Below are 64896 nucleotides of genomic sequence, written 5' to 3'. Positions count from 1 at the left end.
GGTGGAAGAGATTAATGGTGTGGGTTTGTTTGAATTTCAACCTCAGATTAAGGATCCCTTCCCTCCCTCCCTGTTTATTTTCCATCTCTCCTGCCTAAATGATGTCAATGGTAGCAGAGCTATAGGAGCTATTTATAACATCCCCCCACCCACCCCTCGGCATCACGTGGTTCAGAGCTGCTGCACAATAACCACCTCAAGACAAGAGTGCGCATGAATAGAGGCGGTGAATATTTATCAACGGACGGGTGTCCTGCCATTGTCACATTTACCCGCTGTGCAAAACCCGTTTGAAAAAAGTTTGTGCGTGGGTGTGTTTGGAGTGGGTGGATGTTTTATTTTTTCTTATTATTATTTTAACCGAAACCTTTATGTGCAATATCGCCCCCGCAAACGTGCAGCTGTAGCTGACTGCAACTCGCACCCATTGACAAGGATTGCGCGCGCGCACACACACACGCGCGCTCATATTGGGTTCATTCATTCATCCCTTCACCCAGTCATTCACATAATTCCTCCCGAGTTCCCCGAATGACTAGACGAATGAATTTGGGAATACACTTGTTCTTCTGACGTTGAGTACATTTTGTACTTTACCAAACACCCAAATCTTCGGGGACACAAAAGTACACAGTGTTCCCTTGTTATTCGTTTTTGGTGCGCTTTATGCATAGACCACATATCATGGTGGTCTACTCTTCTCTCCTCCTAAACCCCCTCCAACTGGTTGTCTCTTGCCGCGTTCACATGCTACATTACATAACGAAGCTTTAAGTCTTCCTACCATCACAAATAAAGACACGGTTCGCTGCACAAGCGTCTTCGGTTGAGAACTGAAGTCTATTTTTATTGTCTATTTCTGCATGTTGCAGGTGATAAAAATACACTACAACCCCCATATCGCTTTCAAACCAAAATTCTTTATATACACACTGAGTATACAAAACATTAAGAACACCTGCTCTTTCCATGACATAGACTGACCAGGTGAATCTAGGTGAAAACTATGATCCCTTATTGATGTAATTTGTTAAATTCACTTCAATCACTGTAGATGAAGGGGTGGAGACAGGTTGAAGAATGATTTTTAAGCCTTGGGACAATTGAGACATGGGTTGTGTGTGTGCTATTCAGTGGGTGAATGGGCAAGACAAAATATTTAAGTGCCTTTGAACGGGGTATAGTAGTAGGGGTATGGTAGTAGGTGCCAGACGCACGGTTTGTGTCAAGAGCTGCAACACTACTGGATTTTTCACGCTCAACAGTTTCCCATGTGTATCAAGTATGGTCCACCACCCAAAGGACATCCAGCCAATTTGACATAACTTTGGGAAGCATTGGAGTCAACATGGGCCAGCATCCCTGTGGAAGCCTTCAATACCTTGTGAAGTCCAAGCCGAAGATTTAAAGCTCTTCTGAGGGCAGGTGTTCCTAATATTTGGTGTACTCAGTGTATATTCCATACAGTATAGGCTATACCAATCGTCGATCAGCTATAACATCAAAACAACAACTAAAACGACATAACCGAGCCTTTTTGTCAGAAATAACCAAATAAACACAAATAAATCCATTTTATATAGATTGGCATAGGGCTGCAACATTTCGCCATGTTGTGTGTCTTCTGAGCTCAATCTCACGTGCGATTGAATTTGTATGGAGTTGTAACAACGGCAAATATTTTTCGATGTATAATTTATGGCGAGGTTGCTGTTTATCGCGAGCTGCGTTTATTCAGTACTGTCACACACGTGTAGCAGCTACTTCCTCACACCCCTGCTGAAGTTGACATTCTGGCGCTTACTGGCTGCTATATATAGCACTCATCGCCGTGCTGTTACTATTCCCAGCATTGTACATGAGGGGGCGGGCGTTGCTTTTCTTTAGTGAAAGGAAGAATACAAAGTTTTTGTTCACAATGGATGAATTTATTTCTCCGTGTAGGTACGTTCTTGCCCTGGTGTCTGTTTCGTTTGCATAGCAAACTGCTGCATCGATAAGTTAATCACTTATGTATTAATCACTGGGAATCAAGTAATTATCTGTATGCCGCTATCCCATGGTGCTGAATGGTATAAAATCCCCTCTCAGTCCTTGTAAAACCATGGCGAGGTCTTATTAAAAAATACATTTATCTGGAGCCTTAAAACATAAGGACATTCAAATTTCCCTCTAATCAGGGACCCGCTAACCACTAGTATTTTATGTATTCCAGAGCTTGCACACCTGATTCAACTTGTCAAGCAAGCCGTTGACTAGGTAGCTGGTTCAGGTGAGTTTGTTCAGGACTACAACAACATTTCCCGAGAAGAGATTTGGGGACCACTGCTGTAAAGATAAAGACTTGAATTCGAAATGAGATAGCGTTTTTTTTGGGGGGGGGGGGTGGTATACGACCAGGACTGTATCCATAAAGCGTTTCAGAGTATGAGTGCTGATTTGGGATCAGGTCCACGTTGTCCATGCAATCTTATTCATTGTGATGTAAAAGCCCAAAACTGATCCTAGATCTACTTTGATATGCTAGATACATACAACCCCAGGTAGCCAGAGTGGGGAGCAATAGGCTCTATAAGGGTTCTAGTATACACTACCACCATCAATAGTCACATATGTAAACCATTTATTGAATGCTCATTGAGTTTCATGTTTTTTGTTGTTGTTGAATCACCTAGTTCTCCTGCTCAAGTCGACTACTCACTGAGGAACCGTTTCAACGCTCAGGCTTTCTGATGTTTATTCTTCTAATCTATTCCTGGTGCTGCTGCTACACGCTCCACCTCCACTTCCTGGTTATTTTCGGCAGTGTGTGTTTTGGTGTCAGGCTCCGCGGATGGTGGGTTTGGGAAATACCTGGTCACGATAAATCAGGGGGGAGGTTTAGCTAAGAACATGTCACCCCCTACTGCATGGGGAGGAGAAATGCATGCATGTACGGATGTTAGTAGATACATAAAGTGCTGTGAAAAAGTATTTGCCCCTTTCTAATTTAGCATTTTTTCTTCTAAATACTAAATGTTATCAGATTTTCAACACCCAATGGCCCTATGGGGAAAAAGTAATTGCCCCAATACACTCGACATTGGGTAAAGTGTTATGAAATGTCATGTAATATTTTAAATTGTATATAACTGTCTTAATGTTACTGGACTCCAGGAATAGTAGCTGCTGTCATGGCAACAACTAATGGGGATCTTTAATAAATACAAAAATACAAACAACTGGTTTTGCCACCTTTAGCTGCAATGACTCCAACCAAACACTTCCAGTAATTGTTGATCAGTCTCTCACATCGCCGTGGAGAAATTTTGGCCCACTCTAGTATCCAGAACTCATGGTTCCTTCTATTCTTTACTGCCTCAGGACCTGGATGACTGGCCTTAATAGGAGATAAACGTCATTACCATTATCACACCAGCCTCCCTCTGGACCCCCCCATAATCACACCAGCCTCCATCTGGACCCCCCCATAATCCCACCAGCCTCCCTCTGGACCCCCCCATAATCCCACCAGCCTCCCTCTGGACCCCCCCATAATCCCACCAGCCTCCCTCTGGACTCCCCCATAATCCCACCAGCCTCCCCCTGGACCCCCCCATAATCACACCAGCCTCCCTCTGGACCCCCCATAATCCCACCAGCCTCCCTCTGGACCCCCCCATAATCCCACCAGCCTCCCTCTGGACCCCCCATAATCACACCAGCCTCCCTCTGGACCCCGCCATAATCCCACCAGCCTCCCTCTGGACCCCCCATAATCCCACCAGCCTCCCTCTGGACCCCCATAATCACACCAGCCTCCATCTGGACCCCCCCATAATCCCACCAGCCTCCCTCTGGACCCCCCATAATCCCACCAGCCTCCCTCTGGACCCCCCATAATCACACCAGCCTCCCTCTGGACCCCCCATAATCCCACCAGCCTCCCTCTGGACCCCCCATAATCCCACCAGCCTCCCTCTGGACCCCCCCATAATCACACCAGCCTCCCTCTGGACCCCCCATAATCCCACCAGCCTCCCTCTGGACCCCCCCATAATCCCACCAGCCTCCCTCTGGACCCCCATAATCCCACCAGCCTCCCTCTGGACCCCCCCCCCCATAATCACACCAGCCTCCATCTGGACCCCCATAATCCCACCAGCCTCCCTCTGGACCCCCCCATAATCCCACCAGCCTCCCTCTGGACCCCCCCCCCCCATAATCACACCAATCTCCCTCTGGACCCCCTGTAATCACACCAACCTCCCTCTGGACCCCCCCATAATCACACCAACCTCCTTCTGGACCCCCCCCCCGTAATCACACCAACTTCCCTCTGGACCCCCTGTAATCACACCAACCTCCCTCTGGACCCCCACCATAATCACACCAACCTCCCTCTGGACCCCCCATAATCACACCAACCTCTCTCTGGACCCCCTGTAATCACACCAATCTCCCTCTGGACCTCCCCATAATCACACCAACCTCCCTCTGGACCCCCCCCCCATAATTACACCAACCTCCCCCTGGACCCCCCCCGTAATCACACCAACCTCCCTCTGGACCCCCCTGTAATCACACCAACCTCCCTCTGGACCCCCACCATAATCACACCAGCCTCCCTCTGGAACCCCACATTATCACACCAACCTCCCTCTGGAGACACCAATATCACACCAACCTCCCTCTGGACCCACCCCCATAATTGCACCAAGCTCTCTCTGGAGACACCATTATCATACCAACCTCCCTCTGGACCCCCCCATAATCACACCAACCTCCCTCTGGAGACACCATTATCACACCAACCTCCCTCTGGACCCCCCCATAATCACACCAACCTCCCTCCGGAGACACCATAATCACACCACCTCCCTCTGGAGCCAGGCCTGAGACAAATGCATACTCATCCAATCAGATACACACCCCTCTTTGTATTGTTTCCATCCATGTCATGGTAGTCATGTTGACCTCAATAGATCGCCATAGTCCCAAGCCCTAATAATTTAATAAGATGTATTCACTTATCTCAGATCTACAGTTCATTAGAACCACATAATGGGAATGTCAGCCAAGGTGGTTATGATGTTCTGACTCCAAGAACAATTTTTACATTCTGGGTTGAAGAGAAAGGGATTCTCTCGACCTGACTAGCAGGGCCATGTTCAATGGGCCGCAACATTTAACAGAAGAGAAACTGTTAAGTGTCATGATGGTGGCTCCAGAGAGTGATTGTGTAGTGGACATGTGTTATTATGGTTCAGAGGGATGTTGTGGACATGTGGTGTGATTTCAAATGGTCACCCTCATATAGATTACAAAACGTAAGAAAACATACCTTATAGAATGCTGAAGAATGGTAAGAATAGTTTGGGGAAAATGTGATGTTCTATTTACACCTTTGTACAAAGGAGCAAAATATTTCACGAACGGAATGCGTCCCAAGTCTCAAAGCTTCTCATACCCGGATAGAATGCATTCTGCAATGCAAAGAGAATCAAAAAAATTAAATTATTATTGCAGGAGTTCAGGGGCAGGGGGGGGGGGACAAAATGCTGGTCTGTGTTGCCCTCTAGTGGAGGATTTCAGGGTCCACTTGAATACATTTAGAGTGCCGATCTCGGAGCAGCATAGCATTTTATAATGAATAAGATTAGGTTGACAGAGGGGAGACCTGATCCTGGATCAGCACAGCTACTCTGAGATACTTTATAAAATTGGGCCCAATTGTTCAATGTCAAAAGGCCAACAGCAGCCCGGATGTTGATGGCCTCAGCCCGGATGTTGATGGCCGCAGCCCGGATGTTGATGGCCGCAGCCCGGATGTTGATGGCCGCAGCCCGGATGTTGATGGCCGCAGCCCGGATGTTGATGGCCGTAGCCCGGATGTTGATGGCCGCAGCCCGGATGTTGATGGCCGCAGCCCGGATGTGGATGGCCTCAGCCCGGATGTTGATGGCCGCAGCCCGGATGTTGATGGCCGCAGCCCGGATGTTGATGGCCGCAGCCCGGATGTTGATGGCCGCAGCCCGGATGTTCCATGGCCGCAGCCCGGATGTTGATGGCCGCAGCCCGGATGTTGATGGCCGCAGCCCGGATGTTGATGGCGCAGGCCGGATGGAACCCTATACCTTTCTACTTAATGGGGAAGAGAGGGCCATTTGGGATGCACCCTTGCCTTGCTACTACAATTAACGTTACCCAATAAGAAATAACCGCAGACTAGAAATCTATTACAATTACCATTACTCAATAACAAATAACCACAGACTAGAAATCTATGAACGCTTAAAGAGTATGCTGTGTGTGTGTGTATTGTGAGAACAAATTCATAATTTACTTTCAGATTGATATCATTATTGTAAATTGCTTAAGCTCCTCCTCAGGCTAATGGATCTTAACCTCTTCCTCAGGATAATTGATCTTAACCTCTTCCTCAGGCTAATTGATCTGAACCTCATCCTCAGGATAATTGATCTTAACCTCTTCCTCAGGCTAATTGATCTGAACCTCATCCTCAGGCTAATTGATCTGAACCTCTTCCTCAGGCTAATTGATCTTAACCTCTTCCTCAGGCTAATTGATCTTAACCTCTTCCTCAGGCTAATTGATCTGATCTTAACAGGCTAATTGATCTGAACCTCTTCCTCAGGCTAATTGATCTTAAGGCTAATTGATCTTCCTCAGGCTAATTGATCTTAACCTCTTCCTCAGGCTAATTGATCTGAACCTCTTCCTCAGGCTAATTGATCTGAACCTCTTAATCCTCAGGATCTAACCTCTTCCTCAGGCTAATTGATCTTAATCTTCCTCAGGCTAATTGATCTGAACCTCATCCTCAGGCTAATTGTTAACCTCATCCTCAGGCTAATTGATCTTAACCTCTTCCTCAGGCTAATTGATCTGAACCTCTTCCTCAGGCTAATTGATCTGAACCTCTTCCTCAGGCTAATTGATCTGAACCTCATCCTCAGGCTAATTGATCTTAACCTCTTCCTCAGGCTAATTGATCTGAAACCTCTTAACCTCTTCCTCAGGCTAATTGATCTGAAACCTCTTCCTCAGGCTAATTGATCTTAACCTCTTCCTCAGGCTAATTGATCTTAACCTCTTCCTCAGGCTAACCTTAACCTCTTCCTCTAATTGATCTTAACCTCTTCCTCAGGCTAATTGATCTTAACCTCTTCCTCAGGCTAATTGATCTTAACCTCTTCCTCAGGCTAATTCATCTAACCTCATCCTCAGGCTAATTGATCTTAACCTCTTCCTCAATAATTGATCTAACCTCATCCTCAGGCTAATTGATCTTAACCTGAACCTTCCTCAGGCTAATTGATCTGAACCTCATCCTCAGGCTAATTGATCTAAACCTCATCCTCAGGCTAATTGATCTAAATCAGGCTAATTGATCTTAACCTCTTCCTCAGGCTAATTGATCTTAACCTCTTCCTCAGGCTAATTGATCTAAACCTCTTCCTCAGGCTAATTGATCTTAACCTCTTCCTCAGGCTAATTGATCTAAACCTCTTCCTCAGGCTAATTGATCTTAACCTCTTCCTCAGGCTAATTGATCTTAACCTCTTCCTCAGGCTAATTGATCTAAACCTCTTCCTCAGGCTAATTGATCTGAACCTCATCCTCAGGCTAATTGATCTAAACCTCATCCTCAGGCTAATTGATCTTGTCCTCAGGCTAATTGATCTTGTCCTCAGGCTAATTGATCTTGTCCTCAGGCTAATTGATACAGCATGTAAAAGAGAGAGCTAGCTGGCGGCCAACACTAGTTTGATTTCAATCACAAGAAAGTTCTTAATTCAGGAGGCTATGATTGATAAGATAATACATTTAATATTAAGTCATTAGCTCAATTGAGAAATCTAAACCATAGAAACCACACCTTGACAATATGAACACAATAAACCACCTTGGTATTGATGTTCATCAGTTCGTTGTCGGGCATTTCCTACAAGTCGTCTTCTGCTTCACTGAGAAACGAACTATTCAGATAAAGAGGTGAGGAATTGAAACGACCACCCGATTCGGAAATATGAGAGGGAGAGAAAGAACCGCCCCCCTCCTCCAACACACGTGTTCCCACATGCAGACCTGTAGCTCCCACTGTGAACGCGTGTCAAACCGGGCCAGCATGTGTGCGATGCGTGAGCAAGAGAGAGTCGGCACTCCATCCGGGTGTGTAAAATAAAAGAGCTTTCTTAACAAGGCAGCCGCTATTTTTAGCTCCTTCAATTATTGGACGCCAGATTCTACTCTCCCTACTTCAAAGCAGTTCTCCCCACTCAGTCCCGACGCTGGGGGAGCTGGAGGGAAAGAAAGAAGGGGTGATGCAGGAATGGAGTCAGGATATATCCCAATGGCACCCTATTCCCTGTACAGAACACTACTTCTGACCACTATGTAGGGAACTGGGTGTCATTCGGGAGACAAAAGAGGGGGGAAAAAAGAGCACCAAGCAAACCTGACAGGAGAAGAGTGGGGGGGGGGGGAACTCGGGAGAGTGAGAAGAGGGGGGAGAGAGGAAGGGACAGAATAGAGAAGGGGGGGAGGAGGAAAATATAAAATGTGGAACCCAGATAGCAGGGCCTTAGCTAAAATTAGCTCTCCCTTCCTCCCCTCTCCAGTTGATGAAAGGGTCTGAGCCAGGACTAAACAGAGGGGGAGAGGGAAGGTGAAAAGTGGGAGGGGAGGAGTCCAGGACAGACCGAGAGGGAGGGAGTGATGAGGAGAGAAGCATAAAGGTGTCTATGCTGCCCTTTTCCACTTGTCCTTCTTTCACTTTGGGTTTAAAAAGACCCACATCGCTCTCTGACTACACACAGAAATGCAAACGATTACTTACAATCTATATAGCGGTCATGTTTTCCTGACAAACACACAACGACTGGACTACCATAAATTCGGCTAGTCTTTCTGTTGCTGTAAGATTCTGTTCACTCTACTCAACAAGCCCTTGGAGAGGCCCTGCTATATGTTGTTCAGTCGAGGCCTCTCCAACAGCTGCCATGTGTTGTTCGTTGGAGGCCTCTCCAACAGCTGCCATGTGTTGTTCGATCGAGGCCTATCCAACAGCTGCCATGTGTTGTTCGATCGAGGCCTATCCAACAGCTGCCATGTGTTGTTCGATCGAGGCCTATCCAACAGCTGCCATGTGTTGTTCTTTGGAGGCCTCTCCAACAGCTGCCATGTGTTGTTCGTTGGAGGCCTCTCCAACAGCTGCCATGTGTTGTTCGTTGGAGGCCTCTCCAACAGCTGCCATGTTGTGCTGTTCGGTGGAGGCCTCTCCAACAGCTGCCATGTGTTTGGTGGAGGCCTCTTCAACAACCGTTTCATGTCTTCCTCTGCAAGTTTCCATTTTCACTTTGCTGCTGTCATTCTCTCCAAGCTTGGATAGATTAGTTGGTCAAATAGACATCAAAAAGCAGATATTGTTTTTGCTTTGAAGCTAACCCCAACCTTAAGCCATTACGTTAATTCTCCTAACCTGCTACGAAAAGTCAATTCTGACATACTTTGTATACTATAGTATCTCGTCAAAACCCTTTCCAAGGTGCTGAAGAAAAGGGTTAGGGGAAGCTTGAGAGGCTTCAGAATCATCAGCAACCTAAGCACAAATGTTTGTGTCACCTTTAGATAAAAAGGTCACAGTAATATTTTAGCTAGGAAAATGAAATACATTTAACACACCAATATTATTAAATCTCTATAGAAACCAAGTCAAGCCATTCCTTCCTGTGGTGCTGTGGGTGAAAGGGAGTACGTCACTGCTGTGGAACTGAGCGGATTGGTCAGGTGGAAGCAATATGTTAATATTTATACCCAGCAAATCACAAGGCAGGACGAAGCAATCCACCATAACATGAATATATATTAATTCCTCTCAGATCTACAGGAAACAGTGGGATGTAATTTCCTTCAAGATACCTTACTCTTCCTTTGACAGCAAGGTCACTTGGGCTTCAGAAAACACCAGTTCTTTTACAAAAAAAAGTTAAATCAAATCAAATGAACAAATCCTAGCAAGTGAAGCTCAATACAAGCTAAAACAGGGGGTTGTGTTCAGTTGGTCTTTTCTTTGTAGCAACAATTAATAACAGTACATACCAAGCACCACAAGCTTGGAGGTATGTTTGCTTCCGCGTTGCTGTTTCCTTCAACCCGAATGCACCCCAGGAGTCTGTTGTGTCTTTTGCATTGATTAACTATATAGACGATACACCACCAACTATACAGCAGAGAACCTACAACACAGGTCAACTTCTGTATACTGCATAGTGAGGAAAAGCTTTGAAGGACCATTTGGTAGAAAAATACTCAAATAAATTGATAATGTATTCCAATCAGATTTGATTTCCTTTTTTTAATCCAAAAGTTTTTAAATAACATGGGGAGAAATATTTAATAAAAATAAAAGCATGCAAAACATGAATGGAAAACTCAAATTGAGACTCTAAACTCATTTAAATTTAGTAGAAAAGCTACTTGGGAGTTAATTAAAATTGAACTCCCAAGTCCTAAATCTGCCTTGGCTGATTCAAAAGACACCCAATGTCCAATAAAACAAAATTACTTTAATAATCATCTATTCGGCGTCACACAGCCTTTGCAGAGGAAATAATCTAGTTTTTCCTACTACCTAAAAATTCAGAATACATTGGTTTTCAATGTAATTGTCTTATTTTAACAAGGTTTTACACAAACAAAAGGGCATGGTGGTGGAGACATCAATACAAGTTTGATAAAAAAAAAAAATTCAGATGAAAAAATTTGGATTCATACAAAGTAGCGAAGAGAGAAGGCCAATCCAAATCCAAGCTCGATTTTTTTTTAAAGAAATAAAAAGAGAATGCATTTGTCAACAGTTTATAAAACTTTTTTTTTCTTCTGACAAAAATATCAAATCAGGTACAACTTGTCAGTCTCTGGTTCCACAAAAATACTAATAAAAAACTAAAACCACAAGGATCTACTTGAACAATCGCTTCACCAGGCAAGAGTGTGAGGGTGGAAATGTCAGGTAGGAAAGTCCAAATCCCAGTCTCCTTGAAGTGGATTTACTCTGAGGGCAGGAAACGACCAAAAAAACAACAACTTCCTTTGCACAGGTGTTTGGAGGCGGAGGAAAAAGAACAAGTGGACACAGGTTGAGGAGCGGTGGTCATGGAGACCCCCTTGGTTACGGCAGGGATCCTGATGTGCTGCAGTTCAGTGTGTGTAGTGTGTGTGTGTGTGTGATGGTGGACTCAGTAGATTCGGCCTCGACCCCTGCCTCCGAATCCTCTCCCCCGGCCGCCCCTGAAGCCTCCACGCTGCTCTGGAATCACAAGACAGGCACAACAGACAGGGGATCAGTATGAACAATCATCATAAGGGCCAGGAGATTTTCCTGACTGTTAGACCTGGCCAGGAATAACCTCTGGGCCTTACTTTGAAGGGATCCAACAGCCTATAAAAGGAAAAACTAACGGTGTTAATTCATGTGTGTCATAGCTCAAAAGGATTGTAATATGGAGACATTCCCTCCCATTCAGTTGCAGATTTCTCAACTGCTCACATGAAACAGAGGGCTCAGCTTGAAAACAATGCCTGATTTGGGTTAATTAAGCAGTAAGGCACCTCAGGTTTGTGTTATATGACCAATATACCACGGCTTAGGGCTGTGTCCAGGCACTCCGCATTAAGTACAACCTTAGCCGTGGTATATTGGCCATATACCACACCACCTCAGGCCTTATTGCTTACGGCTAAATACCACTTTGTGTTATATGATTGGCCATATACCACACCACCTCAGGCCTTATTGCTTACGGCTAAATACCACTGCTAAGGGCTGTGTCCAGGCACTCTGCATTAAGTACAACCTTAGCCGTGGTATATTGGCCATATACCACACCACCTCAGGCCTTATTGCTTACGGCTAAATACCACTGCTAAGGGCTGTGTCCAGGCACTCTGCATTAAGTACAACCTTAGCCGTGGTATATTGGCCATATACCACACCACCTCGGGCCTTATTGCTTACGGCTAAATACCACTGCTAAGGGCTGTGTGACTCTGTGATGCGTAGTGCCTGGACACAGCCCTTAGCTGTGGTATTTTGGCCATATAACACAAACCTGAGGTGTCTTATTGTTATTACAAACAGGCTACCAACATAATTAAAGCCGTAAAAATATGTTTTGTCATACCTGTGGTATACGGTCTGTTATACCATGGCTGTCAGTCATTCAGCATTCAGGCCTCAAACGACCCAGTTTATATAACTATCCTTTGAACCCGGTACATTCTAGCATCAAATCATTAGCATGTGCACCTCGGTCACTCAAGTATCCAGAAAGGGGGTACGTGGCACAATACACGGTGGAAGTGAACAATATCCAACACACACATTGGAGAGGCTCAGTAGGCCCCCAAAACATGACCACAGTTCAGTCAGTACATCATCTCTCCCAGAGTGACTAAGTTACACCAAGATCATTCTACTTATGTAGAAGAGACAAAACGTCAGACAATATGAGAAAAAACATATGTCTGCGCAACGTCGGTCATCCACCCGGTGCCCCTAAAAGCCAGCTATGGCTCAGTGTGCCACCCTCACCGTTAGAGAAGTTGCCGATGGTGGCGCTGTACTTGCCACTGGGGGGGTTGTAGATCTGCCGTGCATCCCTCCGGGGCAGGGGGGACAGCTGCTTCTTCATGGTACTGCCTGCACCCATATCCTCCCCGGACGGGCGCTTCAGACTGTGGTGGGCAAAGGTCACAGTGTTATGACCCCAGGTGACCTGATCTAATGGTGTTTTATATCTGAAGATTTGCCACTAACAAGTTGATCGTGTCCCTGTATAATGTATTACAAATCCATTCATCAGTCATTGATATGGGCAGGTCCGTTGAGATGAGACTGAATCCCATGAATGAACATTACACTCCAATTTACAAAACAGACGGCCTGGCACTGAACTCCCCCTGACGGACTACTTTTGGAGATCTGAAAACATCTGACCCAGTTAGATTTTTGACAGCGTAATGCATCTTTAAGACTGTTAAAGAACACCTCGCCAGAAACCCGATATTCTGGGTCACCAGATTCCCGTGACAACATTGAAAGAGGCTTACGCTACAGTCTCAGCCTTCTGGACAGGCTTCCAGGACAGCGTGACACTGCTCTTGTACGACGGTGGGTTGTGGAAGAGATCCTGCAAAGAAAGGGAACAGTAATGAGAATGTCAGCTAGTGTTTCAGGGTCGACCAAGTGCGTTTCAGGGTCGACCAAGTGTTTCGAACGCCTCACCTTGATCAGAACGTTGATGTTGTTGGTGATCTTCAGAGCCACCACTTTGATCTTGTTCTGAGATGGAAAGAGAATATAACCATCAGGGAATACTCACAATAGAAAACGGTCTACAGCGCTTCATTGAAATCAGAACAACTGAGGCTTGTCAAGAAGAAACAAAACTAGTGACTTATCATTGGAGACCAAAACAACAGCCATAATACATAGCTACCTCTTCGGTCTTCAGTGCGTCTCCAGTCTTGCCTTGCAGGGCAACTCGCAGCTGGCGAATGTACACCTGCAGCCCTCTGGCGAAGTACTGTAATCTGGAGGCAGGAGAGAAATAACAAACTTGGGTTATACACCTTTCAAACCAAGACATTTTTTCTCGCCCTCTTCAGCATCCCACCAACTTTTAGTTATATATTTCCGCCAACCGACCTAGTAATGATCTCGGGAAAGTTCAGCGTACGGCCGAGTATGAACCGTAGACGTAATGCTTCGGCGGTATTGGCACGCTCTTGGTGGTTGCTAGGCAGCTAACTACTATCATCCTGGCAGTTGTAAACTTTGCGAGGCATGTCACTTCATCTCGTCGCCCACCACACGCACTGTTGTTTCCTCAACCACAACTGGATGGATCCATAAAGACTTACAGTGGGAATAAATATCACTGAATGACAAAGAAAATATGGAATAAAACAGGCTAATGCAATTGAAGGCATCAAATTGTTGCTTACTGAAACTCCCAAAGTCGGCAGGGTAGCCTAGTGGTTAGAGCGTTGGACTAGTAACCGGAAGGTTGCAAGTTCAAACCCCCGAGCTGACAAGGAACAAATCTGTCGTTCTGCCCCTGAACAGGCAGTTAACCCACTGTTCCTAGGCCATCATTGAAAATAAGAATTTGTTCTTAACTGACTTGCCTGGTTAAATAAAGGTTCAAAATAATAATAATAATAATAATTCAATTGTTATAAACTACTCAAAGCATTAACCTAACTGTGTGGAGTCACTATTTCAGCACTGTTGAGACAAACGTGAATATTTTTACCGAATCGCCGTTTGGATATTGGTTAGGCTGTGGAAATGTTAGCTAAGTTGAGGCGAGTGTTGCTCACGATTATCTTGTCTAGTTGGCTCATTATTTTGCATTGATCAGAACATTTTGCCAGCATGTTATGTAGTTTAACTAACAGATTATTTTGCTCTTCACTTGCTGTCGCTTCGTAGCCTAGGCCCACTCCCAACCAACATGTGACTCGCCTTAAAGTGATTTAGTTTCACTGAATGTCTGTATATTAGGTTAATTCTAAATAAGTAGAGGTGGGACAGCTCCATCTATCGCTGCTCAGAAACATTTAGTATGCTTTTATGTAGCCTAAATCAGGTAAACGTCTATTTTGGCTCAATTGCATAAATGCAACTCCAAAAGCCCAAAGGAGGATGTGAAATTTGAACACGAGACTCAAACGATTCTAAAACTATAGAACGCTATTATTTTCTACGGGTATAAATAATGAAGATACTCAACTTGAGACCCTACCCCTGCTCCCTAACAAAACAGAGGTTAGAAAAGAGAAAGAGGATAAAAATTGAATTTAAAAAACCATGGACTTGGCATGGGCTCTTTATTTATATGGACGGCAGTTCCACACGTTGCCATGCAGGAAAAATATATTATTTTGTGTGTCATTTATTCTGTTATATTTCATTATATTCTTAGCCAACTATAAAAATACAATGAGCTCCAATTGGGACTGTGAGGGTATTTTCATCCATATCAGGTGAACTGTTTAGAAATTACAGAACTTTGTGTACATATCATCCCACCCATTTTAAAGGAACAAAAATATTGGGGCCAGTTAACTTGACTACTTTAATACACAAGTTAACTATTTGGTCCCTTATTCAGATTGGAGGTTAACTTTAAACTTTAAAGTAACGCTAGTGGTCATCAACTCAGACGTGGAAGCCAAACAACTCAAATGCTTAGAATAATGCTTGTTAATGATTTGTAACTTAAGTTGATGCCTTGTACGTCTATCCATTCATTTTACAGCGTAATTAAAATACGCTTGCATTTAGTATTCCCTTTTTCAGACATTTCTTCATGGTCTATTACTGTAAATCACCTACAGTCTCCTGGAACAATTCTGTTAATTCTCTGGACTCAGAAAGACAATTCAGATAAAGAAAATTAATTTAATTTGAAATCCAAAGTGCTGGAAGTACAGAGCCAAAACTACTAAATGTGTGACTGTCCCAATGCTTTGAGCTCACTGTATTATGTGTATTGACTGTAGTCAGGGTAGCCCAAGTAGGCCTAGTTTGTTGAATGAAACACCTATTGATTTCATGTGAACGGCTCAGCCATATAGGCGGCACAGACTAGTAACATCATTCAACTCGAAATATGCCATTCTAATTACAGGTTGACCGATTAATTAGGGCCGATTTCAAGTTCTCATTATCGGAAATCGGTATTTTTGGGCACCGATTTGGCAGATTTTTTATATATATATATTTTTTTACACCTTTATTCAATCTTTATTTAACTAGGCTAGTCAGTTAAGAAAACATTCTTACTTTCAATGACGGCCTAGGAACGGTGGGTTAACTGCCTTGTTCAGCGGCAGAACGACAGATTTTCACCATGTCAGTTCGGGGGATCCAATCTTGCAACCTTACAGTTAACTCGTCCAACGCTATAATCACCTGCCTCTCGTTGCACTCCACAAGGAGGCTGCCTGTTACGCGAATGCAGTAAGCCAAGGTAAATTGCTAGCTAGCATTAAACTTATCTTATAAAAAACAATCAATCATAATCACTAGTTAACTACACATGGTTGATGATATTACTAGATATTATCTAGCGTGTCCTGTGTTGCATATAATCTGACTGAGCATAAAACGTATCTGACTGAGCGGTGGTAGGCAGCAGCAGGCTCGTAGGCATTCATTCAAACAGCACTTTTGTGTGTTTTGCCAGCAGCTCTTAGTTGTGCGTCAAGCATTGCGCTGTTTATGACTTCAAGCCTATCAACTCCCGAGATGAGGCTGGTGTAGCCAATGTGAAATGGCTAGCTAGTTAGCAGGGTGCGCGCTAATAGCGTTTCAAACTTCACTCGCTCTGAGATTTGGAGTAGTTGTTCCCCTTGCTCTGCATGGGTAATGCTGCTTCGAGGGTGGCTGTTGTCAATGTGTTCCTGGTCCGAGCCCAGGTATGGGCAAGGAGAGGGAAGGAAGCTATACTGTTACACTGGCAATACCATGGTGCCTATAAGAACATCCAATAGTCAAAGGTATATGAAATACAAATGGTAGAGAGAAATAGTCCTATAATAACTACAACCTCAAGCTTCTTACCTGGGAATATTGAAGGCTCATGTTAAAAGGAACCACCAGCTTCCATATGTTCTCATGTTTAAGTTCCTTGCTCAGAACGTTAGCTTTCTTACATGGCACAAATTGCACTTTTACTTTCCTCTCCAACACTTTGTTTTTGCATTATTTAAACCAAATTGAACAAGTTTCATTATTTATTTGCAGGTAAATTGATTTTATTGATGTATTATATTAAGTTAAAATAAGTGTTGATTCAGTATTGTTGTAATTGTCATTATTACAAATAAATAACATTTTAAAAATTACACCCCCCCCCCCCCAAAATTGCCCGATTAATCGGTATTGGCTTTTTTTCTTGTCCTCCAATAAATCGGTATCGGCGTTGAAAAATCATAATCGGTCGACCTCTTATTCTAATCTTTTGAAAATACATTATTCGTTTTGTGTTTTAGGACCAGCCAAAAACGATCTAATAGTGGATTTCTTTGTGATGGGTGTGTATTCCAACGGATTAATTCAAATAAGATGCCCACCCACATCTACTCCCACACTGGACGGCCTGTAGAAAATTCTTATCCAGGAAGGAATGTGGTCAAAACAGGACTGTATGAACTAGGTTCTAAAAAACATGGCCAGATAAAAATGACCGGCAACATTCAGTAAAGTCTGTATGCAAAAGGGTACTAGACTGACTTAAAATACATTTAAAAAAAATACAAATAAAACTATGACTCGGTAAACAATCACTAACATTACTGGCATCCACACGCTACAGTAGACTGATAGAAATTAAACAGAAGCGTTGTCAAAACGCAGATGACTGATGAAAATGGGGACCAAAATAAATGTAAATGCCACAACACTTTTCAAAAAGACAAGTGAACGTTGCCAAAAACGTTACGGGGCAAACAAACCCTCCTCTACCTGATCTTGAAGTCTTTGAGGCGCTCTGCATTGATCTTGTCAATGAGGAAATCGGGGAGCTTTTTGCCCAGCTGGTGGAAGCTGAAGAGGAGACACTCCACGTAGCTGAACTGCAGCTTGGGCTCGTCGCTCAGTGTGTTCTCGCCGTTCTCACCCTCCGCCTCTGGAGGCAGCGGCATGAACTCCTAGACACAGGGAGGAAGTGTGAACCCGTTAGCCTTCCACCGGTCCGGACCCGTTAGCCTTCCACCGGTCCGGACCCGTTAGCCTTCCACCGGTCCGGACCCGTTAGCCTTCCACCGGTCCGGACCAGTTAAGGGCAAAACACGCCATAACTAACATCAGCCTCATACCTTGGCACAGTCTGTTTGGTCCATTGGCCTTTTACCAGTCTGATAAACCAGACCGTTACATAAGCTGGTCCAAAATCAACTAGATATAGCGATATGCCGTCTGGTGAAAGCACTCCTAACCCCATGAGAAGGTATCCAGAGAGATACCAGTATGGTGAAAGCACTCCTAACCCCATGAGAAGGTATCCAGAGAGATACCAGTATGGTGAAAGCACTCCTAACCCCATGAGAAGGTATCCAGAGAGATACCAGTATGGTGAAAGCACTCCTAACCCCATGAGAAGGTATCCAGAGAGATACCAGTATGGTGAAAGCACTCCTAACCCCATGAGAAGGTATCCAGAGAGATACCAGTATGGTGAAAGCACTCCTAACCCCATGAGAAGGTATCCAGAGAGATACCAGTATGGTGAAAGCACTCCTAACCCCATGAGAAGGTATCCAGAGAGATACCAGTATGGTGAAAGCACTCCTAACCCCATGAGAAGGTATCCAGAGAGATACCAGTATGGTGAAAGCACTCCTAACCCCATGAGAAGGTATCCAGAGAGATACCAGTATGGTGAAAGCACTCCTAACCCCATGAGAAGGTATCCAGAGAGATACCAGTATGGTGAAAGCACTCCTAACCCCATGAGAAGGTATCCAGAGAGATACCAGTATGGTGAAAGCACTCCTAACCCCATGAGAAGGTATCCAGAGAGATACCAGTATGGTGAAAGCACTCCTAACCCCATGAGAAGGTATCCACAGAGATACCAGTATGGTGAAAGCACTCCTAACCCCATGAGAAGGTATCCAGAGAGATACCAGTATGGTGAAAGCACTCCTAACCCCATTAGAAGGCTGACCTGCGCTAGGCTGTTACTTACCAGCAGCTTCTCAAACAGCATGGTGAGGTTGGTCTCCACCTTCTCCATGTCTCCACAGAATGGACTCATCTCAGCAAGCAGCTTCAACACCTACACACACACCACATATCAATGATTTGTCCCTGGGCATGTTGGAGCCAACATGGAGGACTAGCTGCCTGAACTTTGTACGGTTGGTACAGGGGAGGGTGGTAACTGACCTCCAGCTGAATGTCCAGCTCTGCCACGGGACTGGTCAGGGAGCTGAGGTTGGGCAGGACGTGGTCACAGAAGTAAGTGACGAAGCGGGTGGAATGGACATTTTTCTGGAAGTGTAAAAATAATGAGTTTCAAGTTCAAGAAGTTCAAGTTCATTTGTCTCTGAAGAACATTTGTTTTAGGGGGAGGTCAGAGGCTTGAACAAACACGCATAAATAGAAAATAAGTAAAAATGAGATGTAAAGGCAAAAACACAATTAGCATTTTGCAAACAATTACAGTGTGTGTGTGTATGGTGATAGTAAGCATTGTAAAACAACATTTCCCCCAGTGTGTTTGGTGATACTGTGTGTTGTGAGTGCGGGATAAGCAGTTGCTTCAGCTGGTAAGAGTGTGGCACTAGCAAAGCCAAGGTCGCAGGATCAAGTCCCACAGGGGACACACAAAAATGACTATGAACTCACTGTACTGGAAGACACTAAGTGGAGTATAGTATGTTAGAATGTCTGCGTGTCACTCACAGAGAAGAGGGGGAGTATATTATTATGGCCTGTGTGTGTTATAGTGTGTGTGTGTGTATCACTCACAGAGAAGAGGGGGAGTATATTATTATGGCCTGTGTGTGTTATAGTGTGTGTGTGTATCACTCACAGAGAAGAGGGGGAGTATATTATTATGGCCTGTGTGTGTGTTATAGTGTGTGTGTGTATCACTCACAGAGAAGAGGGGGAGTATATTATTATGGCCTGTGTGTGTTATAGTGTGTGTGTGTGTATCACTCACAGAGAAGAGGGGGAGTATATTATTATGGCCTGTGTGTGTTATAGTGTGTGTGTGTATCACTCACAGAGAAGAGGGGGAGTATATTATTATGGCCTGTGTGTGTGTTATAGTGTGTGTGTGTATCACTCACAGAGAAGAGGGGCAGGGCTTGGCGTGTGCACTGCAGCAGGCGGTCCACAGTGTCGGGGTCAGCAGGGTTCAGGGCCTGCTCCAGAAAGGCCTGCTCCACCACCAGCTCCACCAGCTGCTGCCGCCCACTCATCGTCTGCAGGCCCTTCAGCACCATCAGGATCCGCATCAGCAGCACAAACTCTTCCCCAGTCACGTCCTCCAGCACCTGGGGTTGGAACAGGGTCAACGTGGGACACAGGGCTGGGTCGTGTTCAGTAGGCACCAAACAGAAGAAAACTGACTAAAACTGGGAGGGACTACCAGGATTTGCCCAACAAGAAAGTAATTTTTTGCTCTAATGAAAATGACCCAGGAGTCACCGTGACCCACAGGTCACCAGTTACAAATATATCCTACCTCCAACTAGGTGACAGATCCCTCCTATGGAGCTCTTGTATTCAGTTTGTCAATTAATAGAAATAAAAACAAATTCAAATCTATCCAAGTCCTCTCACAAAGAGCTCTACTAACCAGCCCCAAGCAGTGAGTTAGTTCACCACACGGATCGTTGCTACCAGAGCAGAGCGCTATGGAACAGACCTTCTTTGTCTCGGTGAAGATGTAGTCCTCCACCTCCTTGGTCATGGCGTCCTCAGGCATGGTCTTCAGCTTGATGGAGAGGAACTTGATGGCCCTCTCCTTACTATGTCCTCCCCCTGCAGGATCTGAGAGAACAGACCTCCTAGTGTAGCTGAGACAGAATAGAGAAATGCAGGTTGGTTATCCACAGGACATAAAGAGGCTATGCAGAAGTCCTGCCTCTGGGGTGGGGGGGGGGCGCTCGAGGCAAAGGGTATTATAACTATGTTATGCTCACCTCAACTAACTAGGACTACCCACCAACTAGGACTACCCACCAACTATGATGGTTAATTAAATGTTTTAACTATTCCGGTGCCCATTTCACCCATTCATTTGGGATTAAGGCCTGCCACATGTTTACTAACTCGTTGTTCAGAGTTCTACACAACAGACGACGTGGAATACAGTCAGGTATGAAAAAAATATTTTTTCCCCCAGATTTTAACTGCTCTTTTGAGCACGAGGCAGGGCGCCCTGCCTGATCACTAGTGTATACAAGAGCACGAGGCACTGCGTCCTGCCTTTTCACTAGTGTATACAAGAGCACGAGGCACTGCGTCCTGCCTTTAAACTAGTGTATACAAGAGCACAAGGCACTGCGTCCTGCCTTTTCACTAGTGTATACAAGAGCACGAGGCACTGCGTCCTGCCTTTTCACTAGTGTATACAAGAGCACAAGGCACTGCATCCTGCCTGTTGACTCGTGAAGTTGTCCGTCATCTCACAATTGAAAACCTACCCATACATGAGATAAAAATATATATAATTGAAATGTAAAAAATAAATAAAAATGGACACTTACCCTTCGCGTCCATCTTGAAGATGGAGACCAGAGCTGTGTTCACTTGGTTGAATTCGGCCGAATCTTCTGTAAACAACAACGTAGAAGAAGAGAGTATAAATATTGGCATCCCAGACGGAACATATCTCCTATTGACACCGACCCAAACACCATGGTATACATAATGTCCACTCCCAGGAGAGTACAAACATTTCCCCTCAACAGGGCACATGCTACATAGGTTTGATACAAGGAGTGTGGCTCGGTATACCGGTAACGTTCCCAAGGTAATTGTACATTACAAAAACATCCCAAAACCAACAGTTTTAGAATAACGCAGTAACGTTTCATATGATACTACCGATCTAAAGAACCTGCTTGCACTTGTTATAAAATGTCAATAAATTCAGTTGAATTCAAGCAACAGCCACTGGTATGCGCCGCCTACTCTCCCTCCGTCCACCCCCCACCGCCTCCTCCTCTCCCTCCGTCCACCCCCCACCCGCCGCCTCCTCTCCCTCCGTCCACCCCCCACCCGCCGCCTCCTCTCCCTCCGTCCACCCCCCACCTCCTCTCCCTCCGTCCACCCCCACCTCCTCTCCCTCCGTCCACCCCCACCTCCTCTCCCTCCGTCCACCCCCCACCTCCTCTCCCTCCGTCCACCCCCACCTCCTCTCCCTCCGTCCACCCCCCCACCTCCTCTCCCTCCGTCCACCCCCCCCCACCTCCTCTCCCTCCGTCCACCCCCACTCGCCCGCCGCCTCTCCCTCCTCTCCCTCCGTCCACCCCCACTCGCCGCCTCCTCTCCCTCCGTCCACCCCTCACTCGCCGCCTCCTCTCCCTCCGTCCACCCCTCACTCGCCGCCTCCTCTCCCTCCGTCCACCCCTCACTCGCCGCCTCCTCTGTATTTAACCAGACAAATCAGTTAAGAACAAATTCCTATTTACAATGACAGTCCACCAAAAGGCATCCTGAGGAGATTGTGACACATTTTTGTAAAAAAATAATAATAACATGACAAAACACATCACAACACTACATTAAGAGGGACATAAGACAACAACATAGCATGGCAGCAACACATGACAACACAACATGGCAGCAACACATGACAACACAACATGGCAGCAACACAATATGGTAGCGGCACAAAACATGCATCACTGCAGTCCTTGAGTCCTCTTATATTTGTTACATCGGAGTAGCGCGGGCAAAGTTGATACATTATATCATTTCATTGCCTGTTATAACTATGGACACAGGCCAGTCTGAGTAGACTGCAAGTTTGCTGTAACGTAGCCTCCCATGTCAACTGACCACAAGCCTAAACGGGTAAAATTATGACCCATTTTACCAGACACCTTTCTTTCTTTCTTTCTTTGAGATTCCTTTCTGACAGTTTTATCCCCCTATTATAAATATATTTCAAATTAATTCCTCCTTGCACTGTCTGTTATGCATCTTTTTATTATTATTATTATTTTTTTTAAATCAAGAATATTTTAAGTATTATTTTCTATAATACTTTATATAATTACACAAACCATGCCGCGGGCCATCTTAAACTAATCCGGGGTAACCAATTATTGGTTTGAAAACAAACAATGTTGTTCAGTCATGTTACCTAGCTAGCTAACAACCCGGTATCTTGACAGTAGGTCTAGGCTAATTTGATTGGCCCAGGATTAAAGGAAAAGGTTCTGCTACTCATGACATGTGCTTCAAAAAAAAGAGGAAAGATTAATATAGGTCTAAACTATATTAAAAACCATTCTCCTTCTGGTGTTCTCAATTCTGTTTGGTGCCTAACATTTTAAAAGTTGGGAGCAGGGTATTTATGAGAGAGATGGAAACAGAGTGTGATGAAGGGAGGGAGAGTAGTCTGTGTGTTTATGAAGGATTAGCTGCGTGTTTATTAAGTGAAGAATAAAGAAGATGTCATGCAGTATGACATGCAGATCATTATGCATGTGTATTCCACTAGGTCACTCCCCCCTGTGGTAAAAGCGATACTTGGCCTGGTATCAAAATTAAAATGTTTGTATCACAACAACGCCACATGTGAAAATGTCGAGGAGGGTTAGCTTAAGAGGACTGTACCTGTCTGGAGGAGCTGGGTGAGGATATCTGCTACCCTGACGATGTTCTCCCCGGCTGCGAAACGGGGGAGCTCTTTGATGGCCTGCCTCCGAATCTACAGGAGGAAAGACGAAGAACCGACAACCGGTGAGCAACAGAGTAGTAGGACTACTGTAACCAAGCATTAGATATACAGCTACTCATTCAAATTGATTGGTTAAAATATAACTTTTTTTTCTTCTCCATTCTGCACAATGGAATTACCCAAATGGATATGATAGTGCCACTGGGATAAAATCATTACCGAGACGTCTTCATCCTCACACAGGTCAAGCTGAGCGTTGATTGCTGCATCTGCCAGCTCTGGGAAACTGCTGAAGAATTTGGGAATGAACTGTGCTGCCAAGCGCTTCTCTTTAGGACCCCCTTTCACGCCATCAAGGATCACCTGATAGGCATCTTTGTGCTGGAGGACAGATCCAAACAATTTGATACATTAACAAATTTGTAATATTAGGACATCACTGTCAAACTTGAATGCAAAAGCTTCCAGTTTAGTGTTGGTCAAAATACTGATTAGAGTAGAGATGAGACTTCTGCCCAACAAGCATGCAATACTTGAATCCCTTGGCATTATACTAGCAAGTTGTCAGTAGTAGTAGCTACCTAGCTAACACTATAGTAAGAGAGCGCCTTTGATTTTTACATTGTAAATCTAACCAGCATGACAAGTTAAGTCATGGCATGGCTCAATTACTTTTTTTCAGGAGCTGTGCAAGGCAATCAATAACCCATCTTAGACAATTAACGTTAGCTAGCTAGCCGCTATTTAGCTAGTGGGATAGGGGTCAGGTCAAATCAATTGAAGCTAGCTAGAGGTCTGTGTTCTCTGTTTTGACTTCGCTAAGCCAACTAAAATGTATTATAAAACATCGTCAAGTAACTAACTAGTTACCTTGCTTGCTATAAATGTAAATTAGTTCCACGAGTTACCTGGGAAGCTACGATACAAACGCCGGGTAAATCAAGTGAAACAGGATTAGCTAACAAATTAGGCCCAATTTAGCTTGCTAGCAAGCTAACGTTAGTTTAACATGAGATGCTAACTAGCTAGTTACTATACTTAACCAATGTGTGTGGTTCGGCCTAACTTTCACCTCTGGCTTCCACTGCTGTAACTTATTTGAATAATAAAAAAAAATGGCGCCATTCTGGAAGATACTTCAATTACTTAGATAAGTAGTCATCCATCTCCTGCATACCTGGCTCAGATCCTCCGGCTTGGCATCAGCAAGAATCCCATAGTTACGATACAGCTCCTCGATAGTGACCGCCATCAGAGTGCGTCCAACTGCGTGTTGTCGAGATGAGAATACAAACAATATTCCACCGATATGACTTTAAATTCTTCCCTTTGAGTCCAGAATTTCTCCAAAAACATATACAATATTACGTGCTGTGTATTGGACAAGGGGATGGGGAGAGGAAATTTCTAGAACGTTGCGAATGAAACCCCGTTGTCCGCTCCAACAATGTACACGACTAGCCTTGCTACGAAAATTAGTATCAGGAAGTACATTGGTGCGCATGCGCTTCCTTCAGGGACGCACACCAACGTTCTGGAACGCGCGGACAAGATTCCTCATCTTCATCTTCCCAAACAATACTGAAATTTACACTGTCCGAGTGAAGTTATATATATATATATATCAGTGATGGCAAACGCACATCCTATACATAAAATAAGGGACAATGGACCTTTGATATCACTGTATGATAAGTTTTTAATGGCACAGATTTCGGACCAACTCGAGCGCATCCAAAAGCTTGTCTAACATCAACTTTATGCAAAAATGTTCAGTGGTGGAAAAAAGTACCCAATTGTTACACTTTTAAATGTATTATTATTAAGATGACTCAAGTAAAATTGAAAAGTCACCGAGTAAAATACCAATTGAGTAAAAGTCTCAAAGTTCAGTATTTGGTATTAAATATACTTATAAAAGAAAACTATAATTTCAAATGTCTCATATGAAGCAAACCAAATTATTTATTTATATATAAACAATGTAAGGATAGCCAGGGGCACTCCAACACTCAGACATCATTTTCAAACGAAGCACTTGTGTTTAGTGAGTCCACCATATCAGAAGCAGTAGCGAGGACCCGCATTCTCTTGATAAGTGCATGAATTTGACCATTTTCCTGTCCTGCTAAGCATTCGGGAACGTTACGAGTAAGTCTGAGTGTCAGGGAAAGGGTATGGGAGTAAAGAGTAAATATTTTCTTTAGGACTGTAGTAGAGTAAAACTAAAAGTTGTCCAATCTCAATAGTAAATTACAGATACAAAAACGACTTAAGTAGTACTTCAAAAGTATTTTTACGTATTTACTTTACACCACTGAAAATGGTTTAATCCATGTTGTTTCAATACACAAACCAAAAATCAACCGGAAGGCAAGTGGATGCTATAGAGACTCAGTGTAACTTTAATAACTGTAGATGATAACATGTATTAAATCAGCATAATAATTTAGACCACATTGACATATTTGACTCATGGCTGATGTCTGCCGTTCTTAGGTTTCCACTAGAGGTCTTCACAGATCCACCTGTAACCGAATACCCGAGAGGGTTCGGATCCACAATTCTAAATAATGTCACAGGTCTGGGTCGGATCTGATATGATTGTCACGGGTGTATAATTTTAACGACCAAATAAACACGCAAACCTGGTTTCAAAAAACAGATAAAGCAACCCGGCACGCCTCTCCCCTATTTGACCTAGATAGTTTGTGTGTATGCATTGATATGTAGGCTACGTGTGCCTTAAAAAAAATAAAAATGTATGTAGTTCTGTCCTTGAGCTGTTCTCGTCTATTAATGTTCTGTATAATGTTTCATGTTTTTTTGTGGACCCCAGGAAGAGTAACTGCTGCTTTTGCAACAGCTAATGGGGATCCTAATAAAATACCAAAATACCAAATGTCCGGAAGTACCCATACAGATCTGCTGTAGTACAGAGAGAGAGAAATCATATCATTTAAGCTGCTCCTCGTTTCACAAGAGTGGCATGTCTCGCTTGTTGTTGGCCAATCATAAGTCATCAAAGCAGCAATAGGCTAGAACAGTGTTTTCCAAACTCAGTCCCGGGGACCCTAAGCAGTACACGTTTTGTTTGTTTGACTTAGCACTACACACAGCTGATTCAAATAATCAACTGATCATTAAAAACGTTGATTATTTGAATCAGCTGTGTAGTGCTAAGGCAAACAAACAAAACATGCACCGCTTAGGGTCCCCGGAACTGAGTTTGGAAAACGCTGGGCTATAGTCATAGAGCCTCCATGTGTGGCAAAAGTTAGGAAATATCAATGGAATATTTAATTTAAAATGACGGAAGTTAAAGGAGAGGGATAGGCTACAAAAACCAAGAGCCAACAGGTAGGCTGCTACTTAATATTCTGAATGAAGTTGTTTCTAACTGTGTAGGACGAGATTAACACAGCTAGCTAGGCTGCTATTCACTCTAACATAGCGCGAGTCGGCTTAGTCGGTTGCCGTTTCTCGTCTCTCCCTCCCACTCCCCTGCTCCCTGTGTCACGTCCTGCTAGAGCTCTACCTCTCCCTCCCTCTTCCCTGCTCCCCGTGTCACTAGCTGTCACGTCCTGCTAGAGCTCTACCTCTCCCTCCCCCTTCCCTGCTCCCTGTGTCACTAGCTGACACGTCCTGCTAGAGCTCTACCTCTCCCTCGCTTTATCACCGCCGGTCGCTTAAAAATTGACTTTAATGTGAATTCCCTCACTCGTATCCGGACTGGATCCAACCAGGTCTACGCAGAATGGGTCTAGTTGTCCTCGTGTCCATTCGGAACGGGTCTCTATATTTAACAAATAAATGTAGGCATATTGGGTCCGGACGGGAAAGCCCCAGGTCCATTTCGGAACAGGTACAACTTTTTGAACCCGTGAAGGCCTCTAGTTTTAACATCTTGAGCACTGGAGACTCATCCTTCATTAGTACTGGAGGAAATTCCCCATTGATGCCCTGTCCATTTTACTTACAATAGTTTGGTTGTAGACATTTCATTCCCAGCAACCTTCGCTGTGTTGGAAGTGACCCCTATAGATCACCTCCCACTTCCTAAAACCAACGAAACAAAGTCCTGTGTTCCACAATTCAATGCAGCAAGACAACAGGACGACATCACAGAAATCGGATTCCAGCTCCAAACTGGACCCCGTCGCATATCCTAAAACAAACAAAGACCAAAGTGTCATTTCTTAACAGTAACCCAATACCCTTTTCACAATACTGAGCCAAACATCTAGCTGTACTGGGCTGGCCTGGTTACACAACCACCACATTTGCTGAAACCATTATGGAAATGACACAGGAAAATAAATTAACCAAGCCAGTACGGTTTGAGTTGGCCCTTTATGGTGAATCAGACATAAGTCTTCTGCTCATCTCCAGTGCATTCGGAAAGTATTCAGACCCCTTTGTGTTACGTTACAGGCCTTATTCTACAATGGATTAAATAGTTTCCTCCCCCCACGTCCATCTACACACACTACCCCATAATGAAAAAGCAAAAACAGGTTTTTCAAAATCTTTGCTAATTTATAAGAAAAAAAACAAAAACAGATATCACATTTACATCAGAGATCTCAGAAGACATAAGAATTGGTTACTTGCATAAAGCTGAAACGGGTTACAAAAGTATCTCTAAAAGCCTTGATATTCATCAGTCCACGGTAAGACAAATTGTCTATAAATAGAGAAAGTTCAGCACTGTTGCTACTCTCTCTAGGAGTGGCCGTCCTGCAAAGATGACTGCAAGAGGACAGCGCAGAATACTAGAGTGTCAGCTAAAGACTTACAGAAATCTCTGGAACATGCTAACATCTCTGTTGACGAGTCTACGATACGCAAAACACTAAACAAGAATGGTGTTCATACGAGGACACTACGGAAGAAGCCACTGCTGTCCAAAAAAACCCCATTGCTGCACGTCTGAAGTTCGCAAAAGTGCACCTGGATGTTCCACAGCGCTACCGGCAAAATATTATGTGGACAGATTAAACTACAGTTGGGTTGTTTGGAAGGAAGGAACACACAACACTGTGTGGAGAAAAAAAGGCACAGCACACCAACATCAAAACCTCATCCCAACTGTAAAGTATAGTGGAGGGAGCATTGTGGTTTGGCCTCAGGGCCTGGACAGCTTGCTAACATCGATGGAAAAATGAATTCCCAAGATCATCAAGACATTTTGCAGGAGAATGTAAGGCTATCTGTCCTCCAATTGAAGCTCAACTGAAGTTGGGTGACGCAACAGGACAACGACCCAAAACACAGAAGTAAATCAACAATAGAATGGCTTCTTCAACAAAAGAAAATACACTTTCTGGAATGGCCCAGTCAGAGTCCTGACCTCAACCCAATTGAGATGCTGTGGCATGACCTCAAGCGGTTCACACCAGACATGGCAAGAATATTGGTGAACTGAAACAGTTTTGTGAAGAAGAATGGTCCAAGATTCCTCTTAATTGTTGTACAGGTCTGATCCGCAACTACAGAAAACGTTTGGTTGGGGTTACTGCTGCCAAAGGAGGGTCAACCAGTTATTAAATCCAAGGTTTCACATGCTTTTCCCACCCTGCACTGTGAATCTTTACAGTGTGTTCAATAGAGAGTGTGATATTAGTTTAAGCAGACTGCGTTTGTCTATTGTTGTGACTTAGATGAAGATCAGATCAAATGTTATGACCAATTTATGAAGAAATCCAGGTCTGTATGGTTCACATTCTTTTTCTTGCCACTCAGTATTTAGACCCTTTACTCAGTACTTTGTTGAAGCACCCTTGGCAGCGATTACAGCCTTGAGTCTTCTTGGGTATGACGCTACAAGCATGGCACACCTGTATTTGTGGAAATTCTCCCATTCTTCTCTGCAGATCTTCTCAAGCTCTGTCAGGTTGGTCAGGTTGGATTGGGAGCGTTGCTGCGCAGCTATTTTCAGGTCTCTCCAGAGATGTTCGATCAGGTTCAAGTCCAGGCTCTGGCTGGGCCACTCAAGGACATTGAGACTTGTCCCAAAGCCACACCTGCAATGTCTTGGCTGTGTGCTTAGCGTCTATGCCCTGTTGGAAGGTGAACCGCCGCCCCAGTCTGAGGTCCTGAGCGCTCTGGAGCAGGTTTTCAAGGATCTCTCTGTACTTTTCTCCGTTCATCATTCCCTCCATCCTGACTAGTCTCCTAGTCCTGCCTCTGAAAAACATCCCCACAGCATGATGCTGCCACCACCATGCTTCACCTTAGCGATGGTGCTAGGTTTCCTCCAGACATGACGCTTGGCATTCAGGCGAAAGAGTTCAATCTTGGTTTCAACAGACCAGAGAATGTTTATGATGATCCGAGAGTCCTTTAGGTGCCTGTCTTGTGCCTTTTACTGAGTTGCTTCCATCTGGCCACTCTACCATAAAGGCCTGATTGGTGGAGTGCTGCAGAGATGGTTGTCCTTCTGGAAGATTCCCCCATCTCCACAGAGGAACTCTGGAGCTCTGTCAGAGGGACCATCTGACCAAGGCCACTGCGTTCTTGGGGACCGTCAATGCTGCAGAAATGTTTTGGTACCTTCCCCAGATCTGTGCCTTGACACAATCCTGTCTCAGAGCTCTACAGACATTTCCTTCGACCTCATGGTTTGGTTTTTGCTCTGACATGCACTGTCAACAATGGGACCTTATATAGACAGGTGTGTGCCTTTCCAAATCATCTCCAAACAATTTAAATTGACCACAGGTGGACTCCAATCAAGTTGTAGAAACATCTAGGATGATCAGTGGAAACAGGATGCACTGGAGCTCAATTTTGAGTCTCATGGCAAAGGGTGTGAATAGGTATGTAAATAAGTTTATTTTATTTTATACATTTGCAAACATTTCTAAAACCCTGTTTTTGCTTCATTATGGGGTATTGTGTGTAAATTGATGGAAAACATTTATTTATTACATTTTTGAATAAGGCTGTAACGTAACACTGTGGAAAAAGTGAAGGGGTCTGAATACTTTACGAATACACTATATGAACCATATAGTATAGTTTCTAAGCTATGGACCATCATGTCATGGTTTGATAACAGGAAGGGCAGATAATGGGCTACCTGTCTCCACTCTGGACGCCCATGGGAATGCAGTAGTTGAGCTCCAGCCGAGCGATGTTTCCGAGTCTCAGCACGATTCCCGCTCCATAGGACCAGCGGATACACTCTGCCAGCTTACTCAGGTGTGCTCGAGGCCCGTCACCTGGAGCAACACACATACACCACAGCCTGAGGGGTCATGACACTTCAAAAGCACAAGAAAGCGGATTTCCACACCCACCATGTCAGATTGTTCTGAAATCGTAAGATTAGCATTCCCGGAAACATTTTGTTGAAATCTAATTGGCTCTCTACATATTACTAGGTCATTCCACTCCTCCACATACATAAATACATACATAATTGTGATGGAGTCCTGCGGATTTCTCATACTGATGAATTTGAACATAGATTCAGCTTCCAAAGATATTACAGCTATCATCACAGAAGATCTGACACTTCCACATCATAGATCGTGGGGTTCAATTACATCTTTAAAACACACACCATAGTTGAGGTTACACAGGTTCCCAGCATTGAGGAAGAAGTGGGTCCTGAAGAGGTCTCCGAATCCCCCTTTGCCTGGACGGAAGGGCAGTGGAGTATACAGGTGGACGGCTCCAGCCCAATACACCTCACCTCCCAGGTAGTCACCTGGTCATTCAGACAATAAAACCACACGATGTGAGAAAGTTAACCATCTAAAAAACAATAAAAAAATAAAATCGGACTTCATTCAAACGGACAGAGGATAACATCTCACCTTCACTCTGTGGGCCGATGCTGTACATACTGAATCCTCTGACGCTAGTAGGACCACCGAGATAGAACCTAAAGAGACATATCGGTAGAAACCATAGAAACAATCCCTAAAAACAAACCATAAAAACAGAATTCCTGCTACATCACAATCATGCTTCAAGGGAAAGAGGATCATTTTGTACATGTATTAAAACAGAGTTGGGCCAATTCCAGTCCCCTTGTTTAGGGGGTCTGTGGTCCAACCTGGGATATTTTTTTATATAGAAGGACTGAGAAGCTCAGTTCTGGTGACTTGAGTGTATATGTATATAGATATATATTCAATCACCATCTAAAACATAATTTACACCTCCAGAAATGAGCCCCAAAAACATATTGGTAAAAATGTTTAAATTATTTGTACCATATATCCTGTCCATGGTATATTGTCAGATGTTCTATTAGTAATAGGCATTATCACCTCTAGCCAACTGATGCTGCATAGCGGCTATAACATGTACATAGGCTGAAGCATGGGGTTTGTCCATCTGCATTTACCCTACTGGACACAACATTCTGAATGTTATTATTTTTAAATATACAGTACCAGTCAAAAGTTTGGACACACCTACTTATTCCAGGGTCTTTATTTTTTAAACTATTTTCTACATTGTATAATAATCGTGAAGACATCAACACTATTAAATAACACATATGGAATCATATAGTACCAAAAATATATATTTTATATTAGATACTTTGAAGTATCTTAACAAACAGATTACCAACCATTTTGAATCCCACCGTACCTTCTCCACTATGCAATCTGGTTTCAGAGCTGGTCATGGGTGCACCTCAGCCACGCTGAAGGTCCTAAATAACATCATAACTACCATCGATAAGAGACATTACTGTGCAGCCGTATTCATCAACCTGGCCAAGGCTTTCGACTCTGTCAATCACCACATTCTTATTGGCAGAATCGACAGACTTGGTTTCTCAAATGATTGCCTCGCCTGGTTTACCAATTACTTCTCTGATAGAGTTCAGTGTGTTAAATCGGAGGTCCGGACCTTTGGCAGTCTCGATGGGGGTGCCACAGGGTTCAATCCTCGGTCCGACTCTCTTCTCTGTATACATCAATGATGTTGCTCTTGCTGCTGGTGATTCTCTGGTACACCTCTTTGCAGACGACACCATTCTATATACTTCCGGCCCCTCTTTGGACACTGTTAACTAACCTCCAGACGAGCTTCAATGCCATACAACTCTCCTTCCGTGGCCTCCAACTGCTCTTAAATGCAAGTAAAACTAAATGCATGCTATTGAACCGATCACTGCCCACACCTGCTTGCCAGTCCAGCATCACTACTCTGGACGGCTCTGACTTACATGTACTACTACAAATATGTGGAATACATGGACAACTACAAATACCTAGGTGTCTGGTTAGACTGTGAACTCTCCTTCCAGACTCACATTAAGCATCTCCAATCCAAAATTAAATCTAGAATTGGCTTCCTATATTGCAACAAAGCATCCTTCACTCATACTGCCAAACATACCCTCGTAAAACTGACCATCCTACCGATCCTCGACTTCGGTGATGTCATCTATAAAATAGGCTCCACTCTACTCAACAAATTGGATGCAGTCTATCACAGTGCCATCTGATTTGTCACCAAAGCCCCATACACTACCCAACATTGCAACCTGTATGCTCTCGTTGGTTGGCCCTCGCTTCATACTCGTCGCCAAACCCACTGGCTACAGGTTATCTACAAGCCTCTGCTAGGTAAAGCCCTGCCTTATCTCAGCTCATTGGTCACCAAAGCAGCACCCACTCGTAGCACGTGCTCCAGCAGGTATATCTCACTGGTCACCCCAAAAGCCAATTCCTCCTTTGGTTGTCTTTCCTTCCAGTTCTCTACTGCCAATGACTGGAATGAACTGAAAATATCTCTGAAGCTGGAGACTCATATCTCCCTCACGAGGTCTAAGCACCAGCTGTCAAAGCAGCTCACAGATCACTGCACCTGTACATAGCAAATCTGTAAACAGCCCATCTATCTACCTACCTCATCCCCATACAATATTTATTTATCTTGCTCCTTTGCACCCCAGTATCTCTACCTGCACATTCATCTTCTGCACATCTACCATTCCAGTGTTTAATTGCTGTATTGTAATTACTTCGCCACAATGGCCTATTTCTTGTCTTAACTCCCTTATCTTACCTCATTTGCACTCACTATATATAGATTTTTTTCTTTTGTTCTGCTGTATTATTGACTATGTTTTGTTTATTCCATGTTTAACTCTGTGTTGTTGTATGTGTCGTACTGCTTTGCTTTATCTTGGCCAGGTCGCAGTTGAAAATGAGAACTTGTTCTCAACTATCCTACCTGGTTAAATAAAGGTGAAATAAAAAAATAAAGTAGCCACCCTTTGCCTTGATGACAGCTTTGTACACTCTTGGCATTCTCTCAACCAGCTTCATGAGGTAGTCACCTGGAATGCATTTCAATTAACAGGTGAATGACTAGCTGTGTCCAAACTTTTGACTGGTACTGTATAAATAATGACTAATCATTCACTTGAATTACTATTATATATATTTGTTCCATTTAAGACAAATTTCTCCTTTGAGATTTATTGCCAGGATGCTTGAAACTCTGGTTGTAACTGAATCTGTTAAATGACACCACCTGAAGGAGAAACAGTTGTAACTGAATCTGTAAAAAGATGCCACTTGAAGGAGTAAAGAAATAAAATGGTAGCAAACTGACGCCGCTCTGGTTTAACAAAGGCCAAAACTGCTTTCAAAAAGGCTTTTCCCGCGATGGCATTAATAATTGTTGTGCATAGACAGAGTACATGCTTCCCTCCCTATCACAACCTGAATGCACCTAGAGCGGAAAACCTTTCATATAGAACGCATAACAACAAGCCGACCAGGGAAACAGCGTTAGGTTCAAACACACAACAACAACAAGCCGACCAGGGAAACTGTGTTAGGTTCTAACACACAACAACAACAAACCGAACAGGGAAACAGCGTTAGGTTCTAACACACAACAACAACAAGCCGACCAGGGAAACGGTGTTAGGTTCTAACACACAACAACAACAAGCCGACCAGGGAAACGGTGTTAGGTTCTAACACACAACAATAACAACAACAAGCCGACCAGGGAAACGGTGTTAGGTTCTAACACACTCACGGGAAGCTTAGTAAAGCTTAAACCAAGTTTATTCATCTACTGGGTCATACAGCTGCATAAGACAAGGAACATATTCATACAAGCACCTGCATTTAACCCTTTCTCCTATGCTGAGCCCCTTCCTTACACATCTAAACAGCCAATACATCTCTGTTGCTAAGATTATATTCTTCCTCACTTCATCTGACCTCGGCCCCAAATTCCTCACTCCTCCCCACAGGATCCCTGGATGTTCAACAAAAACATATCCTGACAGAATGTGAACGTTATACACCCCTCCCCCCCCCCGTCTCCCTCAGTGACATGAAGAAGTATATTTCATATCTAAAAAGTCAGAACCTATCAATAGGTCAACTATTCTGCTAGGTTGGTTGTCTGATTTGTGTTAATAACATGACATGGTGAGATAGTAGCACTGGAAAGTCCTGACCTCAGTGATGAAGTTGAGGCTTTGAATGACGCTACAGTAGCTACAGTAGACTAGACACCACTGTCTGAGTTGAGCGCCACGGCCCATTATAGACCATTTCATTCCCTTCATCTGAACATCAGTGTCAGCAACAATCATGCATGTCAGTTCAGTGGAAACAGCTTAACAGAGAACATTAAATATTTGTGAATATATTTCATAGCCTAACACTGAAGCATGTACTTTCTATGTCATCTCCAAACCAGAAACTTTTATTTTGGATCTACACAGATCTCAAAAACGACCTCTCCAGAATCCATATGACAGAAATCCATCGAACTTTAACCCCTGACTATACAGTATAAAGACAACATGGCAGGGACACATTAAAAATCGGCTAGCGTGCCATGTTCGACACCCCTGCGTTTCACTTATGGTTTTGTGAAACGGAGAGAAGTATTGTCTTACCTGTCAGCAATGCAAGTTGGCTTATCTCCAATGGGCAGAAGGCATCCGCCCCAGAGAGATGCAGACAGGACCTGGAAGATAGAGGACGAGGTCTCAACAAATGTGCTCTTTTATCCCACATTTTTTCCAACCTGGTCAAAACCATTTGTCAACCCTCCATCAACAAGCTGTTTACATTAGGCTCAGGCTCTCCTGCTGTCTCAAACTCTGAATGCCCAGCTATGAAAAGCCAACTGACATTTACTCCTGAGGTGCTGACCAGTTGCCCTCTTATACAACCATTGTGATTATTATCTGAACCTGCTGGTCATTTATGAACGTTTTAACATATTGAACAACTATCTGGCCTTAACGACCATGTCATTTTATAATCTCCACCCAGCACAGCTAGAAGAGAACTGGTCACCCCTCAGAGCCTGGTTCCTCTCTAGGTTTCTTTCTAGGGAGTTTTTCCTTGCCGGCGTGCTTCTACATCTGAATGGCTTGCTGTTTGGGGTTTTACGCTGGGTTTCTATATAAGCAATGTGACATCTGCTGACGTAAATAGGGTTTTCTAAATACATTTGATTGATTGATGGTTATAACTTGTTTACTATAAAGATGGTCCAGAACCAATTCAATACTCAGACTGAGATCCAACTTGTGATTCATGTGTGTAACTAAAGTTTTTCGCACAAATTTCTTCTTGATAAATAGGACGATTATAGTTTCTCACCGAGTCCCAGAAAAGACGTTTGTTAAATTGGAGCTCAAAGTCCTCTTTCAGAAAACTGGCATCTCCTCCAGTGTAGCCAGCCAACTCCTACAAAATCACAACAACGCATCAGCTGAATGAGTTGTTGGTTCAAAAATGGTCTGGGGAAAATGGTTTTATTAAGGTATTACCATTGAATACAACACTGGGCCAGGTAATGTTCACCTAACCTACACACCTGGTTGATTTTCAGCAAGGCTCCCCTCCTGGGAAGGATTGTGGAGTTTCTGGTGTCGATGACCATGGCATGCTATGAGGGCCAAGGAGAAAAGAGCAAAATGTTGAGGAAAAAGTCAAGTGTCTCAGTGTGACCGAATCTTAACTCGAGATCCACGTTAGCAAAGTTTTTTTTTTTCTTCTCACAAATTTCCCATTGACATCAATGGAAGATTTACACAAATGAAGTGTACAGATCTCAGAACAGGAGTTCGGGCCTCAATGTATTACCACAATGTCTTAATCCCTTGGACTAAAAAAAGGGTAGTTGTGTGAGGGATTGTGAAGCGAAACTCAAGTCCTGGTACCGAGAGTGATGACTTGAGGGAGTGGCCGCTCTCCTCCCGGACTGCGAACGAGGCGGTACGTGCCAGACATCCCAGCTCTCGCCACACACCCTCCCACTTCAGGGTGTGGTTTGTCTTCCAAAGAGGGAACTGTTTGCAAAACAGAGAGGGAGAAAGAAGAGAGGATCAACCACTTGCAAGTGCATTACAGCAGGATTAAATTTAATTTGAAAATAAAATCGCTGAGAAGTTCCAATTCTACTCATCGCAGTTAGCATAACAACAGTAAATGAGAACTCGATAGTAATGATAGATGGATGAATGGAAAAATGTTCTTTACACTGAATTCTGTGGAGACGCCACGATCAGTCTCTCTCAGCGAGCTCCATGGAAACTGGCCTGTGACTTTGTAAAAGTTAACAGCGAAACTGCAACAGCAAGAGCAAGTCAATTAGAAGAACAACAAAAAGAGCCCAGGGATCTATAGAATGAACAACTTAAAGGTGTTCCATCCCCAGGGATCTATAGAATGAACAACTTAAAGGTGTTCCATCCCCAGGGATCTATAGAATGAACAACTTAAAGGTGTTCCATCCCCAGGGATCTATAGAATGAACAACTTAAAGGTGTTCCATCCCCAGGGATCTATAGAATGAACAACTGTCACGACTTCTGCCGAAGTCGTTGCCTCTCCTTGTTCGGGCGGTGCTCGGCGTCACCGGTCTTCTAGCCATCATTGATCCATTTTTCATTTTCCATTGGTTTTGTCTTCCCACACACCTGTTTTCAATCCCATTCATTACCTGTTGTGTATTTAACCCTCTGTTTCCCCTCATGTCTTTGTCAGAGATTGTTTTGTCAGTGTAGTTTTATGTTGTATAGGTGCGCGTCGGGTCCTCGTACCCATATTTGTTGATGTATGTACATTTTAGTGTTATGGAGCATGTTACTTGGACTTTATTAAAAGACTCCATTTTACACTCCATTTGAGTCTCCTGCACCTGACTTCCCTGCCACCTATACACCTCTGCCTGACAGAATCTCTGACCCTAAAATATGAAGTCAGCAGGAGAGGACACTATGCCCATGGAGCTGGAGGAACGCGTTCCGGAACAAGCGAGGGAGCTTGACTGTATAAGCTCCGTCATGGATCGCATTGTCCAGAAAATGGATCAATGATGGCTAGAAGACCGGTGACGTCGAACGCCGAGCACCGCCCGAACAAGGAGAGGCAACGACTTCGGCAGAAGTCGTGACAACAACTTAAAAGGTGTTCCATCCCCAGGGATCTATAGAATGAACAATTTAAAGGTGCTACACATAGAGGAAAACATTCAGAGACATGCTAGGTGAATTGCAACAGCACAAGGCTCCATTCTAAACTAATCTTCCCCATATCCAAGGCAACAATGGTGGAGACGTGTGCTTGAGCCTCTTACTTTCGGTTTTGTTTCACCAGCTTAATTGATAATATATTTCACAGCAATTTAGATGGTACAATGACTCTCTCCACTATTCCGTGGTCGTTTTCTCAAATAAACTGAAATTGAGCGAACAGCGTAGAACTTTTACAACCAGGAAATGGCACAGTGATTTCTATATTGGCCGCTTGACGCGATTTCCACTAGATAACACAGCCACAAAGTAAAAACAGTTTTCCTTCAGATGCCGCACCGGTGGGATTAATCAATAGTTGAATATCACTGCCAATCACAACACTGGCGGGTTAAGTAATACTGTGAAACACGTTTCATTCCACTATTACTGCAGATATATTATGAACATTTTCAGAAATTACAAAAAAAAAAGTATAAAATTAAAATCCGATGTAGCACCTTTTAAATGTAAATCCGTGTATTTACAGCCCTGCTTATAATATAAGTGGCAGGTTTTTGTTCTCATACTTGCGCTCAAAGTGACCAGGTTGAGGCTTGAAGAAAGACAGCCCATAGGAAGTCTCTTTGGTGCCATAGGAGAACTGGAATGTTAGCTTTTCCGCACGACCAAAAACATTGGGCAGCTTCAGACCAAGAACCTGCAGTAAGAGGGAGGGAAAACTAGTCAAAAACCTGACCACAGCGGAGGATGGTACCTCCTTAGAGCATGTGTAATCACCACCATAGCTCTTTATAAATTAATCTGTCCTTGATTTCTAATTTCCTCTCTCCTCGCTTCCTTCTCAAAACACATTGGAGAATTTGGTCCAAGGCAGTGTTTCCCAAACTCCGTCCTCGTGACCCCAAAGGATGCAGGTTGTTGTTTTTCTTCCCACAAGCACGACACAGCTGATCTTAAAATGATTAAAGCTTGATGATTAGTTGAATCGGCTGTGTAGTGCTAGGTTAAAACGTGCACCCCCTTGGGGACCGGAGGACCTAGTTTGGGAAACACTGGTCCAAATGGAGGGACATTGGGTCCTTCTCCTCCAATACAATTTAGAAGGAGATAAGGAGATAGGACTCACAACAAGATGACTTGAGATAGAGCCCCAGGAGTTCTCACCATGCTGCCTTCGTTATTTCCAACCATGGTGTTATAGCTACCAGTCATGCGTCTCAGCTCAGTCACTTCAAACGTCACATCTAGTCCGTTAGGCAGCGCATCCACCCCTGAAAGGAAGTGGTATTTAAACATTTTTTATTACATTTTTGTATTTTTTTTTGTTTTTGTGTGTTAACCATTTTCCCCATTCCTTTTTATTATTTTCCCAACGTAATATGCAAAACTTTGGTAGTGATCCTGTTCGGATTAAGAACGGATCATCTTTCTAACCACAGTACCTTGTGAGGTATCAATGACAACCTCCACCTGTCTGAAGATACCAAGACGGAGGAGCTTCTGTCTGGCTTCGTGGGCTCTCTTCATGACCTACAAAAAAACAATTATAAATAAATAAACAAAGTAAGTTAAACTTTTGCTACAGTCTCCACAGCGTCTCCATACACAGCGCTTCCCCACTAGCTCCGGCTGTCGGCTATACAGCCGATTACAGACTCATTTTCAGACAGGTACTTTTTCCTCACTAAAATAAACTAGGCTACTTTACAATTGGCTCGTCAGAAACAAAAGGTCTGAAGAACCCTCTCCCGCTAGAATGAACGATATGCATCTTCTAGCGATCTATTGACAGGACATGTGCCTGTAAATCACAAAGCGAGCAAAGACAGGGAAACACTGCTGGTTTGACAGTCGCCTGTCTGTCCCGACTCTCGGTACCTGGGTGTGTGCGCTGAGGTTGCAGTCAAATTTCTTTACAGGTATGGTGAGAGCATATGGAATGCCGTTAACATATATGAATGATTTTTATATATCCATAAATCTATTCTAAATCTATTGCATTTTTTAAAATAAATAAAAAGAACATTTAATTTTTTTTGGATAAACAATTAATTATTTATGGAAAAATACAATTATTGATCTAAAAAAAAAAATCATTAATATATGTTAGCATCTTTCATTAGAGAACATGAATTTGCATGTCCCATATAATGTGGGAACGACAAGTCTACATCTACTTAGTCTATTGTTTTCTAGCACATTCCTTTCTTTTCGGTCACACATTAAAAGGGATACAATTTGTGTATGTCTCTGTGTCCAGAAAGACGAAAGTTTGAGATAGTTTTGCGAGCCAATGCTAACTAGCGTTAGCAGATACCCATTGACTTATTTGCATACTGGTAGACTTTTTGGCAATTATCAGCAGATAAACTATCAAAAACATTAAATGAAGTTGGTGAATCCTCCTCACTGCAGGAACATAAAATAGGCTAAGTGGAGAAAGCCTCACTCTGGTCCAAAATATGATTAAAGAAAACAGATTGAATAGTTTTAAAAGATAATGACTTATATGGTATTTCAAAGATATTGATATAGGTCTATGATTTAATCAATGTGTTGACAATAGACTAGTCAACTGCGGCTTTCTGTGTAGCAAAGCCCATGTTTAACACCTGCTTCATTATTCAATCATACCTGTATTGCACAAAGCTGAGAAAATGCCTCGTAAAAGGAAGCTCGAAACCCACGGAAGTCAGCAGACTCTTACAGGATTCTTAAGGCCCAGTGCACTCAATTTTTTTCTCCCTGTTTTATATAATATTGTACAACAGCTGATTAAACAACACTGTAAAATATGTAGATCAGTGTTATTTCCTGATAGTTACGGGTTGAAAATACAATCTAGCATTAGAATGAGGCCACCAAAATAGAGCTTGTTCTGGAAAAATAAAAAATAAAATAAAAAAGACTGTCTAAACCCCTCCCCCAGATCGAGGGAGCCTGGCTGGCTACTGTCTAAACCCCTCCCCCAGCCCAAGAGAGCCTGGCTGGCTACTGTCTAAACCCCTCCCCCAGATCGAGGGAGCCTGGCTGGCTACTGTCTAAACCCCTCCCCCAGATCGAGGGAGCCTGGTTGGCTACTGTCTAAACCCCTCCCCCAGCCCAAGAGAGCCTGGCTGGCTACTGTCTAAACCCCTCCCCCAGATCGAGGGAGCCTGGCTGGCTACTGTCTAAACCCCTCCCCCAGATCGAGGGAGCCTGGCTGGCTACTGTCTAAACCCCTCCCCCAGCCCAAGGGAGCCTGGCTGGCTACTGTCTAAACCCCTCCCCCAGATCGAGGGAGCCTGGCTGGCTACTGTCTAAACCCCTCCCCCAGATCGAGGGAGCCTGGCTGGCTACTGTCTAAACCCCTCCCCCAGCCCAAGAGAGCCTGGCTGGCTACTGTCTAAACCCCTCCCCCAGCCCAAGGGAGCCTGGCTGGCTACTGTCTAAACCCCTCCCCCAGATCGAGGGAGCCTGGCTGGCTACTGTCTAAACCCCTCCCCCAGATCGAGGGAGCCTGGCTGGCTACTGTCTAAACCCCTCCCCCAGCCCAAGGGAGCCTGGCTGGCTACTGTCTAAACCCCTCCCCCAGCCCAAGAGAGCCTGGCTGGCTACTGTCTAAACCCCTCCCCCAGCCCAAGGGAGCCTGGCTGGCTACTGTCTAAACCCCTCCCCCAGCCCAAGGGAGCCTGGCTGGCTACTGTCTAAACCCCTCCCCCAGCCCAAGGGAGCCTGGCTGGCTACTGTCTAAACCCCTCCCCCAGCCCAAGGGAGCCTGGCTGGCTACTGTCTAAACCCCTCCCCCAGCCCAAGAGAGCCTGGCTGGCTACTGTCTAAACCCCTCCCCCAGCCCAAGGGAGCCTGGCTGGCTACTGTCTAAACCCCTCCCCCAGCCCAAGGGAGCCTGGCTGGCTACTGTCTAAACCCCTCCCCCAGCCCAAGGGAGCCTGGCTGGCTACTGTCTAAACCCCTCCCCCAGCCCAAGGCAGCCTGGCTGGCTACTGTCTAAACCCCTCCCCCAGCCCAAGGCAGCCTGGCTGGCTACTGTCTAAACCCCTCCCCCAGCCCAAGGGAGCCTGGCTGGCTACTTTTTCTATTTGGCTGGCTATTAAAATTGGTGGTCTGTATCCTACTGTACTGATAGATTCACTCACGTCAATCAAGTTCTTTGCTCTGAAGACACCAGCAATCTCGTATGTTAAGCAATCCTCCTTGGTTCTTCCCAGACCATCTATGTGAACATGCTGGACTATGACCTATAGGACAAATATACAAAGGAGTTATAATCAGAATTGACAGGCAACAATAAAAAAGGTCACTTTTACATTCAACCACACAGAAAAGATGAACTAAGAAACAACTTGAGCCGTACATCTTTGTTTTCAAGAACCTCTTGTTTTGATTCCTGCTCCATTTCTGGGGTCTCGATGTCATCCGCATGAACCCCCAACTCAGGTCCTTGCATTGGCAGAGGGTCAAGACTCTGCAACACAACAGAGATTGTGATGAATCAATGACTTACCAGGATACTTCTTGTATTGTAAAGCTAGTTATCTGTACAAAACCTAATAGCTAAAATGGCATTTAGGTGGCTTTAGTGGTTTGGTTATTATGATAAAAGGTAGTTTATTTATTTATTTTATTTCACCTTTATTTAACCAGGTAGGCAAGTTGAGAACAAGTTCTCATTTACAATTGCGACCTGGCCAAGATAAAGCAAAGCAGTTCGACACACAACGACACAGAGTTACACATGGAGTAACACAAACATACAGTCAATAATACAGTATAAACAAGTCTATATACGATGTGAGCAAATGAGGTGAGATAAGGGAGGTAAAGGCAAAAAAAGGCCATGGTGGCAAAGTAAATCCAATATAGCAAGTAAAACACTGGAATGGTAGATTTGCAATGGAAGAATGTGCAAAGTAGAAATAAAAATGATGGGGTGCAAAGGAGCAAAATAAATAAATAAATACAGTAGGGAAAGAGGTAGTTGTTTGGGCTAAATTATAGGTGGGCTATGTGCAGTAATCTGTGAGCTGCTCTGACAGTTGGTTCTTAAAGCTAGTGAGGGAGATAAGTGTTTCCAGTTTCAGAGATTTTTGTAGTTCGTTCCAGTCATTGGCAGCAGAGAACTGGAAGGAGAGGCGGCCAAAGAAATAATTGGTTTTGGGGGTGACTAGAGAGATATACCTGCTGGAGCGTGTGCTACAGGTGGGAGATGCTATGGTGACCAGCGAGCTGAGATAAGGGGGGACTTTACCTAGCAGGGTCTTGTAGATGACATGGAGCCAGTGGGTTTGGCGACGAGTATGAAGCGAGGGCCAGCCAACGAGAGCGTACAGGTCGCAATGGTGGGTAGTATATGGGGCTTTGGTGACAAAACGGATTGCACTGTGATAGACTGCATCCAATTTGTTGAGTAGGGTATTGGAGGCTATTTTGTAAAAGACATCGCCAAAGTCGAGGATTGGTAGGATGGTCAGTTTTACAAGGGTATGTTTGGCAGCATGAGTGAAGGATGCTTTGTTGCGAAATAGGAAGCCAATTCTAGATTTAACTTTGGATTGGAGATGTTTGATATGGGTCTGGAAGGAGAGTTTACAGTCAAACCAGACACCTAAGTATTTGTAGTTGTCCACGTATTCTAAGTCAGAGCCGTCCAGAGTGGTGATGATGGACAGGCGGGCAGGTGCGGGTAGCAATCGGTTGAAGAGCATGCATTTAGATTTACTTGTATTTAAGAGCAATTGGAGGCCACGGAAGGAGAGTTGTATGGCATTGAAGCTTGCCTGGAGGTTAGTTAACAGTGTCCAAAGAGGGGCCGGAAGTATACAGATGGTGTCGTCTGTGTAGAGGTGGATCAGAGACTCACCAGCAGCAAGAGCGATCTCATTGATGTATACAGAGAAGAGAGTCGGTCCAAGAACTGAACCCTGTGGCACCCCCATAGAGACTGCCAGAGGTCCGGACAGCAGACCCTCCGATTTGACACACTGAACTCTATCAGAGAAGTAGTTGGTGAACCAGGCGAGGCAATCATTTGAGAAACCAAGGCTGTCGAGTCTGCCGATGAGGATGTGGTGATTGACAGAGTCGAAAGCAGTTTGGGTCAAGAGTGTCCCCCCCCTTTGAAGAGGGGGATGACCGCAGCTGCTTTCCAAACTTTGGGAATCTCAGACGACACGGAAGAGAGGTTGAACAGGCTAGTAATAGGGGTGGCAACAATTTTGGCAGATAATTTTAGAAAGAAAGGGTCCAGATTGTCTAGCCCGGCTGATTTGTAGGGGTCCAGATTTTGCAGCTCTTTCAGAACATCAGCTGAACGGATTTGGGAGAAGGAGAAATGGGGAAGGCTTGGACAAGTTGCTGTGGGGGGTGTAGTGCTGTTGACCGGGGTAGGAGTAGCCAGGTGGAAAGCATGGCCAGCTGTGGAAAATGCTTATTGAAATTCTCCATTATGGTGGATTTATCAGTGGTGACAGTGTTTCCTATCTTCAGTGCAGTGGGCAGCTGGGAGGAGGTGTTCTTATTCTCCATGGACTTTACAGTGTCCCATAACTTTTTTGAGTTAGTGTTGCGGGAAGCATATTTCTGCTTGAAAAAGCTAGCCTTGGCTTTTCTAACTGCCTGTGTATAATGGTTTCTAGCTTCCCTGAACAGCTGCATATCACGGAGGCTGTTCGATGCTAATGCAGAATGCCATAGGATGTTTTTGTGTTGGTTAAGGGCAGTCAGGTCTGGGAAGAACCAAGGGCTATATCTGTTCCTGGTTCTAAATTTCTTGAATGGGGCATGTTTATTTAAGATGGTTAGGAAGGCATTTAAAAAACAATATCCAGGCATCCTCTATTGACGGGATGAGATCAATATCCTTCCAGGATACCCCGGCCAGGTCAATTAGAAAGGCCTGCTCGCTGAAGTGTTTCAGGGAGCGTTTGACAGTGATGAGTGGAGGTCGTTTGACCGCTGACCCATTACGGATGCAGGCAATGAGGCAGTGATCGCTGAGATCTTGGTTGACGACAGCAGAGGTGTATTTAGAGGGCAAGTTGGTTAGGATGATATCTATGAAGGTGCCCGTTGAAGGCTTTGAGGAGGTACCTGGTAGGTTCATTGATAATTTGTGTGAGATTGAGGTCATCAAGTTTAGATTGTAGGATGGCTGGGGTGTTAAAAGCATGTTCCAGTTTAGGTCGCCTAGCAGCACGAGCTCTGAAGATAGATGGGGGGCAATCAGTTCACATATGGTGTCCAAAGGACAGCTGGGGGCAGAGGGTGGTCTATAGCAGGTGGCAACGGTGAGAGACTTGTTTTTAGAGAGGTGGATTTTTAAAAGTAGAAGTTCAAATTGTTTGGGTACAGACCTGGATAGTAGGACAGAACTCTGCAGGCTATCTTTGCAGTTGATTGCAACACCGCCCCCTTTGGCAGTTCTACCTTGTCTGAAAATGTTGTAGTTTGGGATTAAACTTTCAGAATTTTTGGTGGTCTTCCTAAGCCAGGATTCAGACACAGCTAGAACATCCGGGTTGGCAGAGTGTGCTAAAGCAGTGAAAAGAACAAACTTAGGGAGGAGGCTTCTAATGTTAACATGCATGAAACCAAGGCTATTACGGTTACAGAAGTCGCCAAAAGAGAGCGCCTGGGGAATAGGAGTGGAGCTAGGCACTGCAGGGCCTGGATTCACCTCTACATCGCCAGAGGAACAGAGGAGGAGTAGAATAAGGGTATTGCTAAAAGCAATAAGAATTGGTCGTCTGGAACAGAGAGTAAAAGGAGGTTTCTGGGGGCGATAAAATAGCATCAAGGTATAATGTACAGACAAAGGTATGGTAGGATGTGAATACAGTGGAGGTAAACCTAGGTATTGAGTGATGAAGAGAGAGATATTGTCTCTAGAAACATCATTGAAACCAGGAGATGTCATTGCATGTGTGGGTGGTGGAACTAATAGGTTGGATAAGGTATAGTGAGCAGGACTAGAGGCTCTACAGTGAAATAAGCCAATAAACACTAACCAGAACAGCAATGGACAAGGCATATTGACTAAGAGAGGCATGCTTAGTCGCGTGATCAAAAGGTTCCAGTGAGTAGAGAGGTTGGTTGGGGGTCACGGCGATTTAGACAGCTAGCCAGGCCATCGGTAGCAAGCTAGCATAGGATGGAGGTCTGTTATTAGCCACCTCTTGCGTTCCGTCAGTAGATTAGTGGGGTTCCGTGTGGTAGAGGGGATTAATCCAAATTACACAAAAAAAATAGATATAGTTATAGAGGCCCAAGAAGAAAAATAAATAAATAACAATAATAAAAAATAAATCAATTAATTGGTTGGTAAATACCATATTGAGATGAACTTGTACAAGTCATTCTTCAAAATGTCATTAGTTGAAGTTAGTGTAAATTTCAGAATGTGGTTGTAAGCATCTAAGCAAGCGCATGACGGCACTGGAGAATGGTGCTGAAATGTATAGAGGCCGTTTTGCAGGCTCCTGTCCAATTCTGCTATTGTGTTTTTTTCTTTTTTTTCTTCTTCTGGACATCAGAAAAGCGATCACTATCCTCGATTTGGATGAAGATTTCTACATCAATGAGTCGAAGGCACAAGACATACTGCTTACCCAGGACCAGGTCCTAATCTCAGACACTGGGAAGAAACTGCCATGCGTGTACACTGATCAGATTGTCTGATTTGATGATGCACCACCATGCATTAGTTCTGTAGGCAGCATTCTGCCTTCTCCCGACCGTTCTCAGCCATTAGCTTCGACCCACAACTGCCTCATGTGAACTACAATCCAGACACCATGTTTTAGCATTTAGGTTTATAATCATTGCTTGGCAATATGGGTTTCGAAACATATTTCCCTTATCTTTCATCAGCGTGAAAGAAGCCTTCAAATTAAAACATATATACAACTATGGGTAACTCCATCCAACAAAACTACACTTCTGCAACACTTCCCCGAGTTAAAATTATACATAGGTGTTGGAAGCATGCTAGATCGTTGCCTGGAAACCAGATGTTGAATTGCATTGAATTCCAGTGGTGTAAAGTACTTCAGTAAAAATACTTTAAAGTACTACTTAAGTAGTTTTTTTGGTTATCTGTACTTTACTATTCATAGTTTTGCCAACTTTTACTTCACTACATTCCCAAAGAAAATAATGTACTTTTTACTCCATACATTTTCCCCTGACACCCAAAAGTACTTGTTACATTTTGACAGGAAAATTGTCCAATTCACACACTTATCAAGAGAACATCCCTGGTCATCCCTACTTCCTCTGATCTGGCGGACTGACAAAACACAAATGCTTTGTTTATAAATTAATGTCGGAGTGTGCCCCTGGCTATGTGTCAAATGTTTTTATTTTTGATGGTGACATCTGGTTTGCTTAATATAAGGAATTTGAAATGGTATATACTTTTACTTTTGATAGTTAAGTACATTTGAGCTATTCCATTTACTTTTGATACTTAAGTATATTTAAAACCAAATACTTTTACTCAAGTAGTATTTTACCGGTTGACTTTCACTATTACTTGAGTCATTTTCTATTAAGGTATCTTTACTTTTGCTCAAGTAGGACCTTTGAGTACTTTTTCCACCAATGTTGAATTCAACATCAGACAGAAATTAGTGTTTGAATCAGTAAGTTTACTATCACGTCCTCTACAAGACAGAATGTTGAATAAAATCATATTTTAACGCGCTTTACCGGTTGTCCGTGCGGTTGGTCCTTTTGACTGTAGGAATGTGAGACAATATATCCACAGGAAAGTATAATTACATCAACTTTTCAAAGCGCTGGTAGTGTGTTCAGAAGCATGCACACAAGATAAATAATACATACAGAAGACGCACGCATATTTGCAGAGCTCATGCACGTGTTTACATGGTTCTGCGCTTCAGGTGATTGACATCTGATATCAGTAAAACTCCTTCCGACAGAAGGCGCCTTCGTCCAATGACTCGTGTCATGATCCAAGGGCTAACCCATATGATCACTATTTAAGATCAATGAACGTGTCGGGCGCCCGTTGCACGTTTACCAATGCTGTTGTTGCAACTATGATCATGTTAATTTCCTTTACTGACATCGACAGTTCATGTATCTGAAGTTCAGCTAGTTTCTATAGTTGGCAAGCTGTCCAACTGGGCCCCTTTCGCTGTACGTGACAGCTAGCTATACTAAGCTAGCTATTGGCTACTGCACTCAGAGGTCATGCTGTCACCCTTTGCATTTTGAGCAGTTATCCTTACCCTTGCGTGGACGGTGCCCATGATTAAGGTATTGAATGTGTAGTCCTTCAAATGTTGGTGTTTATTTTACGAAATTAAAAGACATTTAATTCACGCTCGGCTCAATAGAGATGTAGCTTCGTGGACGGGGGAAGCCATGACACCATCGAAACCACACCCCCAACTCATCCTGGGTGTATTCAAGATGTCAACGTTTCACAGCGTATTGCATTTATTTGATTGAACCTTTATTTAGCTAGGCAAGTCAGTTAAGAACAAATTCTTACTTACAATGACGGCCTACACCGGCCAAACCCTAACCTGGTTGAAGCTGGGCCAATTGGGAGTCCCATAGGACGGCGCACAATCACAGCTGGATGTGAAACAGCCTGGATCCGAACCAGGGACTGTAGTGGCATCTCTTGCACTGAGTTGCAGTGAGCTTAGATCGCTGCACCACTCGGGAACTAACATTTTTGACAAAAGCTGGTTACTGTAAACACAAAACAATAGTGTACACGTAAAACCTATTGAAGGCAGAGAGATTCATATTTTCAAAACTAAAGCTTTGCTTAATTATCATTATATGATAACATGCACTTGGATTTGTGTAGGACTTTTCAAATAAGTGCATGATGGATGGTGGACAAGCCGAGACAACTTGCATTCAAGAATGTGACCATACTGGGTCCAGACAACATAAGTTTGCCTGTAGCACAAACCCAATTTCACTATTACGTGATGTATTGTTGTCTCTACCTTCTTGTCCTTTGTGTGGTTGTCTGTGCCCAATAATGTTTGTAACGTGTTTTGTGCTGCTGCCATGTTGCGTTGCTACCATGTTGTTGTTATGTTGTGTTGCTACCATGCTGTGTTGTTATGTGTTGCTGCCTTGCTATGTTGTTGTCTTAGGTCTCTCTTTATGTAGTGTTGTGTTGTCTCTCTTGTCAATAATGTTTGTACCATGTTTTGTGTTGCTACCATGTTGTTGTTAGGTTGTGTTGCTACCATGTTGTTGTTAGGTTGTGTTGCTGCCTTGCTATGTTGTCGTAGGTCTCTCTTTATGTAGTGTTGTGTTGTCTCTCTTGTCAATAATGTTTGTACCATGTTTTGTGTTGCTACCATGTTGTTGTTAGGTTGTATTGCTACCATGTTGTTGTTAGGTTGTGTTGCTACCTTGCTATGTTGTCTTAGGTCTCTCTTTATGTAGTGTTGTGTTGTCTCTCTTGTCAATAATGTTTGTACCATGTTTTGTGTTGCAACCATGCTGTTGTTAGGTTGTGTTGCAACCATGCTGTTGTTAGGTTGTGTTGCAACCATGTTGTTGTTAGGTTGTGTTGCTACCATGCTGTTGTTAGGTTGTGTTGCAACCATGCTGTTGTTAGGTTGTGTTGCAACCATGTTGTTGTTAGGTTGTGTTGCTACCATGTTGTTAGGTTGTGTTGCTACCATGCTGTTGTTAGGTTGTGTTGCTACCATGCTGTTGTTAGGTTGTGTTGCTACCATGCTGTTGTTAGGTTGTGTTGCTACCATGTTGTTAGGTTGTGTTGCTACCATGCTGTTGTTAGGTTGTGTTGCTACCATGCTGTTGTTAGGTTGTGTTGCTACCATGTTGTTGTTAGGTTGTGTTGCTACCATGTTGTTAGGTTGTGTTGCTACCATGCTGTTGTTAGGTTGTGTTGCTACCATGCTGTTGTTAGGTTGTGTTGCTACCATGTTGTTGTTAGGTTGTGTTGCGACCATGTTGTTGTTAGGTTGTGTTGCTACCATGTTGTTGTTAGGTTGTGTTGCTACCATGCTGTTGTTAGGTTGTGTTGCTACCATGCTGTTGTTAGGTTGTGTTGCTACCATGCTGTTGTTAGGTTGTGTTGCTACCATGTTGTTAGGTTGTGTTGCTACCATGCTGTTGTTAGGTTGTGTTGCTACCATGCTGTTGTTAGGTTGTGTTGCTACCATGTTGTTGTTAGGTTGTGTTGCTACCATGTTGTTAGGTTGTGTTGCTACCATGCTGTTGTTAGGTTGTGTTGCTACCATGCTGTTGTTAGGTTGTGTTGCTACCATGTTGTTGTTAGGTTGTGTTGCGACCATGTTGTTGTTAGGTTGTGTTGCTACCATGTTGTTGTTAGGTTGTGTTGCTACCATGCCGTGTTGCTGTCGTGATGTGTGTCTTGTCCTATATTTGTATTTTATTTTTAATCCCAGGCCCCGTCCCCACAGGAGGCCTTTTGCCTTTTGGTAGTTGTTCTTAACTGACTTGCCTAGTTATATAAAAAATAAAGAAATTACTTTAATTAACGAAGAGTTCACGAAGCCATCATAGACATATCAATCAATATACCACACACTATTTTGACATAAATGTTGCTGAGCTTCTCTGTAAAAAAATGAGGAAAAATACAGAAAGATAGTCATATCACAGATTATCTCACAATTAATAAACATTTAATCCAGTGAATAAGTAACTGGTTTATGTTTGACTGAAAAGAGATCGATTTTACTTCTCTCTCGAAGGTTTCCTGTGATACCTTGCCCTTGGCCACACCTTCAGGATACTCATTAAACTTCATTATCCCCTGAGTGGTTAATGCTGCGGAACAAAATCATGCATAGTATGTTGAGTGAGTGTTTCTCTGTTTTTCTTCAGGAGTGATGAAATATTGTAAACATTGGGGTGGCTAATCTCAGAAACCCAGAAGTAAAATTTTGCGTAATTGCGTCAGATATGTTACTTGTGTCTCTCAACTAGAGGTTATGTATAGACTTTTATATAGGGCCGAATCATCGGTATGCCCCCCAACTTTTGGATGAATCTCATTGTCCCCACTTGTTTTTGATGCACTTATCTGATACAGTAGGTAGTTGTCCCACTGTCTTTTCCCATCCAAATGGTTTCTGGACCATTGCCATGCAAATGATCAAAGGAACCATTTCCATGACTCCCCCTCCATGTATTGAACAAAAGTAATGTGCCCTTATTTGGTAGGGTCAAAGATTCCAAAAACGGAATTCAAGTTTGTGTCATTGAACAGGCTTGGGTAATCCAGGGACCGGATTTTGGACATTCTTAACTGTTCAAGATGTGTGATTTAACTCTCTTGGTCTCTCTGTAGTAGAAACAGCACAGAGGATGGGAAAAGATATGTACACTACCGGTCAAAAGTTTTGGAACACTTACTCATTCAAGGGCCACAGGAATGGAGACCCAGAGTTACCTCTGCTACAGAGGATAAGTTCATTAGAGTTACCAGCCTCAGAAATTGCAGCCCAAATACATTCTTCACAGAGTTCAAGTAACAGACACATCTCAACATTAACTGTTCAGAGGAGACTGCATGAATCAGGCGTTCATGGTCGAATTGCTGCAAAGAAACCGCTACTACAGATCAACAATAATAAGAGACTTGCTTGGGCCGAGAAACACGAGCAATAGACATTAGACCGGTGGAAATTTGTATTTTGGTCTGGAGTCCAAATTGGAGATCTTGGTTCCAAACGCTGTTGTGAGACACGGTATGGGTGAACGGATGATCCGGTGTGGGTGAACAGATGGTTTTCAACAGGACTGACCCAAGGCACCTCCAGGCTGTGTAAGTGCAATTTTTTTGAAGAATTAGAGTGATGGAGTGCTGCATCAGATGACCTGGCCTCCACAATCCCCTGACCTCAACCAAATTGTGATGGTTTGAGATGAGTCGGACCGCAAAGTGAAGGAAAAGCAGCCAACAAGTGCTCAGCATATGTGGTAACTCCTTCAAGACTGTTGGAATAGTATTCCAGGTGAAGCTGGTTGAGAGAATGCCAAGAGTTTGCAAAGCTATCATCAAGGCAAAGAGTGGCTATTTGAATAATCTCAAATATAAAATATATTTGGAATTGTTTCACACTTCTGGTTACTACATGATTCCATATGTGTTATTTCATAATTATTCTACCATGAAGAAAATAGTAAAAATAAATAAACTGTTGAATGAGTAGGTGTTCTAAAAACTTTGGCCCAGTAGTGTATGTCATGGGTCAATATTCCAAAGTCATACTCGTATGCTTCAACCCTTCTATTCATCAAACTAGTAGATCCTGGGTGAAAAACAACACTGCAGTATAAGAAGAGGACAAAACACAAGGGGAAAGAAAAAACATAATTTGGGGGGTGAATTCGTTAACTAATGTTTCCAAAGAGGATACTAGTGTATTTTGTTCGGAAGTCCCGCTCTCCAGCCTTAGTCCGTCAAGCAATCAGTGCAGTAAGCGTTACCAGCAGCAGGCTAACTTACATTTCTTTGTACTTTTAAACCAGCAAACATGAAATGTTAGAAAATAATTAAAAATAAGTCTAAACTGGTCTGTAAAAGACGAGCATGCTTGTTAAATTATCCACGGGTTCACCTGGATATTGCCATACTTGCTCTCCTGGCATGGCCATACTTGTGTGAAAATAATATTTAGCTAGCTACATTGATTGCTATGGATACGCCAGGTGGTCATGGACACAGAAATATAATTAATTATATTTCTATCATGTGAAAGCTGCTCTTCTTATGCTCTGATCAGAATGATGATGATAATCATTTTTTATGAATAAATAAGAACTCACATTTTGAAAATATTTGGTGAAAAACACCCTTTCTCAGAATTCTTACATGTGTGGACCTGATTTATATAATCTATTAAAGCATAAACACAATAAAACGTGTTCACATTCGCTGATAAAAAAACCCACTGAATATTTACATATACACCTACAGTTTCTGACAAATTCATACTAGTCCCTGCAGTATCTATAGCTGACATCATTCTCAGAGCATGTATCAAGGCAGGAGTGGTCTCATCAGAAGACATGGTCAAAACTGAAGTAAAGGGGTGCCTACTCTGCAAGTCGTCCTATCCTCAACACCTCATAAGTTATTCATGGCTACATTTATACAGGCAGCCCAATTTTGATCCTTTGCACAATTATTGGCAATAAGTTGACAAATATTGTAATTCAGCTGCCTGTATGGCTCCAAAACGAAACGCAATGAGAGGCTCCTGAGCTCAATGACAGGCTCCAACCAGCCATGTGAACCCATCATTGCCTGATGCAACTTTGAATAGAATTGGCACAGGTACATTTTACACCAAATGTCATATTCCATTACATATGTGATACATACGCACATGCACATCCTATTTTCTAGTCATAATTGTCTCTTTGTTGTGGTTTGAGCATGTACAATATGTACATGGATTGCTCTGGAGTAAGATACTGTATGAAAAAACACAGAAAGGGTCACTGTCTCTGTTCAGCAGCAGCAGCCTCTTCTCTGCCCAGCAGTTCTGTCCTCAACTCGCCAGGTTTCTGGAATAGTCTGGCGAAACGCATATGCATTACATTGGAGTCTCAGCACCATTTTCAAGCAATACATTTCCATGTATAATTTTATCAACAAGTATGCAAAACACAAAGACAACGTGGACCTTTTCATTTTGCAATACATGTATAATATAAAAAGCAGGGTGCTTGGTGCTAGGGTGCTTGTTCCCATGCTTACCAGATCGGATCTGTAGTACTGATGACCTCTGTTCTGACGAACATGGATAGTACACTGGCACCAAACATCCGCAGGTACCGAGGCCAAGATACACTGGCAGGCATGTTCAAATCAGCCTGAGAGGACCAATCAGTTACCTATACAGGAGAGAGATGGTCAGTGATGTAGTCATTATACATTAACACAGGGTTCTCTTTTAATGGAAGCCTCTACAACATAATCCAGGTTGAATCAGGAATTCCCCAGGGCAGCTGCCTCGGCCCTTTACTTTTTTTCAATCTTTACTAATGACATGCCACTGGCTTTGAGTAAAGCCAGTGTGTCTATGCATGCAGATGACTCAACACTATACACATCAGCTCCGACAGCGACATAAATGACTGCCATGCTTAACAAAGTGCTGCAGTTAGTTTCAGAATGGGTGGCTAGGAATAAGTTTAGTCCCAAATATTTCTAAAACTAAAAGTATTGAATTTGGGACAAATCTTTCACTAAGCCCTAAACATCAACTAAATATTGTAATAAATAATGCGGAAATTGAGCAAGTTGAAGTGACTAAACTGCTTGAAATAACCCTGCATTGTAAACTGTCACAGTCAAAAATGTTTACAACAGTAGCTAAGATGGGGAGAAGTCTGTCCCTTATAAAGCGCTGCTCTGCCTTCTTAATGTAAAGTTTTTCTTGAGTTGAAGGAGAAGCGGACCAAAATGCAGCGTTGTTTCTATTCAGGGTTCTTTAATAAAGACTCGACACATGAACAAACTAACAAACCGCGAAAACCCAAAACTGGGTGCAAACACAGAGACAGGAACAATCACCCACAAAACCCAACACCAAACAGGCTACCTAAATATGGTTCCCAATCAGAGACAATGACTAACACCTGCCTCTGATTGAGAACCATATCAGGCCAAACATAGAAATAGACAGACTAGACATGTAACAGAATGCCCACTCAGATCACACCCTGACCAAACAAAACATAGAAACATTCAAAGCAAACTATGGTCAGGGTGTGACACTTAACAAGGCAAGTCCTACAGGCCCTAGTTTTGTCGCACCTTGATTACTGTTCAGTCGTGTAGTCAGGTGACACAAAGAGGGACTTAGGAAAATTACAATTGGCTTAGAACAGGGCAGCACGGCTGGCCCATAAATATTTTTGTTGTTGTTGTTGTTTTTTAAACTTTTATTTAACTAGGCAAGTCAGTTAAAAACTAATTTTTATTTACGATGACAGCCTACCCTGACCCAATTGTATGCTGCCCTATGGCACTCCCCAATCCCGGCCAAATGTGATGCAGCCTGGATTCGAACCAAGTACTGCACTGAGAAGCAGTGTCTTATTCCACTGCACCACTCTGGAGCCCTAAATGTACACAGAGAGATAACATGAATAATATGCGTGTCATGTCAATCTCTCATGGCTTCAAGTGGAGGAGAGACTGACTTCATCATTACTTGTTCTTGTAAGAAGTGTTGACAAGCTGAATGCACCGATGTGTCTGTTTAAAACATTAGCACACAGCTCAAACACCCATGCATACCCCACAAGACATACCACCAGAGGTCTCTTCACAATCCCCAAGTCCAGAACAGACTATGGGAGGTACTACATAGAGCCATGACTACATGGAACTATATTCCAAATCAGGTAACAATGCAAGCAGTAGAATCCGATTGAAAAAACACTTTATGGAACAGCGGGTGTGAAGAGACACACACACAGGTACAGGCACATGCACTCTACACACGTACATTATAATATTGTTGTATGGTGGTATTATACATTTTGTGTTGTGGATATGTGGGGGTCTGACAGTGTTATACAATGTACTGTTTTCTTTTGTTTTATGTGTAATATAAGTGCCTTAATAATTTTGTACCCCATGAAGAGTAGCCGCTGCCTTGGTAGGAACTAATGGGGATCCATAATAAACCCCAGGAAGAGTAGCTGCTGCCTTGGCAGGAACGAATGGAGATCCACAAAAAAACCCAGGAAGAGAAGCCGCTGCCTTGGCAGGAACTAATAGGGATCCCTAATAAATACAAAAAAAATACAAATACTGCAGAGGGAGCACGCCCCCATCCACATCGACGGGGAATTGTTCCATCCACACAGACAGTGTGGAGAAGAAGGCGCAACAGCACCTCTTCAACCTCAGGAGGCTGAATAAAGCCAGCTTGGCCCCTAAAACCCTCACAAACTTCTACAGTGGCACCATTGAGAGCATCCTCAATGGAATGGCTGGTAGCCTAGTGGTTAGAGCGTTGGACTAGTTACCAAAAGGTTGCAAGATCGAATCCCTGAGTTGACAAGGTAAAAATATGTATTTCTGCCCCTGAGCAAGGCAGTTCACCCACTGTTCCTAGGCTGTCATTGAAAATAAGAATTTGCCTTGTAAAATAACAAATCCTGTTGGGCTGTATCACCACCTGGTAAGGCATCTTTAACCGCAGGGCTCTCCAGGGGTGGTGCCTGACCCCCCCCCCCCACCCCCAGGACATCTACAACACCTGGTATCACAGGAAGATCACCAAGGACCTCAGCCACCCAAGCCACAGCCTGTTCACCCTGCTACTATCTAGAAGGTGGAGACAGTGCAGGTGGGACTTCTCCAGGCCATTGGACTGTTAAAAAGTCACCACTTGTTGGCCTCTGCCCAGTACCCTGCCCTGAACTTTAGTCACTGTTACAAGCCGGTACTCGACCCTGCACCTTAGAGACTGCTGCCCTATGGACATTTATCATTGAATACTCGTCGTTTACATAGTGTTTTACCAACTGTTTTTCTTTTGAAGCCAGAAGGAGGCTAGTATTAGTTACATTTATGCCTTTACTCGAGTATGGGGATAATTTATATATGAATGCTTCCACTCAGTGTTTGAGATCAATTGACACTCTTTACCATGACACTTTTAGATTTATTTTAGACTGCAAATCCCTTACGTACCACTGCACTTTGTATACCAGGGTTGACTGGCCTTCTCTAGTCACTCGTAGGCTCAGTCACTGGTATACTTTTATTTACAAAGCCATTTTGGGTTTACTACATTTTTATTTGGGCATTTTTATTGTTCAGAAGTTTTTCATGTTGTTTGTCTGTAATTTTTGTAATGACTTGGTGCTGCTGATCTTGGCCAGGACGCTCCTGAAAAATAGATTTTAAATCTCAATGAGTCCTTCCTGGTTAAATAAAGGTTAACAATAATAATAATAAACTTGATATGTATGTACTGTATTCTAGTCAAGGCTCATCCTATAACTGTTGCTGTACACAATTGTTTTTATTCATATACTGTCCATAATGTCTATACACACCATCATATACATATATATTTATAGTCCGGACTCTGACATTGCTCGTTCTAATTTTAATTATTTTATATTTATTTTGGGTATTCGGGTGTATTGTTAGGCATTACTGCACTGTTGAACACAAGCATTTCACTACACCCGCGATAACATCTGCAAAATATGTGTACGCGACCAAAACAATTTGATTTAATTTTGAATGGATTAATGATGTGAGCTCCACACTCCAACCCAGTAGGCGGCGACAACGCAAATACTTTTGTTACGGTAAAGCTAACAATAAACTGAAAAGACGCTTCACCCCAATGTTCCTAAATGGTCTTTGTTTTGGGTCCATTGATCGCCCTCAATCGGTACATTTTGTGAAAAAGGAATTCTAAACATATGTATAACAGGTATGTCGCTACTCAACATCTCTTGTATTAGCACGTTTATATACTCCCCTTGCAATTTCCCAGGAAGCTTGTTTAGTAGCTAGAATGAATGTTAGTTGTCTGTAACCCTTCTTACCACCAAACGTCTTTGTGGTGTTGTGATAACAATCAGTTTGCCAAATCTAAAGGCCGATAGTTTTGCCAATACTCCTACTGTGGTAAATTACAGTGTAAAAGGGCATATCATTGTAGCTAACAGCAACATGAATGTTAATTTATTTAAGTAAATCCTCGTAAAGATGGAAGAAAAGCAGTATACGTCACTGACGGTTCCTACGGATTATCTCCAACAGTGGTGAGTTGTCCTCCGAACGCGTTGGTGTTGGGAGGTTTTTGCATAAAATACAATTGTTGTGGAGTGTCAGTGTGGAGGTCTCCATCAACATGTATTAAATAAAGCTAATTTTGCAACAACTGTCAAAACAGTTCCTATCGCCATGGCCTACAGCAGGCTATGTATTAATGTCATTATTAGACAAAGCCTGCCCCCCCCCCCCCCCTCAACACTGTACTTTTTAAAATTAAGAAACAATTATGATCCTGTAAAGACAGACCGGCAGGAAGGCAGACATTTTTACATGGTACAATGTACATGATTAAATAATGATTTGCAAAGAAAAAAACTAATTGGAAGTTTATATGCTAAGTTACTCTATGGATGCAGAGTGAGGTGATATGTCATTGATAGGCCATTTACATTTAACTAAAGTAATCCTAGACGTTGAAACATATGCATCCTTACAACATGATCATTAATAGCACACGCAACCCATGTCAAATCCAAATGTTGGGCCATGAAATGTTTTCTGACCAGGAAACATGAGACGTCAAACCAATGAGTGTGTGAAATGTCTTCTAGGAGCATGAACAGTTTCTCTATGGACCCTCAGTCATTTCTTTGTCTTCCGGTTGGTCACCTCTCTGGACAAACCCCATTTGAAAACAATAGAAGATGGTGTCACCCCAGTCTGTTTCTTTTGTCTTATGGACCTGTAGGTACCAGTCCACCCAGCAGCACCCCCAAGCTCAACATGTGATGCAGTACCATAACACGGGCCATATGGGTCATTACATGGAGGGATCCAGAGAGGACCGGGTCATGACGGAGCTGTCTGTCCACCAGGACCTCCCTGTCCACCAAGAGCTGGACTTCCATCACGACTTCCATCAAGAGCCAATCGTCCAACACGATCAGCCTGTGGATACATCACAAGGTATGTGATGACCCCCCCCCATCCCCCATCCCCCCCCCCCCATCCCCTTCTTACTTAGCCATGCCGTCTGCCATGTTTGCGTGGTCAATATTTGTACTGCTCTATTTGTTGTGCGCTCTCTCCTCTGCGTACACATTTCCCCAGTCCCCACCACCCTGGTGTTAACATGAACTGATCTATCCTCACCCCAGTGCTGTTCCAGTAATCAATCCAATTATATTTGTCTGGCACCTTCCACAGAATCATTGGGCGTGTCTGAGATTGACTACGATGCAGTCGGACTGCACAGGATCACAGATTTTTTTTTATAAATCCCCTTTTGCTTCCCGGATAATCACTCATTATGTGATCAAGAGTTGCGATTCTGCACCTCGCCTCAAATGGATTCCCCTGCAAACTTGTTCATTTTCTGTTTTTTAGCTCCGACGCCAGGGAAGAGAAAGAGAGGTCGGCCTCCCAAACAGAAGCCGGGGGAGGGCCAACCGCAGGAGGACTACGATCAGGCAGAGGCCCTGAAGAAAGCCAAAAGGACCCTTAACCGTTTCAATGGCATGTCAGTGGACGAGGTTATGGCCAAAACCCTGCCAGATATTATTGACCACAACCTGGACATTTTGATAGTGAGTTTTAACATAATTTAATTTGTGAAATTTTCAGACGTTTTGTGTATTCCAGGAGCTATCATCAGGGTAGCATGGTGTATTCCAGGGGCTATCATCAGGGTAGAATGGTGTGTGTATTCCAGGGGCTATCATTAGGGTAGCATGGTGTATTCCATGAGCTATCATTAGGGTAGAATGGTGTGTGTATTCCAGGGGCTATCATCAGGGTAGAATGGTGTGTGTATTCCAGGGGCTATCATCAGGGTAGAATGGTGTGTGTATTCCAGGGGCTATCATCAGGGTAGAATGGTGTGTGTATTCCAGGGGCTATCATCAGGGTAGCATGGTGTATTCCATGAGCTATCATCAGGGTAGAATGGTGTGTGTATTCCAGGGGCTATCATCAGGGTAGATTGGTGTGTGTATTCCAGGGGCTATCATCAGGGTAGAATGGTGTGTGTATTCCAGGGGCTATCATCAGGGTAGAATGGTGTGTGTATTCCAGGGGCTATCATCAGGGTAGATTGGTGTGTGTATTCCAGGGGCTATCATCAGGGTAGAATGGACGTGATGTATGGCCATTAAAAAAAAATCTGTACCATTATTAATGATAGGCCATTCTACCCTAATGATAGCACATGGAATACACACACCAATCTACCCTAATGATAGCACATGGAATACACACACCATTCTACCCTGATGATAGCCCATGGAATACACACACCATTCTACCCTAATAGCCCCTGGAATACACACACCATTCTACCCTAATGATAGCTCCTGGAATACACACACCATTCTACCCTGATGATAGCTCATGGAAAACACCATTCTACCCTAATGGTAGCTCATGGAATACACCATTCTACCCTAATGATAGCCCATGGAATACACCATTCTACCCTAATGATAGCCCATGGAATACACCATTCTACCCTGATGATAGCCCATGGAATACACCATTCTACCCTGATGATAGCCCATGGAATACACCATTCTACCCTGATGATAGCCCCTGGAATACACACACCATTCTACCCTGATGATTGCCCCTGGAATACACACATCATTCTACCCTGATGATAGCTCATGGAATACACCATGCTACCCTGATGATAGCCCCTGGAATACACACACCATTCTACCCTGATGATAGCCCCTGGAATACACACACCATTCTACCCTGATGATAGCCCCTGGAATACACACACCATTCTACCCTGATGATAGCTCATGGAATACACCATGCTACCCTAATGATAGCCCCTGGAATACACACACCATTCTACCCTGATGATAGCCCCTGGAATACACCATGCTACCCTGATGATAGCCACTGGAATACACACACCATTCTACCCTGATGATAGCTCATGGAATACACCATGCTACCCTGATGATAGCCCCTGGAATACACACACCATTCTACCCTGATGATAGCCCCTGGAATACACACACCATTCTACCCTAATGATAGCTCATGGAATACACCATGTTACCCTGATGATAGCTCATGGAATACACCATGCTACCCTGATGATAGCCCCTGGAATACACACACCATCTACCCTGATGATAGCCCCTGGAATACACACACCATTCTACCCTGATGATAGCCCATTGGATCAAACACAATTTTTCATTAGATTAAACCCATGTACTACGTATGTGTTGTGAATTTGAATCGAATCAAAAATGAATCTCTAGCATTTTGCAATAATAATTTATGATCCCTTTCTCAGATTGGTATCAATCCAGGACTGTTGTCAGCCTACAAGGGACGACATTACCCAAACCCAGGAAACCATTTTTGTACGTAGCACTCACTTCAATTTCCATACATACATAGTACTGTAATACCACATACTGACTGCCTGATTAGGGTCATGTTCATTAGGGCACAACAAAGCAAAACATTGTGCAGCGGAAGAAAATAAAAACAAGCTATTCTTGTTGGACGAGTTCAAACGGTACCTCCTCTCTTTGACTCGTTTTAGAACGCTTTCTTCCATTTCGTGCCTAGTGAACACAACCCCTGTTATTAGTAACAGTATGATGAAAGTGATTGAGCTTGTTTTTATTTTGGACCTTAGGGAAATGCCTGTTCCTCTCTGGTCTTACTGATGAGCAGCTCAACCACATGCACGATCTGAGTCTGCCAGAGAAGTATGGCATTGGCTTTACCAACATGGTGGAGAGGACAACGCCAGGAAGCAAAGACCTCTCAAGGTGTCAAACCTATAGTAATAAAAAAAAGCACAGATGTCATTAAACATCCATGATCCATTTTCTTTCTAGTTACAATTGTCATCATGGTTATTGGTTCATAGTCGTCATGGTTATTGGTTCATTGTCTAGGCTAAATTTGTTACTATATCTGTTCCACTGGATGTCAGAAGGTGAATTCACCAATTTGTAAGTCGCTCTGGATAAGAGCGTCTGCTAAATGACTTAAATGTAAATGTAAATATATCTACAGCAAAGAGTTTCGTGAAGGAGGCCGGCAATTGGTGGAGAAGCTGAAGAAATACAAGCCACTAATCGCAGCTTTCAACGGAAAATGTGAGCACATTTTTAAAGAGGATATCAGTAATTACAATTATAGTTTGTTTTGTCTTTTACAGATAAAAACAGAAATACTTGTCATTTCGACAAAAGTTAGACCCACATAATTTAATGATGATATTCATTGCATTACGGTCTGGTTCGATTCCAGGCTGTATCACAGTGGTCTAAGGCACTGCATCTCAGTGCTAGAGGCGTCACTACAGACACCCTGGTTCAAATCCTGGCCGTATCACAACCGGCCATGATTGGGAGTCCCATAGGGCCGGTGCACAATTGTCCCAGCGTCGTCCGGGTTTGGCTGGTGTAGGTCGTCATTGTAAATAAGATTTTTTTCTTAACTGACTTGCCTAGTTGAATTAAGGTTAAATTACTCTTCTTCGGCAGGTATTTACGAAATTTTCAGCAAAGAGATCTTTGGAGTGAAGGCAAAGAAACTCGAGTTTGGCTTACAGCCGTACAAAATCCCAGAAACCGAAACAGTAAGTCGTTTTACCAAAATACACTGAACCAAAATATAAACGCAACATGTAAAGTGTTACTCCCATGTTTCATGAGCTGAAATAAAAGATCCCAGAAATGTTCCACACACAAGCTTATTTCTTAAAAATGTTGTGCACTAATTTATTTCCATCCATGTTAGTGAGCATTTCTCCTTTGCCAAGATAATCCATCCACCTGACAGGTGGGCGAGCAGTTTGCTGATGTCAACATTGTGAATAGAGTGCCCCATGGTGAGGTTATGGTATGGGCAGGCATAAGCTACTGACAACGAACACAACTAGATTTTATCGATGGCAATTTGAATGCACAGAGATTGTCGTGCCATTCATCCACTGCCATCACCTCATGTTTCAGCATGATCATCCATGGCCCCATGTCGTAAGGATCTGTACACAATTCTTAGAAGCTGAACATGTTGCAGTTCTCCCATGGTCTGCATACTCGCCAGACATGTCACCCATTGAGCATGTTTGGGATGCTCTGGATCAATGTGTATGACAGCGTGTTCCAGTTCCTGCTAATATCCAGCAACTTCGTACAGCGATTGAAGAGGAGTGGGAAAACAATCCACAGCCTGATCAACTCTATTTTGAAGGAGATGCATGAGTGGTCACACCAGATACTGACTGGTTTTCTGATCCATGCCCCCCCCCTTTTTTTCTCAAGTTATCTGTGACCAACAGATGCATATCTGTATTCCCAGTCATGTGAAATCCATAGATTAGGGCCTAATGAATTTATTTCAATTGACAGATTTCCTTAAAATCTTTGAAATTGTTGCATGTTGCGTTTTTATATTTTTGTTCAGTATAGTAACTAGTCGCACATGTTTGTATCCATTCTCTCATTGTCTTTTCCTGCTGTTGTTTTGGGGTCTGTTCAAGAGGGTACAACTTTATAGATTCAGAAATGTATTGTAGATCAAGTTTAGCGTTATGTCACGTAGAGCTGTGAGCCGTGTTGTCTCCAAACATTTCTACCTGCAACGTTGCGATTGTCTTCACTCATTGCATACATCCTAGGTGTGCTACTTGATGCCTTCGTCAAGCCCCCGCTGTGCCCAGTTCCCCCGCGCTCAGGACAAGGTTCACTTCTACATCAAGCTGAAGGAGCTACGGGACAAGATCAAAGGTGTGGTCTCAGTGGCCCGCGAGGTGCAAGAGACTGAGTACCACTTCGACTTGGGACTTGCCAAAGGTAAAATAATGGTCATGACGGAGTTAAGCGTTGCCACACTTCAAAGTCTTGTTCACGCTGCTATTTCAGAATGAACATGAGAAACCCGTTAACTGAGTCTCTGATATATATACTGAATATAATGCCATTGATAAGGATGCCATCATGCGCTTCATGTTACGCCAATTATATTCAGTCATGTGGTGTACATTCAAATGATAAATGAGGGTGTGCTCTCTAGATTGGCAATCGTGTTGAAGAGCAGTGTTGTTGATCACTAATCTTGTATTTCCTGTACCACTGCTACAGAGGATGCTAAGAGGATGGCCATCAAGGAGGAGCAGGTGGATCCTGAGTACGAGACCTGCGATGGAGAGCGCGAGGAGGCAAGGCAAAGCACAAGCTACTGCAACATTTCCTCCACCAAAGAGACCGGTGAGAGCACGTTTCTGAAGTGTTTTTTTTTTTGTCTTTCGTTAGTGCATCTCGGCTGATAGGAAAATAGACCCTAAAGATGAATGACTTGTCATCACTATTCATACAGCTGTTGGTTTGTTAAAGGGTTACTTCAGGATTTAGGCAGTGAATACCTTAATCTACTGACCCAGAGTCAGATGAAGCCCTTAATCTACTGACCCAGAGTCAGATGAAGCCCTTAATCTACTGACCCAGAGTCAGATGAAGCCCTTAATCTACTGACCCAGAGTCAGATGAAGCCCTTAATCTACTGACCCAGAGTCAGATGAAGCCCTTAATCTACTGACCCAGAGTCAGATGAAGCCCTTAATCTACTGACCCAGAGTCAGATGAAGCCCTTAATCTACTGACCCAGAGTCAGATGAAGCCCTTAATCTACTGACCCAGAGTCAGATGAAGCCCTTAATCTACTGACCCAGAGTCAGATGAAGCCCTTAATCTACTGACCCAGAGTCAGATGAAGCCCTTAATCTACTGACCCAGAGTCAGATGAAGCCCTTTATCTAGATGAAGTCGTGGATACCATTTTTACGTCTGAATAATTTTTATTTTATTTATACTCCTTTTAGCAATGCCCAGTAAGGACCAAGCCCAAGCTACACCATTGAACCACATGCCATACGACCAGTGGATGACACAATCGTTTGCAGACCAGATACCGGACATTAGCTGTAACAGTAGCAATGTAGCTCAACCTCAGTTGGGAGCAGAAACCTTTTGAAGAAGGCCCCCACAAGAAAGTCATTGGGTCACACCGTTTCTGAGGCATCATAATGCATGCGTCACACTAGAAGGAAGATGGAGGAGAAATGGCCCATCTTGACTGGACTCCTGTTTTTCAAATTCTCTCTTTAAAACACAGCCCATTTTATTCCCCATTAATTTTTATAACTATTT

At 43.5% G+C, this 64896-nt stretch overlaps 3 protein-coding genes across 4 annotated transcripts in view; 1 reads left to right on the top strand and 2 right to left on the bottom strand.

Moving 5' to 3' along the window:
* Positions 1-10340: 10340 nt before the first annotated feature.
* On the bottom strand, positions 10341-24943 carry api5 (apoptosis inhibitor 5). The gene is given in 15 exon segments (XM_064990081.1): positions 10341-11314; positions 12599-12741; positions 13117-13196; positions 13292-13348; positions 13506-13599; positions 17543-17727; positions 18768-18857; positions 18968-19072; positions 19879-20085; positions 20460-20560; positions 20563-20610; positions 21304-21369; positions 23384-23477; positions 23667-23828; positions 24625-24943. Coding segments are annotated over 15 exon segments (1578 nt in total). The 5' UTR covers positions 24700-24943; the 3' UTR covers positions 10341-11243.
* A 446-nt stretch (positions 24944-25389) lies between these two features.
* On the bottom strand, positions 25390-48375 carry LOC135556692 (sorting and assembly machinery component 50 homolog A). The gene is made up of 15 exons (XM_064990080.1): positions 48201-48375; positions 42302-42412; positions 42084-42185; positions 39390-39477; positions 39112-39218; positions 38514-38644; positions 36950-37037; positions 36631-36759; positions 36285-36356; positions 36068-36154; positions 35353-35423; positions 31274-31341; positions 31018-31164; positions 30532-30673; positions 25390-27615 (listed from the first exon to the last, which is right to left on the bottom strand). The coding sequence occupies exons 1-15, from the start codon at positions 48219-48221 to the stop codon at positions 27570-27572; spliced, it is 1410 nt and encodes a 469-aa protein (XP_064846152.1). The 5' UTR covers positions 48222-48375; the 3' UTR covers positions 25390-27569.
* Positions 48376-57128: 8753 nt separating this feature from the next.
* The window catches only part of LOC135556691 (G/T mismatch-specific thymine DNA glycosylase-like), a 7931-nt gene continuing 163 nt past the window's right edge, over positions 57129-64896 (top strand). The window contains exons 1-11 of one of the 2 annotated variants that reach the window (XM_064990077.1): positions 57130-57419; positions 57683-57753; positions 58455-58672; positions 59093-59292; positions 61020-61089; positions 61371-61506; positions 61757-61839; positions 62230-62324; positions 63369-63543; positions 63832-63957; positions 64569-64896. The exon at positions 64569-64896 is cut by the window's right edge and continues 163 nt beyond it. In XM_064990077.1, coding sequence (XP_064846149.1) covers positions 57698-57753; positions 58455-58672; positions 59093-59292; positions 61020-61089; positions 61371-61506; positions 61757-61839; positions 62230-62324; positions 63369-63543; positions 63832-63957; positions 64569-64720 — 1311 coding nt within the window. In that variant the 5' untranslated portion in view covers positions 57130-57419; positions 57683-57697 and the 3' untranslated portion in view covers positions 64721-64896. Of the gene's footprint in view, positions 57420-57682; positions 57754-58454; positions 58673-59092; positions 59293-61019; positions 61090-61370; positions 61507-61756; positions 61840-62229; positions 62325-63368; positions 63544-63831; positions 63958-64568 lie in introns of both variants that reach the window. The other variant, XM_064990078.1, reaches the window with a different exon arrangement.

The sequence above is a fragment of the Oncorhynchus masou genome, chromosome 15 (assembly GCF_036934945.1).
Source record: "Oncorhynchus masou masou isolate Uvic2021 chromosome 15, UVic_Omas_1.1, whole genome shotgun sequence".
Lineage (NCBI taxonomy): Eukaryota > Metazoa > Chordata > Actinopteri > Salmoniformes > Salmonidae > Oncorhynchus > Oncorhynchus masou.
Note: the sequence above shows the minus strand (reverse complement) of the source record. Positions and strands in the feature narration are given on the sequence as shown.

Excerpts from the sequence above, each read along its gene's own strand:
- LOC135556692 (XM_064990080.1), bottom strand. The coding sequence starts at position 48,221 with ATGGGCACCGTCCACGCAAGG. Across the intron at positions 39,219-39,389 it reads TGTCATTGATACCTCACAAG|GGGTGGATGCGCTGCCTAAC; the intron begins GTACTGTGGTTA and ends ACTTCCTTTCAG. Across the intron at positions 31,165-31,273 it reads CATCGGCCCACAGAGTGAAG|GTGACTACCTGGGAGGTGAG; the intron begins GTGAGATGTTAT and ends CTGAATGACCAG.